Source organism: Artemia franciscana, chromosome 1, assembly GCF_032884065.1.
Source record: "Artemia franciscana chromosome 1, ASM3288406v1, whole genome shotgun sequence".
NCBI lineage: Eukaryota > Metazoa > Arthropoda > Branchiopoda > Anostraca > Artemiidae > Artemia > Artemia franciscana.
Genome location: NC_088863.1, coordinates 22,006,440 through 22,078,528, shown reverse-complemented (window position 1 = coordinate 22,078,528; position 72,089 = coordinate 22,006,440). Strand labels below are relative to the sequence as shown.

General features: G+C 34.3%; 1 protein-coding gene and 1 long non-coding RNA gene across 4 annotated transcripts in view; one reads left to right on the top strand and one right to left on the bottom strand.

Annotated features, from left to right (window-relative positions):
• The window catches only part of LOC136026938 (inhibitor of growth protein 3-like), a 55,809-nt gene extending 27,241 nt beyond the window's left edge, over positions 1-28,568 (top strand). For both annotated transcript variants that reach the window (XM_065703786.1, XM_065703796.1), the window contains exons 4-9: positions 2,521-2,655; positions 6,222-6,293; positions 14,651-14,820; positions 19,132-19,301; positions 20,567-20,756; positions 27,048-28,568. In XM_065703786.1, the coding sequence (XP_065559858.1) occupies positions 2,521-2,655; positions 6,222-6,293; positions 14,651-14,820; positions 19,132-19,301; positions 20,567-20,756; positions 27,048-27,158 (848 nt within the window). In that variant the 3' untranslated portion in view covers positions 27,159-28,568. The remainder of the gene's footprint in view (positions 1-2,520; positions 2,656-6,221; positions 6,294-14,650; positions 14,821-19,131; positions 19,302-20,566; positions 20,757-27,047) is intronic.
• A 3,034-nt stretch (positions 28,569-31,602) lies between these two features.
• On the bottom strand, positions 31,603-67,123 carry LOC136026930 (uncharacterized). 2 transcript variants are annotated; one of them, XR_010617446.1, is made up of 3 exons: positions 66,949-67,123; positions 40,756-40,998; positions 31,603-33,219 (listed from the first exon to the last, which is right to left on the bottom strand). It is a non-coding gene; the product is annotated as an uncharacterized LOC136026930 (long non-coding RNA). The 2 variants fall into 2 exon arrangements; XR_010617447.1 differs by having other exon boundaries at positions 66,986-67,116.
• Positions 67,124-72,089: the final 4,966 nt, after the last annotated feature.

The window sequence follows — 72,089 nt, the reverse complement described above, 5'->3', positions numbered from 1 at the left end:
ACTTTTAGTCCCAATTCCTTAAGGACAACTCCCGAAACACAAGTGCCGTCTTATAATAATGAGAAGTTTTTTCGTAAAAGTACTAAAAACATTGACGGGAAGAGCGAGATATTCAGGAAAGGGCAACGCCCCTTAGATACGGAATAATTTCTGTTCGTTTCATGTTTTAATTTTGCTCCTTAATTTCAATTTAAAAAACCTGTTTTTAATGTAATTTAATTTTAGGTAGGCTCATAATTTGATTGTAATGTCCTATAATTCTTTTTTTAACTGCTTAGGAATTCCTTCATTTGTTCTTTTCTTATTTTCCTTTAAGTCTAATTTTTGCTGATTGGTTGTTTTTGCTGATTGGTTGAAATAATTTTCCTTAAAATATTTTCTTTAAATAAAATAATTTTCCTTAAGAGGAAAATAAGAAAGCGGTTTACGTCTTCTTATTTTCCTTCTCCCTTTATATTTTATTTACAAAGAAATATTTTACTAATAAAACTAGAAGCCCAGGCTAGTTTTCCAGTTAAAGTTATTACACCGTCCAAATACCCTGCTATGAATTAAATACAATTTACTTATAACCCATTTTAAATATAGACAAAAAACGGAGTATGAAATACACTAAAGAAGGACTGAAGGAAAATGACAAACTTTCTGTGAAATGGACCTGTGAAATCAACTTACACCATTTTTATACAATCATAATAAGGGGGAGGGGGATTAATGCCAGAATTGCCCCTCACTCAATTGGACTATCTGTCTTGGCTTTTTCTAGGATTAGCCATGACTTGATGCCCACAACTATTCCTTTTTAATTCAAAAATCAATAAAGAAGAACTGAAGGAAAATGACAAACTTTCTGTGAAATGGACCTGTGAAATCAACTTACACCATTCTTATACAATCATAATAAGGGGGAGGGGAATTAATGCCAGAATTGCCCCTCACTCAATTGGACTATCTGTCTTGGCTTTTTCTAGGATTAGCCATGACTTGATGCCCACAACTATTCCTTTTTAATTGAAAAATCAATAAAGAAGAACTGAAGGAAAATGACGAACTTTCTGTGAAAAGGACCCAAGGAAGGAAAGCAACTAGAACAACCTTTAGATATCTGGAGACTAAATTTTTAGGGTGCTGCTGTTGGTCCCTTAGTAATGGTAAATTCTAGGTATTGAAGTATTTGAAATTCGTAATGGTAATTAAAATCAGAAATGATGGTAAATCTTTTGGTGGTCAAGTCAAGGGATAGAACACCCTAATGGACAGATCAGGAACCCCTAAAAGGCTAAGTCCACTGATGAATTCAAGGAAGGAGTCTGCATCCTCTTCCCTCAAATTTTAGAATTTATGCTTAAATTTATACGGTTCAATTGATTAAGCAGAGCATTAAACACACTAACCTACGAATCGTTGGAAAAAAGGTTAATGCACAATCTATCTAAAAAAAAAAAAAAAAAAAACTTGTGTAGAACTTCAAATTCTGTCCTTTGAGGTGGTTTGTGAACCCCCATCGACTAGGCTACATCCAGCTATTATTTTAAGAATAAAGTATTGTTATGCAAATATCTATCATCTTCTAAGATGATAGCCGAAAGTTTGTTTGGGGCCGAACTCTGATTGTTAGAATTAATTAGAACTATCGGCTTCTGGTTTTAGCATGAATACTTTATTAATTGGAAAATGTTCTGGATATTTGAGAAGCATGCTGGATATATCTACTGTATCGCTATAGCCAGTGACAGAGATAGGGATAATGAGGTTTGCCCCAGTAAACGAAATATATTGACCTGTTTGACTGTTCGTAACTTTGTATCCAAATTTAAGAATTGTAAGTCCAAATTTTTTTTTTTTTTTTTTTTTTTTTTTTTTTTTACTATGGCAAAATGTCCATTAAATCTTTAGTAACATACTTGAAGCGATAAAAGGGGACATTACTGCTTAGTATGAAATTCATTTCAAAAACTTAACGGTTGATTTAAAATAAACGATCTAAATATGTCCCCTTTCAGGTGTTCAGGGAGAAAATTAGTATCAGGTGGAAACTTGCAACGTTGTGGCTGAACAAGTGTTTGCAAAATTGACTGTTGAGTGTTTACGACCCAATGTTATGCTTAATAACTTAAAGCATGCGTCAACACGTTGAATCATAACGGATAGTTTTAAACGGATGATATCGTTTAGCTCTAATGTTTTATTATTTTGGCTAAAGTCTTAACACCTGTCTGAACGTAGATTGTAGACATTTGTTTTGTTTATTTTATGTTGGGAACGTACTGTTTATACCTAACGTCATCAAAAAGGGATGTCGTGTAAAATGTGCTTTGTATAGACTGAATATTTGAGTTGTAAATTTTCTTTTTAGCCTCACAATAATCGATTTTGAAATTTCTTTATATCTTTCTTTATATTTTTTTTCTGGTAAAAAAAAGGTCCGTTTGAGAATTCTTATGAAAGCATTTGTATTTTGTATTAATGAGTTAATTTTTGGCTTGATTATGTTTATTTTTTTCTCTTCTTTTCTTTCAGATGAAAAAATACAACAGGCTAACCAAATGTACGACCTTGTTGATCGCTATGTTCGGAGACTCGATGAAGAATTATTAAAATTCAAATTGGAGCTCGAAGCCGATAACAGAGGAATCACGGAACTGCTTGAAAAAAGTATTGTCTATTTTATTATTGGATACATTGCTTTTTGTTTTAAGTAAAACTAAGTCGTTTCGCAACAGAAAAGTAAACAAACGTTAACACAAAAGTACAAGTATTCTCTGGCTAAGGGGTAAAATAATTCATAATAATGAAAAAGGAATAAATTATAGCGAACACGTCGTCGCCTGTCTGGCATACTCTTGTATCTTCCAAAAATCAGCTTTCAAGTTTCAATACGTTGAATAAGCAGAAGATTTAGTTTAAAGTCATTTAGACATTTACAGAATCCCTAGTTTTATGGATTAAGACTCCGGGAAAAATTCAATTCTAAATCTACAACTCAATTTAAGGTTCAATAGTTTTGTTGAAAAAAGAAAAATAATTACAGAACTATTTTAATTGACGTATATCAATTATTGTGAAAGTAATTTTTAAAATTGTAACATTTTGTTAAGTAGTATAATTTTCAGAATTATGAAATAGAATTCTGTTATAATAAAAGCTATTATAAAAGTTATTGTAGAAAGTATATGAAAGCAAAGAAAGCGTATGAAAGTTAATTGTAAAATTGTAACATTATCTTAGGAAAAGGAACATAACAACTTACAAAAGGGGAATATTATTCTCGGAATTGAATTATGAAGAAAAGTTTTTCCAAGTCTTTATATTTTTATTCTTCTATTTTCTTATTCCCAAGTCTTTGAGATTCAGTTTATACTTAAATACCCGGAAAGAAGAGTAATTTGCTCATACAGTACACTTAAAAATATTAATACACATTATTAAGGTCAGAAACTAAAAAGATACACTATTTCCTCCGAAAGAAAATCTTTAGAAAAATTCTTATTTGAAAACGTATCCTCTGTTAATTTTTCTCAGGTTGCTAGATTGGAAAGAAATTTGTTTAGTCCTGATTTTCGCTTGTCAAAGGAACGACTTGATAAAAAAAATTGGAAAACCTACGCTATGAGTCTTCGATGAATAACAGTATTTACATTCTAAGATTCTCCCCTGGACCTGCTATTGTTAATCCCTCTTCTAGAACGCTTGAACCTAAGATATCCAAACTCTCGAAAAAGGTCAAAAATTCTCTTCTTCCGAAACAAGTTCCTCTTGCAGATATAGTTTCCTCTCTGCACAGTCTTTTTTTGCACAAATATTATTCATCTGTTTCTAACCCAGACGAAGTTAGGGCTTGTTTTATAGATACCTAAAAATAATTATGAAGAATCTCAAGATTATTACTTTTATTATTCCTGGGGTTTCAGGATTATTACCTAAGAATTAATAGAAGTAGAGGTATTAAATTAACACCAATTTGGGAGAAGTTAATGAAAACTTGAGAGCCAAAGTCTCAGGCGAACGACCGAGTTTTAGGATTGACACATGACTGACAAGTCCCCTGTACTCGCTGGTGACTGGGGCAACCTAATATTTTCATACTGTTGAATTTACGGTGCATGTAAACGGTGGGAGTAACTCAAATAATTGTGTATATGCTTTTGGAGTAGCACGCCCGCCTAGAGTGTCGGGCAGGCGACCCAATTTACTGAGCTCAGACGGTTACACTAACACAAAATTAATAACAAACTGGTTGACTGACAAGTCTCCTGGACTCGCAAGCAAAGAAGCGACCTAAGCCTAACAGGGCCTTTCCTCGTAATTATTCTGAAGATTCTGGAAAATGTCAAAACGACTTTAAGCTGGATATTTGGTTAATACAGAGTAAGGAGATCTGGAAGCCGATTTTTGGCATACACAGTAGTATACAAGATTGGCGACGAAATAGAGGACAAGGAACAGAAAATGTACTGATATATCCTAGTCGCCTATAAAGAAAAAGCAAATGAAAGAAGAAGGAACTCCTGTTTGTCTCCATAAAAAAAAAAAAAAAAAAAAAAAAAAAAAAAAAAAAAAAAAAAAAAAAAAAAAAAAATTCCTATCTAGGCAAGCTATACAGTTAATTGTAAAAACCCAGATAAAATTTTTTAGTTTTATTTTTTATTTAGTTCTTCCAGGACCAATAAGTATAAAAGTTAATAAGTAGCAAAAATACTCAAACAAAGCAACAGTTTATGGAAAAGAAAAAACACACATAACAAACATATAAAAATAACTGAATAAGATGCATCAAATAAGAAAAGTAAAAAGTAATTAAAATCTTCAGCGTTTCTTAAATTCAGGGTAAAAAGGAAACGGTTTATAATAATGAGAATATTTTCAGATTTATGGTAAAAGTTATCAGCTTAAATCTTGGATATATCCAAATGCGATCATTAATTTTAAATCTTGAGACTAGTTCACTGTTACTAAAACAAATTGGAAAACCAAGTAAAAAATTTACCTTACCTTGGATCCGTCAGGGCCATTGATGGTGTATAGGGCAGCGGGGTTAATTCACGCGAATGTAGGGAGGGGGTAAATGTATTTTGCAATCTAGGAGGGCAAATTTATCGTTTTCTTTTTCTGTGAAGATACCATAAAAAGGTTTATTTTTCAATGAAATGGATCCAAAAAAGTAATTTTTCAAAATCTAGGGGAAGAGGAAGTCTAGGAGGCACCCCCCCCCCAACTGATGCCATTAGCATAGGAGGAGGGTCAACGAAGTTTCTCCATTTGTCCTGAAGGTGTGTCTTAGTGTTTGCAATAATACAACTCTTTGAAGTGCGTGAAATGTGCAGTATTTCAAATGCGCTACAGTAATTTTAATTACAACCACGAATTGATGAAAAATCAAAATTTTTAAACTCTGAACGGAAATGAAGGATAGATCCCGCGTAGCTATATTATGGATTCAAATACCTTTCTTTCTTTCTTAAATATAAGGAATTTAAGAACAAAATTTAATAAAAATTCAATTCTTGAATAATAAAATTTGTATTAGCTCAAGCTGAAGTGGAATAAGGCAACCTTAAATGGACAAAAGCATCAGAAACCAGAACCAACATATTCCTAAGTACTTTGTGTTTGGTTTTGATTTAATATGTTTGTAGTTAAATGTATGCAATCACGACTTTCGTATATGACCCTCGGGTTTTCTAATACATAATTATGTTATATTATTCCTATTGTTAATTAATTCAGGTTGGTCATGAAAATTAACGGAAAAATGTTGAAATTTTTAGCACTGAGGGAAATGTCTATTTAATAGCATATTTAATGCTACCTTCATGCTGCCTTCAGCCTTTTTAATGAAGCCTTAATGCATCTTGACAATTTTTTGAATGTCATAGAAGGACGTGATAGCAGTGGAGCGGACGCTGCAACCATGGTCTAAAACGAACACTTAAGCCTCTCTCGTCAATTATTGTATATCTATGAAAAGAAAAACATTGGCAATTATTGTTTTTAATAGATCAATTTTCACTTCCCTGCATTTTTGACATTCAAAGACTTTAGGAATCAGTTATGTTTGCTGAATGTAGGTTGAAAGTAGGCTGAAAGTAGGTTGCTGAATGTACTCATCACTCTGTGTTTATTTCTATCCAAGATTATTTATCTTCTGCCTTTTAGATTTCTTTTTCTTAAAGAAAAGAATTGTTTGAAAGTTAACTTAATGGGAATTTTGTCTTTTTCAGAATCGTTGGAGTTGGATAGCGGAAGTATTTCACAAAAGGAAAATCGTTACACAACAAAAACTGAGGAAAAAGGTATATATATATATATATATATATATATATATATATATATATATATATATATATATATATATACGTTTTTTAGTTTTGTTTTTCTCCTTTATTTTTTTCCTTTTTTTTTCTTTTTTAGCTTATTTAGATTTTTAGATTTTTTAGTTTTTTTATTAGTTTTTAGTTTTTTTTTCTTTTTAGTTTTTTTGTCCCGGTCGTCATTTATATCCCCCTGTTTCTCCCGGTGTCCCCGTTGTAGTTGTGTCCCTGTGTCCCGGTCGTCATTTATATTCCCTGTGTCCCGGTCGTCATTTGTATCCCGGTGTACCGGTCTGTATATACATTCGTTTTTTAGTTTTGTTTTTCTCCTTTATTTTTTTCCTTTTTTTTTCTTTTTTAGTTTATTTAGATTGTTTTTTAGCTTTTTTATTAGTTTTTAGTTTTTTTTGTAGTTTTTGCCTTTTTTTAGTTTTTTTAGTTTTTTAGCTTTTTTATTTTTTTTATTAGTTTTTAGTTTTTTTTGTAGTTTTTGCCTTTTTTTAGTTTTTTCAGTTTTGACGTCACCTGATCCAGTTTTTTCAGGTGACGTCACCTGATCCACGATCCACAGATCCACAGACAACTTATTTTTATATATATAGATAGTTTTTTTTTTTTTACTTATGTCCTGGTCGTCATTTATACTCCCTGTGTCCCGGTGCTTTGTTGATTGCTAATCGAACATTCCTTTTGTCCTGGTCGCTTTCTCTTTGAGTTTCGTCATTTATTTTTTTCTTTTTTAGTTCTTTTAGTTTTTACCTTTTTTATTTTTTTTTAGTTTTTTAGATGAAAATTTTTTTTAGTTTTTTCCTTTTTTTCTTTTTAGTTTTTTATTGGTTTTTACCTTTATTTTAGCTTATTTTTCAGTTTTTTCCTTTTTTTTAGTTTTTTTTTAATTTTTAATTTTTTTTAGTTTTTTACCTTTTTTTAGTTTTTTTAGTTTTTTTAGTTTTTTAGCTTTTTTACTTTTTTTATTAGTTTTTAGTTTTTTTTTTGTAGTTTTTGCCTTTTTTTAGTTTTTTCAGTTTTTTTTTTAGTTTTTTATTGGTTTTTACCTTTATTTTAGCTTATTTTTCAGTTTTTTCCTTTTTTTTTAGTTTTTTTTAGTTTTTAGTTTTTTTTAGTTTTTTACCTTTTTTTAGTTTTTTTAGTTTTTTTAGTTTTTTAGCTTTTTTATTTTTTTTATTAGTTTTTAGTTTTTTTGTAGTTTTTGCCTTTTTTTAGTTTTTTAGTTTTTTAGCTTTTTTATTAGTTTTTAGTTTTTTTTGTAGTTTTTGCCTTTTTTTAGTTTTTTTAGTTTTTTAGCTTTTTTATTTTTTTTATTAGTTTTTAGTTTTTTTTTGTAGTTTTTGCCTTTTTTTAGTTTTTTCAGTTTTGACGTCACCTGATCCAGTTTTTTCAGGTGACGTCACCTGATCCATCCATCCACAGACAGACAGACAACTTATTTTTATATATATAGAAGATATATATATATATATATATATATATATATATATATATATATATATATATATATATATATATATATATATATATATATATATATATATATATATATATATATATATATATATATATATATCTATAATTGTCCATGGGAAAAACAATCCGTATTCAGATCTATACCTCATTATTCTAATGATGTGTCCCTGTGTCCCGGTCGTCATTTATATTCCCTGTGTCCCGGTCGTCATTTGTGTCCCGGTGTCCCAGTTTGTAATTTCTCTTTGAGTGTCCCGGTCGTCATTTATATTCCCTGTGTCCCGGTGTCCCGGTCGTCATTTGTGTCCCGGTGTCCCGGTCTGTAATTTATATTCGAACAATCCCTGTGTCCCGGTCGTCATTTATATATCCCGCCTGTGCCCCCGGCGTCCCCGTTGTAGTTGTGTCCCTGTGTCTCGGTCGTCATTTATATTCCCTGTGTCCCGGTCGTGATTTGTGTCCGGGAGTCCCAGTCTGTAATTTCTCTTTGAGGTTCCCGGTCGTCACTTATATTCCCTCTGTCTCGGTCGTCATTTGTGTCCCGGTCTGTAATTTCTCTTTGAGTGTTTTTTCTTTTTAGTTTTTTTTTTTAGTTTTTTACCTTTTTTCTTTTTTCAGTTTTCTTTTTCTTCTTTATTTTTCAGCGTCACTATGAAGTACATATCGACGAACCTTTGTTTTTTTAACTTAAATCTGGTAGGCATTGATGACCTTATCCAAGTCAAAATCCCAAACCCAATCATCATCGCTATCATTTTCAGTTTTGATATGTTTTGACTCTCGCTGTCCAGGTGGATTTTCATCTAACTGCGCGGTTTTGCGTTCTTTAGCCGCAAGCCTGTTTTCTTGCTGTTCTTGTGATTCCCCGGCACGCTTTCTTTTCTTACTTTCTCTATCAGCTGCAAGCCTGTTTTCTTGCTGTTCTTGTGATTCCTCGGAACGCTTTCTTTTCTTACTTTCTCCATCAGCAGCAAGTTTTTTGGCATAAACTCTTTGAGCAGCTTCCTCGGCTGTTGCCATTGTAGGTTCTTCAGTCATTTTACAATTAAACATTTTTCCGTGAACAAATGTCTTAAATACCGTTAATGACGTCACCGTCATAGCAAAAATGACGACAACTAACTTCATGACGTCAGTCGACACAGAAACATGACGTCACCTGACAGACAGACACACAGACAGACAACTTATTTTTATATATATAGATATATATGTTTTTAACTGCGTAAAACTTGCGAATATACAACATTCTTCGCTGTCCCATTGTCTGTACATATAAATAGATTATGTGTAGACATATAAATAGACAAACATGACGTCAGTCGACACACAAACATGACGTCAGTCGACACACACGTCCCAGTCGTCATTTGTGTCCCGGTGTCCCAGTCTGTAATTTCTCTGTGAGTATCCCGGTCGTCATTTATATTCCCTGTGTCCTGGTCTGTATATACATTCGTTTTTGAATTGGTATATGATGAAATAATTTTTTTTGTTTTTTTCCTTTTTTTTCTTTTTAGTTTTTTTTGGTTTTTACCTATTTTTTAGCTTTTTCTTTTTTTTTCTTTTTTCTTTTTAGTTTTTTTGTAGTTTTTACCTTTTTTAGTTTTTTTTTTGGTTTTCTTTTTCTCCTTTATTTTTCAGTTTTTTTCCTTTTTTTAGTTTTTTTTTCTTTTTCAGTTTTTAGTTTTTTTATTAGTTTTTAGTTGTTTTTTTTTCTTTTTAGTTTTTTGCTGTTTTTATCCTTTTTTTATTTTTTAGTTTTTAGTTTTTTACCTTTTTTTAGTTTTTTTTAGTTTTTTAGCTTTTTTAGTTTTTTTAGTAGTTTTTACCTGTTCTTTAGTTTTTTTAGTTTTTTTTTCTTTTTTAGTTTTTTTTCTTCTTTTGTATTAATGCTAAAGCCAAGGTTCGAACCTGGACCTAGAACCTGGAACATAACGCTTTACCAACTCAGCTACTTCGGCTTGAATACATTTACCTTTTTTAGTTTTTTTTTATTTTTATTTTTTTAGTTTTCTTTTTCTCCTTTATTTGTCAGTTTTTTTCCTTTTTTAGTTTTTTTTTCTTTTTTAGTTTTTAGTTTTTTAGTTTTTTTAGTTTTTTTATTTGTTTTTAGTTTTTTTTTCTTTTTAGTTTTTTTGTAGTTTTTTACCCTTTTTTTTAGTTTTTTTTTAGTTTTTTAGTTTTTTCAGTATTTTCTTTTTAGGTTTTTTTTGTAGTTTTTATCTTTTTTAGTTTTTTTTCTTCTTTTGTATTAATGCTAAAGCCAAGATTCGAACCTGGAACCTCTCGGACCTAGAACCTGGAACATAACGCTTTACCAACTGAGCTACTGTATTTGTATCGGATTAACGACGCTTCTTGACTACTAAGGTCCCTGCGTCGGCCCTGTAGTGCATTCCTGCAGCATGGTTCGATCTCTGGGTCCCGTATTACCACGCTAAGGTCAAACCCACTGCGCCAACACAGGTAGTTATATAACTGAGCTACTTCGGCTTGAATACATTCGTTTTTGAATTGGTATGTGATGAAATAATTCAGACGTCATATGCGGACAGTGACGTCACTCGACACACAGACAACTTATTTATATATATCTATCTATATATATAAAAATAAGTTGTCTGTCTGTCTGTGGATGTGTGGATGGATGTGTCAGGTGACGTCACCTGAAAAAACTGGATTAGGTGACGTCAAAACTGAAAAAACTAAAAAAAGGCAAAAACTACAAAAAAATCTAAAAACTAATAAAAAAAATAAAAAAGCTAAAAAACTAAAAAAACTATAAAGGTAAAAACCAATAAAAAACTAAAAAAAAAACTGAAAAAACTAAAAAAAGGCAAAAACTACAAAAAAAAACTAAAAACTAATAAGAAAAGTAAAAAAGCTAAAAAACTAAAAAAACTAAAAAAAACTAAAAAAATGTAAAAAACTAAAAAAAATAAAAAATAAAAAAAAACTAAAAAAAAGGAAAAAACTGAAAAATAAGCTAGAATAAAGGTAAAAACCAATAAAAAACTAAAAAAAAAAGGAAAAAACTAATAAATGACGACACTCAAAGAGAAAGCGACCAGGACAAAAACTAAAAAAAAGGCAAAAACTACAAAAAAACTAAAAACTAATAAAAAAAATAAAAAAGCTAAAAAACTAAAAAAACTAAAAAAAGGTAAAAAACTAAAAAAACTAAAAACTAAAAAAAAACTAAAAAAGGTAAAAACTAAAAGAACTAAAAAAGAAAAAAATAAATGACGACACTCAAAGAGAAAGCGACCAGGACAAAAGGAATGTTCGATTAGCAATCAACAAAGCACCGGGACACAGGGAGTATAAATGACGACCAGGACACAAGTAAAAAAAAAAAAATTAACAAAACTAAAAAGAAGGTAAAAACTACAAAAAAACTAAAAAGAAAAAAAAACTAAAAACTAATAAAAAAACTAAAAAATCTAAAAATCTAAATAAACTAAAAAAGAAAAAAAAGGAAAAAAATAAAGGAGAAAAACAAAACTAAAAAACGAATGTATATACAGACCGGTACACCGGGATACAAATGACGACCGGGACACAGGGAATATAAATAACGACCGGGACACAGGGACACAACTACAACGGGGACACCGGGGGAAACAGGGGGATATAAATGACGACCGGGACAAAAAAACTAAAAAGAAATAAAAACTAAAAACTAATAAAAAAAACTAAAAAATCTAAAAATCTAAATAAGCTAAAAAAGAAAAAAAAGGAAAAAAATAAAGGAGAAAAACAAAACTAAAAAACGAATGTATATACAGACCGGGACACCGGGATACAAATGATGACCGGGACCCGGGACACAGGGAATATAAATGACGACCGGGACACAGGGACACAACTACAACGGGGACACCGGGGGAAACAGGGGGATAACCTGACAATCTATTTATATGCAAAGACAATGGGACAGCAAAGAATGTTGTATATTCGCAAGTTTTACGTAGTTAAAACCATATATATATATATATATCTATATTCACAGGTGGGACATAGGGACACAACTACAATGGCGCGTAACTATTATGGCGCGTAACGACTTACGCGCGCGGGGGGGCTTGGGGGGGGCGCGAAGCGCCCCCACCAACTAGGTGTTGGGGTGGCGCGAAGCGCCACCCCAACAGCTAGTCTATCTATCTATATATATAAAAATAAGTTGTCTGTCTGTGGATGGATGGATGGATGTGTCAGGTGACGTCACCTGAAAAAACTGGATTAGGTGACGTCAAAACTGAAAAAACTAAAAAAAGGCAAAAACTACAAAAAAAACTAAAAACTAATAAAAAAAATAAAAAAGCTAAAAAACTAAAAAAACTATAAAGGTAAAAACCAATAAAAAACTAAAAAAAAAACTGAAAAAACTAAAAAAAGGCAAAAACTACAAAAAAAAACTAAAAACTAATAAAAAAAGTAAAAAAGCTAAAAAACTAAAAAAACTAAAAAAACTAAAAAAAGGTAAAAAACTAAAAAAAATAAAAAATAAAAAAAAACTAAAAAAAAGGAAAAAACTGAAAAATAAGCTAAAATAAAGGTAAAAACCAATAAAAAACTAAAAAAAAAAGGAAAAAACTAATAAATGACGACACTCAAAGAGAAAGCGACCAGGACAAAAGGAATGTTCGATTAGCAATCAACAAAGCACCGGGACACAGGGAGTATAAATGACGACCAGGACATAAGTAAAAAAAAAAAACTATCTATATATATAAAAATAAGTTGTCTGTGGATCTGTGGATCGTGGATCAGGTGACGTCACCTGAAAAAACTGGATCAGGTGACGTCAAAACTGAAAAAACTAAAAAAAGGCAAAAACTACAAAAAAAAACTAAAAACTAATAAAAAAAATAAAAAAGCTAAAAAACTAAAAAAACTAAAAAAAGGCAAAAACTACAAAAAAAACTAAAAACTAATAAAAAAGCTAAAAAACTAAAAAAACTAAAAAAAAGGCAAAAACTACAAAAAAACTAAAAACTAATAAAAAAAATAAAAAAGCTAAAAAACTAAAAAAACTAAAAAAACTAAAAAAAGGTAAAAAACTAAAAAAACTAAAAACTAAAAAAAAACTAAAAAAGGTAAAAACTAAAAGAACTAAAAAAGAAAAAAATAAATGACGACACTCAAAGAGAAAGCGACCAGGACAAAAGGAATGTTCGATTAGCAATCAACAAAGCACCGGGACACAGGGAGTATAAATGACGACCAGGACACAAGTAAAAAAAAAAATTAACAAAACTAAAAAGAAGGTAAAAACTACAAAAAAACTAAAAAGAAAAAAAAACTAAAAACTAATAAAAAAACTAAAAAATCTAAAAATCTAAATAAACTAAAAAAGAAAAAAAAGGAAAAAAATAAAGGAGAAAAACAAAACTAAAAAACGAATGTATATACAGACCGGTACACCGGGATACAAATGACGACCGGGACACAGGGAATATAAATAACGACCGGGACACAGGGACACAACTACAACGGGGACACCGGGGGAAACAGGGGGATATAAATGACGACCGGGACAAAAAAACTAAAAAGAAATAAAAACTAAAAACTAATAAAAAAAACTAAAAAATCTAAAAATCTAAATAAGCTAAAAAAGAAAAAAAAAGGAAAAAAATAAAGGAGAAAAACAAAACTAAAAAACGAATGTATATACAGACCGGGACACCGGGATACAAATGATGACCGGGACCCGGGACACAGGGAATATAAATGACGACCGGGACACAGGGACACAACTACAACGGGGACACCGGGGGAAACAGGGGGATGTAAATGACGACCGGGACACCGGGACAGGGAATGGTCGATTAGCAATCACCATCAACAAAGCTCAAGGGCAATCATTAGAATCATGAGGTATAGATCTGAATACAGATTGTTTTCCCATGGACCATTATATGTTGCATGTTCAAGAGTCGGTAAACCTGACAATCTATTTATATGCAAAGACAATGGGACAGCAAAGAATGTTGTATATTCGCAAGTTTTACGTAGTTAAAACCATATATATATATATATATCTATATTCACAGGTGGGACATAGGGACACAACTACAATGGCGCGTAACTATTATGGCGCGTAACGACTTACGCGCGCGGGGGGGCTTGGGGGGGCGCGAAGCGCCCCCACCAACTAGGTGTTGGGGTGGCGCACGAAAATCTAGGGAGTCGGGACAGTTTTGTCGTTTTTCAATTTTTTCAATGAACTACCAGAAAAGGGCATTTTCCAACGGAAATGGTTCAGATCTTTTCATTTTAATTAAAAATTTCGCTGATACATCTTTCTTGGTGAATTTATCGACAATGCTATTAAGCTTAAGTTTGGATTTTTCAATGGAATACCCAAAAGACATTTTTCAACGAAAACAACCAGATCTTTTCATTTCAGTTAAAAGATTTGCTATCTTTCTTGTTGAATTGGATGACAATGTCATCAGTCTTAAATTTGACCTAGTAATATTATTTGTAAACGGCTTTATTCTGATTTATAATTTGGGATAATAGTAATATTACTTGGTTTAGTAGCATATAATTATATTGATTTTCCTTATTTATTCCATTAATTTACACCAAAGATTCCACACCGTCTTTCATGTGAACAAACGAAACTAAGAAGTGATACGGCTACTGGCCGTATATTGATTGAATATCGAATATCGATTATTGAATACCGTATGTTGATTGAATATCGTATATATTGAATTCAACTTAATTTGGATGTAATAGGTGATAGCTTTGGAAGAAAAAAGAGATCATGTTTATAATTTTGTTTGTTCGCTTATATATACTTAGGACTATTTTGCCACATTGTCTTTATTCTTTTCTAGATATTTCCAAAAGAACTGGTAGCATTTCGAGCAATTTGGAGCGTGTTTTATCCCATCCTTGGCTATCTGGTCTTGGCGGTTTTACAATTCCTGCAAGTCCTACGGAAAGTTTGGATTTGAATTTGACGCTTCCCAATTTACCTGAAGTTCCACCGACACCTCTATCAACTGTAAGTTGTTGTTTTTTTGTCTCGTCTATTACGTATATTACATCTGTTACGTAAAATACGAACTGAAAACTCTGAAGGGAAGATTTTCACATTTGGGTTTTTCAGTTTTTAGTCGAAGTTTCATCATTTCAAGAGAGGAAGGATTTTATCTCAACTTTTCATTATTTTACTGATCCAGATGTGATTTAGGGGGGACAGAGGGGGTGCTTGCCCTGAAATTTTTGGGGCGTAAAATTTCAAATAAATAATCTTTATCGGTTGTAATCATTTTGTAATTTTTACATGTTAATTTTAACAAAGGAGAGGGCGCAGTTAGCAGTAAGTATACGCAAATTGGATCCAAAATTTTTATCCTTCATCACTGTTCCTTGAAAATAAAGGTTAGCTGACCGAATTCATTTATTTATTTTTTTTTTGATATTTTGTATTCAAATTTTGTTAATAAATGAAAAATTTGTTAGTAAATGAGAATTGTGTTAAAATTTGGCCTGAAATTTTTTTAAGACAGGGGAGGGGGCTAATCAAAGTTTTACCCCTGGTGCAAGAGATACCAGAACTGCCACTGTACAGATGAGTAAATGTGTAGATTTTACATTTTTGAGGGGAACAGTTTGGTTTGAAGGTCTAAACGAAAAAATTTACCATTTTCTAGCTTCGGTGCAATTTTTTCCCTTGTTTCTGTAAATAACAAAGCTTAAGTCAAGCAATAAAAAACAATCATCAGCTAGTCAGCTGTTACCGATGTTGTTATTATCAATTAGTCAATAAGTCAAGTAAGACAAAAAGTTTTGAAAAACATTCACCGACCAAATCTGTTTTTCTATATTGGCATTCGTCTCCACTTTCATTGAAGATAAGCAAATAGACGTTTTCTTTTAAGCTATACTTAAAATGTTTCTGCAGTAAGAAGAGAGTTGTTATCCTACACTACCCATATTTCACGCTTATTCCAATAATATTCTCCAGAATAAAGAGAGGTTAGGCTTTAAGCCAGAAGCTCCCACCTACTTCCTTAGAGTCATTTAGGAAGTCAATTTGACTAAGAGTATTTTCCAACGCTGTAACTTAAGAATGAAGACTCCAGAGGTAACTTCTACTAAGCCTCCATCATTTTCATTCTTGTTATATTTATCTATCTGCAATGAGGATTCTATACAAATATGCTCGATAGTTCCTAGGAGCTTCTTGCTTTTCTTTGTTTTAGGGGGGTTTCTTATCAAATATGTTTTTGTTATCAGAATAGGTGAATAAAAAGAGACATGTCTTTTCAAGAAAACGAAGGACGTTCAAAATTATTTAGTAAAAGGTTCAGAGCATGAGTCTTAAAGATTTGATAGGTGGGCGTTTATGGAAAAAAAAGAATGAAAGATAACGACTGCTATTACTTTGTTGCCTTACTCCCTTATTTCTAAAAATCTATCAAAATTTAAGTGAAGCACCATTGCAGGAATAAATACTATAAACGGACGATAGAAACTAAGTTGTCTCTCTTCAAATATGTAAAATATGAATTGTCACTGTGAAAAGATTAAAAACGAGATCAACTTGAGGTCGTGGTTAGATATGTTGCTTAGAAAAAAGAAAATCCCGAAACTGATGCTTCTAAAATCATGATATATGGACAGTGAAAATTTCTCTAAACTTTTTGCAGTCTATGTTGACGAAAAATTCGCAATTTCTCTCAGACTTGTAAATGGGTTTTCTTCTTAGTAAGTGAGTGGACCCCCCCCCCTCATATGTGAATTCTGATGACAGTTATAACGAAACATTTTTTCAAACACAGTACTGCCTCTGACCGCTATGAGTTATTCTCTAAGACGTATGTTAAAGTTTTTGTGTATGTATTTATCCCGTGGCTTCATTCTAGATTATAGCACATAAATCCGTATCAGGTAGTCTTTGAGCTAAAAATCCTTAAATATTTTTGCTCTGATCATAACTTATCCCTATTTTTTTTACTATACTTTTATTAAATATAAAATAATAAATGTAAAAATAAAATAAATCTGCAAATGCGGACTGTGTATGAAGGCTGTTCAAATAGCAACATCTCATTTTTAGAAATAGTGTAGTTTAAGCTCTATTGTTTTGGTTGAGTGTTAAGGCCGTGATTAAGTGAACTTGAAAACATCGAGCTTCAAAATTGAAGTTAGGTTAGCCTTCTGTCTTTTAATTCTCTAGAGACCGTCGATTGTCAAAACTTCAAATAGTACCAATTATCAAGTCTTGTGAGAGGTTTTGATAGACAGCTTCCTTTGGAGAGATAGTAATATATTTGGCTGCGTCTTGCAAAGCTTGGTTACCGACCAAGGGAGAAGAGAAAATGAGCAAAAGAGCACTATCATTCTCAAGTACAAAATGCCCATGTATACGAAGCTGTGACGGCATGCATAGAGCGCATTTTAAAATTTATTGTTTTTTCCACTTTTTTTTCCTAGGGATAGGCTATTTAAAATACCTCAGTTGATTAATTCGAAACTAAACACCAAACTTAGTTGAAAGCTTTCTTCGAGGATTCTTAGAAAACCAAAGTTTTCTTGCGAATTAAATAAAAAAAAAAATTAACTGAAGGTAAGGAGTGACATTAAAACTTAAAACGAACAGAAATTACTTCGTATATGAAAGGGACTGCTTCCTCGTGAACTTTGGCTCTTTACGCCAAAGTTTTTTACTGTTTTAAAAATAGAGTTAAGAGAAAGAGTCGGACTTTAGCGTGAAGAGCGGGGCGTTGATGAGGAAGCAGCCCCTTTCATATATGAAGTAATTTCTGTTCGTTTTATGTTTTAATGTCACTCCTTACTTTAAGTTAAAAAAACACTTGTTTTTATTTAATTTAATTTCTGAACGTTTTTGAAGCAATGCATGTTTTGATTTATGCTCTCCGTAGATGAATAATTAAAACGAAATTTGCATTTTTTTTTTTTTTTTGGCTAAATGGCTTTCTCATAGTTTTGATCGAATGATTTTGAGAAAAAAAAGGAGCGGGGAAGGAGGTCTAGTTGCCCTCCAATTTTTTGGTTACTTAAAAAGGCAACTAGAACTTTTAATTTTTTTACGAATGTTTTTATTAGTAAAATTATTAGTAAAAATAAATTTTATTAGATAAAGATATACGTAACTTACAAATTAGCTTACGTAACGAACTTCTGTATTCTCATATTTTTATTACATATATGAGGGGATTCACCCCTCGTCAGTGCCTCGCTCTTCACGCTAAAGCTTAAATTTTGTCCCAATTTCTTAAGAATGACCCCTGAATCACAAAAGCCGTAGAATAAATAGTTGAAATTTCTAAAAACATTTTAGCGTAAAGAGCGAGGTATAGGGTTCTGCTCCGCCTCAAATTTGTCGCTTGACCTAAATCTCTTGACTTGTCTAGTTCTTCAACGTACCGCATTATTAGGTATTTTGGATAATTGCATCTACCAAGCTCCAAATACTTTTTACAAAGGCGCTGTCTATGTGTGGTAACACTTGTAAGATGTATACCTCGCTTTGATTTAATTTTCCCCATGATTTCGGCTTTGTGTGCACAACTTTACTGAAGGCTCCTGACTATTTCTCATTTCTAGGTTTCTTCATTGCATTGAAATAATTTATGAAAATTTCACACTCTATTAACCAGCAGCTGATTATACCAGCTTGTCATTTTGGTCTCTAGGGGGTATTATCGGCGATCTGAAACGATTCTTTCTGGCAACCGACTTGTAAAAATTTCAGGTAGCTGAAAATATTCCATGGGACTGTTAGAAAACAGAAAAATACATCGAAAAATGGTTCCAATCGTCTTACAGGTTATTGTCTTTTGCTCATGATAGTACCGATTTTGTTCTAAAAGCAATATCCTTCATAGAGTACACTTGTGAAAAAGACCTATACATTTTCTAAGATTTCTAAGCAATTAGAGGAAATAGAGCAAAATCCTTGCAAACATTTTGTAGCATCTTCAAGAAGCTATGGCCTGATATTAAAAGCGGTATCTTCCGCCAATAAAGACTTGAGTACTTTTTAAATATAAATTTTCTATTTTAACATGGGATTTTCGAGTTCCATCAGTTCACTTAATCACGGCCTTAACTTGTTTCTGGTGCAGGATGGTGTAAATTACTCAAATAGCCAAAAAATAAAGGTGAAAATTGTATCATTTTTCATACAGATATATATTATTTATTAATAAAAATTTATTTATCGATTTATCTAGATGTTTCATCATTTGTTAAATTCGATTAGAAATTTATTTAATGGAACTTATTTTGCATGTGCTGCACAAATCCCAAATATTTGAGAAACAATTAAGTTTTTGATTTATAGCCATCTAGACGAGTCAGTAGTAACCGTAATCTGGTCGATGTTACTGAAGCTGTGAGTAATATACGAGAAGACAAGTTCCTTGGATCTTCATCTGCATCAGTGAAATCGACCACCCCCGTCCCAGAATTGGAACCGACGTTAAACGTCACTAGAGAAAGAAGAAGGAAAAAGTAAGCTCGCCTGTATTTCTTTTTCATCCCCTTCATCAATAATCAAAAAGATGAGCTTAAGTGCAAAATTTCATTCTGAAAACAACACTTTATTTCATATTAGTTTATAATTCGAATATCAAATTGTTCATACATATAATGTAATTCTATATGTATTTATTTGAAATATATTATTCATCTTCGTCCTGGATAGTTTTTTATTATCTTATAATATTTCTTGTTTCCTTTTAGTTGTAAGAATTTGTTTTCAAAACCACAAACAAAATTGGTAGCACAGCAAAAGCGTCGCTTGCGAAGGCGGTGCCACGGTATTGAACCCGCCTAAAAAATCCCGAGTTATTTGCGCTTTACTGAAAACGAATTACATTACTAATATTTTCTTTTACTTACAAAGTTGAAAATAAAAATTACAGTGAAAAAAAAATCTTGAACTGCAGAGCTTCAAGCAATTAATACCATTATACATCAAAGAATCAGTTTTATTTTATTAGTTCTCTCCAAGGACTGTTCAAGACACACATAATTTTCAGTAAAGCGCAATTAACGCAGTAGGCTTTAGACTTTTACAATTAGGGAAAGAGGCAGTAGCCAAATTCTTGTTTGTAGTGATTTTTGCTTGTTTTAAGTTTTATTTACATTTTAATTTAAGTTTTGCTTTGTTTTGTAAGATATTTATTCATTTAAATGAGTGCATATTGTATGTTTATTTGCTATGATTGTTATTTTAAATTATATTCGTTTTGGGTTTCATTTATTCTTTAATAGTAATTTCTGGTTGTTTTCTGTACGTAATTTCTGGTAATTTCTACTCGTTTTTAATTTTAATTATTATAGGAATTTATTTCTGTTGTTCTTTAAGTTTAATATGGCTATTTAATTTTCTTTGGAAAAACTTCTTTTGGGAAGTTTTTAAAATTAATTTCTTTTAAGCAGCGGCAACAGCCCTGAGAGAGAGAATTGTTGAAAATAGAATTAGGGATTACGCATAAATCATGCGTGAACCTAATTATAATTACTATGATAACTCATTGATTTAACTATAATTACTCATAATTATTATATTTCATTCACATAATTTTATTTTATTTATATAAATTACTTGTGTGATAACTATTATAATTAGATATCAGCTATGATTGCTCATTGGTTTAATTGACGAATATTTCCTATTGTTATACGGACCTAGGGAATTTGTGATTTAGCGTTTACTTTGGCGAATGTCTGAGAAATTGCTCAGTTCCCTTTTTTTTTTAATTTTCTTATAGAAGGAGACGTGGAGGAAGGACTTCGACACGATTAGAGACAATTGCTGATGATGATGCGGACTCTTACATAGAAGAAGAGGAGATCGATGCAGGGAACTCCTCTGATTGGAATCAGGACCCAAACGAACCTCGTTATTGTCTTTGCAATCAAGTTTCATACGGGGACATGGTCGCTTGTGACAATCCTGCTGTAAGTTTACTGGAATTTTCTAGTTAACTAAGGGACTGAAAAAAACTTTTTTAGTCCCTAAAAGTTTATGTAACGACATTTTGTAACGACAAATATTTTGTAACGACATTTTTGTAGATAGGATGTTGAAACCATTTTTGTAGATAGGATGTAGATAGGATGTTGAAGATAGGAATTGTCTAGTTAACTAAGGGACTGAAAAAAAACTTTTTTAGTCCCTAAAAGTTTAAAAAAAAGTTTAAAAACTTTTTTAGGGACTAAAAAAATATTTTGTAACGACATTTTTGTAGATAGGACGTTGAAACCTCTACAGTAGGGTTCTCTGAGATACTGAAACTGATAGTGTCATTTTTCTTAAAATCACTTGATTTTTGGGGGTGTTCTCCCCCCTCCACCTTCTTTGAAGAGCAGGAAAATATTCTCCGGCTAGTAGCTTTGATACTTGACATTAGATCTAATTACTGTTACATATTTGAAATTAGTTACGTTCAGTTAAAGTTTGGATTTGAATTTGACTCTTCCTGATATACCCAAAGTTCCACCGACACCTCTATCAACTTTAAGTTGTTCTTTTTTGTCTCATTTATTACATGTTTTACATCTGTTTTTTTTTTCTTGTTAGCTTGGGAACCATTTGATCTAGGTGGGTCCAAAAGAACTAATAGCAGATAAGTGAGGAACGTTTGGCGCTATTGCGTGAATTTAATGTAAACTATTGTGATTTTATGGGTCTGAACACTCCAAGCAGCAGCGACAGTCATCGTTACCTAGTAGAACTACTATTTTAGTTGAACAAATTACTAGTTCTACCCAAACACCTATTGGCAAAAGTAGCTCTTCTGTCTTTGGCCCAATGCGAGACAAAAATGGAAAAAAAAAACAGACAAAATAAGTAAACGTTAACTAATCTTTTCATTTAGGTTTTTCGATTAGCCTTTTTTTTTTCACTGGTATTACGAGAAAGCATTGGGAGTTTTATTTTTCTCGTACATGCTTAGTTTCCTCGTGCTGGTTACCTGTATTTTAAGGTGGGCATTTGATCCACAAAAGCAGTAGCCCAAGGCCCATAGTAGCCCAAATTCTAAAAGCATGTTTCAAAGAAATTGTCTAGTAAAGTTTTTTTAAATTAACAATTATCCGAAAATAGTAATTTTCATTCTAGAGGAGAATATTTATTTAATGAACAGGAGAATTACGAGACATAGATTTATGGATATTAAAAAAAAAGTCTGAAACTACTCGACACGATGCCAAATCAAAACAAGTGACGCGTTTTCTTTTTTCCCTCAAGAGAGACGTTTCAAAACAGTAGTTATAGTGACCATATAGGCTAATATTTTGTTTTCTACAGGCTACTTAAGAGCTTTACTGCTCCTAAGAGATTATTCTATTTTTCTTTTCTTTGTCGTCCGGTGATGACCCCGTCGACAAATGGGGAATTATTTAGGTGTCCACTTTAGCTTTCACTTAGTTTGGTATGTTCTCTTTAAAATCTACATTTTAAGCATGTACCCTCATTCTCTTCTTCTTCTCTTATAAAGACTTGATGATGTAACCTTGGCAAAAAAAAATAATATAGAAACAATATAGAAAATAAAATATATACAAAAAAATAGTAAGTATATGACCTATTTAGTTGAGCTAGTTGTTAAGCATGTATTAACTTATATTCTACACACGATCCTAAGTTGAACACAACCTTAAAAAGTGATTCAGTTTTTCAGGGATCTAAAACTCGTCAAAACAGCCTGCTTTATAGACATACCTTCACAAACGTGGAGAGGCCCCGTCCCCCCGTGAAATTATTTTTAAAAATGCCTCTCTGGAAACTCGCAGATTAAAAATACACTTTAGTGTTTTCGAACGGAGTTCCAAACGCCATTAATTTTCAATAACAGCATAAACAACATGTTCGCGCTTAATTTCATACTAAATGAAAAAACCAAGTTTTTTTTAACTGAAAGTAAAGAGCAACATTAAAACTGAAAAACGAGCAGATATTATTCTGTATATTAAGGGGATGTTTCCCCTCCTCAATACCTCGCTCTTCACGCTAGAGTTTTTTAGTACTTCTAAAAAAGCTTCTTATTGTAATTGAACGGTTCTTTTGTTTCATTAGTCTTTCTTAAAGAACTGGGACAAAAAGCCAAATTTTAGCGTAAAGAGCTAGGTATTAGAGCGAGGGGCAACCCCCTCTTATACGGAATAATTTTTGTTTTTGTTTTAAGTTTTAATGTTGCTCATTACTTTCAGCTGAAAAAACTTTTTTTTTATTTAATTCGTGATAGTTTTCAAAATATTCCCGGGAAATTCGGCTCTTTCTCCATAAAAAATTCCTCCCTCGTAGAATACCCCCACCCCTGGAATTCCCCCCCCCCCGAAAATTCTACCCTCGGTTGAAATTTCTCCCTGGAAAATTTCTTGCGGACGATCCTGCCTAAAAAATTATCCCTAATATACTTTCATTTGAAAAACTATGATTTCTGGTCGTTTTTATGGCACTTGATATTTACCAAGTGACATATAGCGATCGCAAATTCTGTCGGTCTGTCTGTCTGTCAGTCCTGGTTTTGCTAGTTTAGGCACTTTCAGATTAGCTAGGACGTTGATATTTGGTAGGTGTATCAGATACCAGACCAGGTTAAATTAGAAATAGTCGTTTCCCCGATTCGACCACCTGGGGGGGGGGACGGTTAATTCGGAAAATTAGAAAAAATGAGATCTTTTTAATTTACGAACGGCTGATCGTATCTTAATGAAATTTGATATTTAGAAGGGTATCGTGTTTTAGAACTCTTATTCCAAATCCAACCGGATCCGGTGACATTGGGGGAGTTTGAGGGGGAAACCTAAAATCTTAGAAAACACTTAGAGCGGAGGGATCGGGATGAAACATGGTGGGGAAAATAATCACAAGTCCTAGATATGTGATTGACATAACAGAAACGGATCTGCTCTCTTTGGAGGAGTTGGGGGGGGGAGGTTTAATTCTGAAAAATTAGAAAAAATGAGTTATTTTTAACTTACGAAGGAGTGATCGGATCTCACTGAAATTTCATATTTAGAAGGACCTCGTAACTCAGATCTCTTATTTTATAATTCTGATCGGATTCAATGTCATTGGGGGGAGTTGGGGGGGGGGGATCAGAAATATTGGAAAACTCTTGAAACAGAAAACATCCTGAGAGATCAGGATGAAACCTGGTGGGAAGAATAAGCACAAATTCAAGATACGTGACTGACATATTCGGAACGGATCCGCTCTCTTAGGGGGAGTTGGGGGGGGGGGGTAATTCGGAAAAATCATAAAAAAATGAGGTATTTGTAACTTACGAACGGGTAATCAGATCTTAATGAAGTTGGATATTTAGAAAAATCTTGTGCTTCAGAGCTCTTATTTTAAATCCCGAACAGATCCGGTGACATTGGGGGTAGTTGGAGGAGGATACAGCAAATCTTGAAAAACGTGAAAATTGAGGTATCTTTATCTTACGAATGTGTGGTCGGATGTTAATGAGACTTGGTATATAGAAAGATCTTATGTCTCAGATGCTCCATTTTCAATTTGAATCGAATCCGGGTACATTGGTGATTGGAGGGGGGAAACAGAAATCTTGGAAAACGCTCAGAGTGGAGGGATCGGGATGAAACTTGGCGGGAAGAATAAGCACAAGTCCTAGATACTTGATTGACATAACCGGACTGAATCCGCTCTCTTTGGTGGAGTTGGGGGGGGGTGTTAATTCGGAAAATTAGAAAAATTGAGGTATGTTTAACTTAATAACGGGTTAATGGATCTTAATGCAATTTGATATTTAGAAGGAACTCATGTCTCAGAGCTCTTATTTCAAATCCCGACCAGATCTGGTAACATCGGGGCGAGTTGGAGGGGAAACCGGATATCTTGGAAAACTCTTAGAGTGGAGAGATCAGGATGAAACCTTGTGGGTAGAATAAGCAAATGTCGTGGGTACGTGATTGACGTAACCAGACTGGATCCGCTCTCTTTGAAGGAGTTAGGGGGGGTCTAGTGCTTTGGCGAATTCGGTGCTTCTGGACGTGTTAAGACGATGAAATCGTCTTATGTGTCGACCATGTTTTCACTCTTAGGTTAATAATTGAGAATTCCCTTCGTTGTCAAACACCTTTGATCCTCACTTTTATCGATTATGAGCAAGCTTTCGATTCTGTTGATAGAAGAGCGTTAGCAAAGGTCTTGTCCTTATATGGTATACCAACTGGTTAGCAACTGGTTTTCATGGACTTCGTCTTCAGGAGCGCAGGAAAGGCACTCGGAGACCACTGAACCAAATGGGGAGGAAAAACGCTCCTGGACTTGGATTATGCTGATGATTTAAGCATACTAGATGAAAGTGTGGGCAAAATGAAGGAATTTTTAGAGGTTTTGCGAGTTCAGGGTGCTAGAATAGGCTTGAAAATTAATGTGAAGAAGACGAAGTCACTAAGTAAAGATGAAAAGCGGACGTTGGGTAACGAAAAGATTGATCAGGTTGGCAGAATCCCTTACCTCGGTAGTATTATTAGTAAAGACGGTGGGAGCAGTGAAGATGTTAAAAGCAGAATAGCTAGGGCTCAGGGTGTTTTTTCACAGTTAAAAAAAGTTCGGAAAAATGGAAAGATAAGTCTGCAAACCAAGATTAGAATATTGGAAGCTACAGTGATGACAGTAGTCAAATATGGCTCTGAATCATGGGCGCTCCGAAAAGTAGATGAACATTTACTAGATGTTTTCCAGAGAAATTGCCTACGGATTGTTCTGGGTACCCGGCTGACTGACCGTATTTCAAACAGTAGGTTGTTCGGAAAATGCGGTTCAATCCCGCTTTCTAGGGCTATAATGAAAGAAAGGTTGAGATGGCTAGGCCACGTTCTGCGGATGAAGGATGACAGATTGCCGAAGATTGTCCTTTTTGGCCAACCGTCTGGGGCTACACGGAAAGCAGGTCGTCCTTGTCTTTGTTTGGAGGATGTCATGAATAAAGATTTAAAGGAAATGGGAACTTCCTGGGAGGGTTTAAAGAGGGAAGCCTTGAATAGATTAGGTTGTAGGAGGAGCCTGCGTAGTTGTTTTGGCCTCAGGCGGCTTGGTGCTGCACTGAGTTATTAGTAGTAGTAGTAGTAGTGTCGGATCTTAATGAATTTTGATATTTAGAAGGACCTCATGTCTCAGAGCTCTTATTTAAAATCCTGACCGGCATGAAGCCTCTGATGTTCCTTTTAAGTCAATCTATTGAGAAACATACATCCGTGACCTTTCTTCTGACAAAAAAAAAATATACAGGATTTAGCTTGAACCTCTACAGTACGGTTTTCTGATATACTTAATCTGATTGTACAATTTTCATTAAGATTCTTTGTTCGTTTTTGGGGTGGTGGTGTTTCCCCCTTTTTAGAAGCCCAGGTAAATATTTCAGGCCTTTAGCTTTTGATGGATAATACTAGACTGTATGACTAAATCATGTGACTAAATAATTAGACTAAATCTTCCATATTTGGAATCAGCATAAAAAGCCATTTTTTTAATGTATCTATTGATATCAAAATCCCGTTTTTCAGAGTTTCGGCTATTATTGAGCTGAGTCGCTCCTTACTTGCGGATCTTTACCGTGAACTTTCGATTTCTAGTCATTGAAAGGTTTACCCCAGTTGCTTTAAATTTGGTTGCTATGCAGTCTGTCTCATTATTAAATTCCCTCCCAGCCAACTTTAATGTTTTTATGCGTTCATCTTTCCCTCTTGCTTCTCAATCTTTTTTCTTTCTTTCTTCTCTTCCATTGTCTGGTAGCTTCTTATTTCCTTCCTAATCTCTTGATTTTTTTTTACTCCCAACTCCCATTGCGCATGTATTCGGAATATTCAATTTTGTTATGGAGTTTCGACTTTGTTTGGTTTTATCTCCTCGAAATCTCCATTCCAGGTATTTTTCCTCCTTTTCTACTAAAGGTTGGATATAAAAGGTACTAAAGGATAGTTGGTTGTTTTTTCTTCGAGGGGGGGGGGATGCTATTAAAGAATTACGTCATTTTAATAACAGAACATTACTAATTTGTATCGTCAAACGTGTTTCAATTTATCTTTCGGGCAACGCCGTTTCCATTAAATTGGGTGGGTGGGGGGTGTACTCATCCATAAAAAGTGATAAATTATAAAAATATGTTCTTTTCTATTTTTTTCATGACTGAAAAAAACTTCTTTTATATATTTTTTTAAGCCAACCTTTAGATAAAAATGACATTTTTTTATTAATTTTTATTCATTTTACCGTTTCAGTGTTCAATTGAGTGGTTCCATTATGCATGTGTTGGTATTGTTCAACCACCAAAAGGGAAGTGGTATTGTCCAAACTGTTCAGCCATCGTGTCAAAGAAAAGAAGAAAATAAGAACTTGGTTCAGATATACAGGGTGTCCGCAAAGTATGGGATCAACAAAAATAACTTCAATAAGTGGTGCTTCTGGCCTCTCTTGTGCCCGGGGCAAAATGTTGATTAGCCCTCCCCCATGAAATTTTCAGGCCAAATAAAAACATTTTTATTTATTACGTATTCCTCCTCTGTCCCTCCCCTAAAACCGCCCCTGACTTCAATACATTTGACTCAACTAATAACGAGTGATAGTACAAAATTAATGTCAATGAAGATTTATTCCATTGGGTCGATGCAATTTTTTTCAAAGCATTAATACATTCATTGCAAATGATAGAGATCCTATTAAAGATGTTATTTAAATAAGAATATGATGTTACTTAATTGATGATGTAATTTCATTTGCAATGTAATTTGTGTAATTGAAACTGATGTCATTTTAGAAAAATGATGTAATCTCAAATAGATGTTCTTTCAAAAATGAACAAATTTAATTTTCATAAAGCTTAATTTTAATTACGTACGATAAATTTCATACTACCCCATGTATCCAGACCTTACAGACACCCTGTATTAATGCTTATCTTAAGCATCTAGGCTTAGCTCTGTACGATTCATTGTTGTAAAATGTTGTGTCTGTTTTCTTTACAGTTTTCCGCAAATTAAAAAGAATAGATAAAATCAGAACTTTTTTTTATTTATTAGAAAGGGCTTTTTCCTTTCCTTTTCATGTAAAGAAATCAATAATATAAAAAAAATATAATAATAAATAAATAAATAATATAAACCAATAAAAGAAATCAATGAGCTGCAATTCGTCCTTTTACAGATTAAGCAAATAAATTCAGATTAAGCAAAATTCTTCGAATATTTTTCAATTAGTATTATATAACAATACTTTCAAAGATTCTAAGGGTTTGCAAGTTTTTTTTTCTTTTTTTTTGCAAGTTTTATTAAAACTGCGTTAATAGAGCGAAATAAATACGTTTATTCAATTAATTATCACAGTTAGTTCCAATCAGCTCTGTTCAAGGGTTTATACAGGATTTTTTTTGTGTGGTGGGGGGGGGGGGTACAAAAAAACTTTAAAAAACACTTCAAAAATTTGTTTATATGCATTTTCGTTACTTTTTTCACTATTCGGAAAAACATTTTAGGGGAGGAAGATTAAACCGTGTAGTATCCCTAGGATACGACCTTGGCTATGTCGAACGCCGGGAAAAACGATGTTTTTTTTGTCAAACAAGATTTTTTAACCAGTTTGAAGCATATCTTGGCAGTCAATAGTCATTTGCGTGATCACTTATTTAAAAGAAATACCATTCATATTACAAGCTGTTAGTGTGTGTATAGTTTTGATCAATATATCTTTTTTCTTCTTACTTTTGTATGAGAATGATTTTATAATAAACGATCAGCTAAATTGTCTTTTCTGAGGTAGAATATTACCAAAAGAAGGAGAACAGGGAACAGACTAAATTCAGTTTGGTACAAAGCATCTGAAACAGTTGCGTAAGCATGACTTTATTGTAGGTGATGGGCATATTTAGTCCAAACTTAAAAGTCGTATAAATATTTCTAACACATCTGATCTCTGAATAAATTTAGTTTCTCTATACCAAAAATACACTAAACATAAAATTTCTGAACATTCATAAACTTGCACCAAATTTGATATGTGATGTCTTAAAAAAAGACTGAGGACCTTAGAATGATTAAAAATTTATAAAACTATAAGTTATTTGAGATAATCAGAATTTATTAAGTTCCAAATGGTTCAAATTCTTTTTTGAAAATTCGGGTTACGAAAACAGATGTTTTGTATGAGTTTATATAAACTTTTGAACCATCCCTTATTTAGATTTTTATACTGATATCCGTACCTGCATTCATTGAGGGAGGGCAACTCTCGTTAATAACGAGCAAAAAGACCTCCCTCTTCACCCATCGAAGTAGTTGGCACCAATATTTTTGAAAGTTACATATAAATAACTGCTTTCTTACCGTGTGTCCTCCACAAACGTTACTTCCAAATTTGTCCAGTTGTCAGACGAGCATTCACAATTTTTCGCTAATTTTTTTTTACTAGGTCTTTGCTAACGCACAAACTTTGATTGTTAGGCTTTTCCTTTTAATTTTATTGAAATACGTCAACCGATTTATATTATTCAGTCGAAGCAATAAAATCAAGCGTCAGTTTTTGCTCTTATTTTCATAAAACCTAAATTCATTGTGGGTATTTTCACTTTTGTTTTATTATTTAGTTTAAAAGCCAATTTTCTATCTACGACATATTTTATCTTTTTTTACTTAATTTTAATTGAGTGTCTAAATTTTATGTCCTTTAAAATTCATCTTTTAATCAATGCAAGCGTAATGTAGTTTATATTAGTTATGCAGTCCTGCCTATACCTTTGGATCTTAATATTGGTTAAAAGGACTTCCATCTACACCCACCGGAGAGGCTAGCACCAACATTCATGAAACGTACATAAAAATGAATTAGATTTGCAAAATTCGATTTGATGAAGACGGTCAGAGATCGAGGAATAAATATTTTTATTAGCTGTTGAACATAAAAAGAATCTATACAGATTCGTAAAAATGACTGTTCGGAGATGATTAAAAGGTTGGCTGTTAGATTCTTCGTGCTATGAATAATTAGCCAAAACATTCTTTGTCATGTTGGGGCATTTCAAACATCAATCTGACTAAGTTTCTTTTTTACACCTATTTTGAAGCTTTAACATCATATTTCAATATTTTATATATATATATATATATATATATATATATATATATATATATATATATATATATATATATGTATAACCTTACAGTCACCCTTTCTCGTTCATTATAAACTTTTTAGGTTGTGTGACCAAACTATTAATGTTTGATTGGGTGGTCTTGCCGTACCTTGCAGAGCTTGAATAAAAGATCGGAACAGAAAACTAAAAGCTGACACCTAATTTCCTGGAAATTTTTAGGAAAAAAATTTATATATATAGTTATACAGATTAGATATACAGATAGTTATACAGATTGAATGAAACTTCATCAGAAAGTAAATTTTGCATTTTTTAATCAAATAGAGCGAGATTTTCCTTTTGAAGTTCATGAAAAGACAGTCCCTAAAAACGTTCTAGCATATTAGCTAGGAAGATGTTAAAAATTAGCCAAAGGGAATTGTCATCTGAAAAAGGAATGGGCATCCTGCATAAGGAGGACCCCTCTAAATATTCTTCAAATTTGCACTCAAGTGATTATAGACTACAACATTAATTTATTCATTATGTATTAGAACTTGAAAACTATAAACGACTATCCTTATACGTGTAAACGACCTGACAATGGTCCAAAGAGCCTCCATACCCTCTTGAAAAGATTGTGACATAAAAATATAGCTTTCTCATATTTAGTTGGATTTAGGTTTTAGCGTTAGCACCATATATCGACTGTTAATAAGTCTTATGTAAATTCGTAAGGCTATTCTTGAAAATGCTAATGAATTCCAAAAATGATAGAACGTTTTCATGACATGAAACACAAAATAATTTCTAAAATACCAATTTGACTAAGCTAATTTGAACATTGTGCTTGAAAATATCGTCCATATTCAAGAACATAGGAAAACACGATATAATTAGTGATATTTTTACACCAGTTGACTGGGGTGTGAACCTCACAGCTAAGAATAATTCCTTTTTTTAATATCTACTCTTCGGACTCGGACATACTGACCTCTAGACGTTCAATTAAACGATACATTTTAACATACCTGGACGAAGAAAGGACTTTGAGGAAATCTCTCTAAAGTTACTCTGAAGGTCGCGTCTGAGGCTGGATCAGCTTATTTTTCAATAAGCCATTATACATATGGCTTATAATGGCGATATAATTAGTGATATTTTTACACCAGTTGACTGGGGTGTAAACCTCACAGCTAAGAATAATTCCCTTTTTTTCAATATCTACTCTTCGGACTCGGTCATATTGACCTCTAGACGTTCAATTAAACGATACATTTTAACATACCTGGACGAAGAAAGGAAATCTCTCTAAAGTTACTCTGAAGGTCGCGTCTGAGGCTGGATCAGCTTATTTTTCAATAAGCCATTATACTTTTCCGATGACCATTAGAAATAAATCTTATGACCTTAATTCTACAGAAATTCTATTAGCTAAAGACAATATCTAATAAAACCAATTTGAGCATTTTTGTTTTTCCTTCTGTACAGGCTTCTTCAGAAGATTACTTGTTTCTTTGGCATTAAGGACTGTTTATGGGGGGGGGGGGTTCTTTGCCAAAATTATATTTATTTTTTCTTTTTACTCAGTGGGTCAAATTTACGTTCGCTTGGTTTAGTATTTTCCTAAATTTCTTGTTTTCAGTCTTCGTTTTTGTCTTTGTATGCCAATACAAAAATTAATGAGTCAGGCCTACCAATAAAAAATCACATAAAGAAATAATTTTATTATTATTTCAAGTGATTCTAAACTGACTCCATTATGCACACAAGAAAATTTAAAAACGATTCATAAAGAAAACACTAAAACACCAGTTTTTTTCACAGGTTTCTCGAATTGTAGCAATAGGAATAAAAATCTCGAAACTAATTCATTAAGCCGGTTTGCACGAGTGTCACAAGTAAGCATAGGCCAATAGTTCATTTCATTAGCATAAACGCGTCGAATAATCAATGATCAATAAAAATAAAATAAGCATAAACAAGTTCTACAAAAAAAAATTAAAAGAAAGATGGAATAAGTAAATTCACACCAATGTGTTAGGAAAATTTTCAACTTAAACTAGTAGGATCTCAGCACACTACTCAAAAATAAGTTCTTGTGCTTTTGAAAAAAAAAATTATCTCTAAAAAGAAATTCAGTTTTCGTTGAGTATTTTTCGAGCTGATTGTAAGGATTTTAAATTCGACAGGGCATTTTAACGTTCGAAAACATTTCTTTTTCTTTAAGAGTATAGTTAACTCTTATGCCTTAAAATTATGAATTTATACTCACTAATTATATTTTTTATTTCAAATCTTTATTAGCTTTATTTTTACTATTTTTTGCAAAATTGGCTTATGCTGGCTATGGATCTTAAATTTGACATATATTAATAACTTGAACATTTTTATAATATTACCATTTAAGAATCAGAAAATGAACAACAAATGGCAGTTAAGATACATCCAAAATGTACTTATTGTAGTTTTGTTTCATACCATCACACTTGATGGAAATTGTACTAATAACATCGGTTGCATCACAGTTCCATTCACATATAACCCAACTAATAAAGTGGAACAGAGTGCCGTTCAACAGAGAAACTAACTAAGCCATATCATCCAACACAGGCAGCTGCTAGAATTACACCTCTTAAGCTGGATCTACTCTGTTTTGTTAAAAATGAATTTTGAAAGACACATTTTTGAAGACTGAAATTATCCAAGGAGTAGTTTACTGAAATCATCACTTTGTCTAAGTTAGATTTTATGAATTGAGTTACAATAAGCTGAAGGTCTTGTTTGAACAGCCTCCCTTGAGTTAATTTTTTGTTAGTTACTCGTCTCTGTAAAAAAGACCCAGCAACTGAAAAGTCGATTCGACGCCCTATGCCACAGTAGTGTCTCTGGAGGGTCTTTATTATTATCCTTGGAAAACAGATCTCTTGAATAAAAAGCACCTTTTTTTAAGCTTCCATATACTAATGCTAAAAAGGTGGAGTGAAGGGGGCTTTGTTTTTTTTTCAGTTATGTGAATTTCAGTTGTTTGTCAGTTATACGTAAGGTTTTGTTTCATTAGACTGCCTAGTTTTGGTTATAGAGCTGTTGGTCTGGATTTTAACTAGCAAAGTTATCGTATGTTTTTGGGTCCTTTGAGTTAGGTTATTTGTGTGCTGAATGCTAGACATAAAAAAATATCATCAGTGATGTCGGGAGAGTCTTCTCCACGTTCATCACTTTAATTACACATCTTCTTGATTGCTAGTATCCATCCCGACGGGAGTTTTGAACACGACTAAGTTCTTCAATTAGTGTCTGACAATATTTCTGGTACATGACGCGTATGCCTAAAATAGAATTTGATTTGAGACTAAAATTCTTCAAAATCCAAATGTTATTTTTCAAATTAAAACAATAACATTTTGACACATACTACTAGGCCTACTCCTACTAACAATAAAAAAAGATAACAAGCTCGGTCTTGCCTAAGAGGTACACCATAGGGGTATAAGACGGAGGAGTAAATTCAAATGCAGTTAATTTGCTCAGACCGAAACTTTTTGACCAGAAGAACACCCAAAATAATGAAAATATTGATTAGAGCACATTTTCTAATTCAATTTAGCATTTATGAACCATTTTTTGTTTCTTGGGGTTTTGGGGGGAGAGTAGTTCTAATCTGATGCCAGGTTAAGAATCAAGCGTATCGAATTTTTTTTTAGTGTTTGTGAAAAAACTTGTAAAAAAAAGTACACATCTGATTTCATGTTTTTGTAGGGTAACTTCTATTTATTTCTTCAAGAGGGGGACCCCCCCACCAGTGCCTATGTAGATTGAAAAAAAATACCGGAAAAGATCAGATTCATCTCTTATACAGACAGCAATGGCAGTGATTATTATACATAGCAACTTAATCAAAGAAAATACGCCGAGATAAATGGTTGGACTTTTGGCCCCTTAATCAGAAAAACGTAAAGTGAAGACATTTACAAAATAAATTCTTTTCCAGGATGCTAAAATGCACAAGCAACTCACTTCAGCACCAAGCCGAGTGAGGCCAACATAGCTACGCACGGTACTCCTCCATCCCAATCATCGTAAATCTCCCTCTTTGCACCATCCCCAGAAGTTTTCATCTCCCTTAAATCATTCCTTATGACATCCTCCCATCCCATTCGGGGATGACCTGCTTTTCGTTTAGCCCTAGAAGGTTGGCCGACAAGGGCAATCTTTAGCAATCTGTCATTCTTCATCCACAGAACATCCCCTAGCCATCTCATGATTTCTCTCATTATAGCCCTAGAAACTGGGCTTGAACCAAATTCTTCATATAGCTTACTATTTGTCATACGGTCAGTTAGTAGAGTACCCAAAACAATCCGTTAGCAATTTCTTTGGAAAACGTCTAGCAACTCCTCCACCTATGCCTCAGAACCATACTTGACAAATGTCATCACTCTAGCTTCCAAAATTCTAATCTTGGTTCGCATAATTGTCTTCCTATTCTTCCAAACTTTTTTCAACTGTAAAAAAACATCCTGGGCCTTGGCTATTCTACTTTTAACACCTTTGCTGCACTCACCGTCTTTACTAATAATACTACCATGGTCCTTTTTTTCCAAATGTCCGGGGCTACACGGAAAGCAAGTCGTCCTTGTCTGGGCTTGGAGGATGCCATAAATAAAGATTTAATGGAAACGGGAACTTCCTGGGAGGATGTAAAGAGGGAGGCCTTGAATAGATTAGGCTGGAGGAGGAGCGTGCGTAGCTGTGTTGGCCTCAGACGGCTTGGTGCTGCAGTGAGTTATTAGTAGTAGCAGTAGTAAGTAAAGCTGTCCACTTGATTGATCTTCTCGTTACCCAACATCACCTCTTCACCTTTATTTATTCCCAGTCTAAGCGACTTAGTCTTGCACCCTGAACTCGCAAAATCTCTAAAAGTCCATTCATTTTGCAACATTTTCATCCAGCATGCTTAAATCGTCAATCATATGATCATCATCTAGGATGCTCAAAAATATAGGAAAATAATCATTTAAAACAAAATATAAAATCACCTTGTTTGCAAGTACTGTTTGGTTTCGAAGTATATCTTGAAATGCTTGCGTATCAGAAAAGAAACTTTGGAGAACCGGTAATTTCATGTCCCTTACCCCATTAAACTTATTTGGAAATTAATATTGTTATCAGGGGTTGAAAAATGTCAATAATATTTTTGGCAAGAAAATGAATACGGGATACTTCCCAGCGTGAAACAGTGTCTCAGGAATCGTTGCTTGGGCCTTAGAATCAGGTTCAAAGATTGCCTCTCACGTTAATAAAACCCATAGGTTTACATACAAGAAAATCTTAGTGTGAGAAAAAAGCGTTCATAGTAGACCATATATCCGTTTGCCGTGTAAAAAAGTGGGGTTACATTGAAAATCTCCCTAGAAGGACCTTAGAAACATTAACACCATGAATCCATAGCGAAAAAGTCGGGAACTAAAATTTCAGTCGGGAACTAAATCGACATAAATCAAAAGTCGGGAACTAAATCGACATTTACGCCACGAATCCCTAAAACAGAGCAAATTATACTATCTTAGGATCTATTAATCCCTTCTGTTGTGAAAGCGAAACGTGGATCATCGTCAGGATATTATCTAAAAGATGGAGAGCTATCTAAATCAGTTCATTTAATTGGTCCCATTAACCATGGTTTCTTTTACATTTCCCAATTTTTACCTTTGGTATAAAAGTTGATGTTAAGCTTTTTCCCGCTCTAAGTCCATTTCTTTTAAGAAAAGGTAGTAATACATCACTTGACGCGAATATTTTCATTACTGAATGTATTTTACATTAAAAAAAGATTAATGTTGTACCTAGTTAAGCATTAGCGGTAGGAAAGCTTATATCTGAAGGCAAGCATGTAAAGTTTGTCGAAATTCAAAAAAAATGTAAGAATATAGAAAAAAGTATGACTTTCGAGTGTACCCTGAAACGTTTGCGTGTCAGAAAACAAACTTCATAGAAAGAAGAAAATATTATCATCTAGTCTTCGGAAAAACGGTACGTAGCTATCCTGAAAATACGACGAGAAAGATTGTTTTAAGATAATAAAAATTATCTCTTTTGACTAATATTGCTTTGGCAAAGGAATATTGGCAAAACTGAATATCTAATATTAAGGGTCTTTAAGGAGTGTACTGTAACTTCTGAATAAAATTCTCGGAACAAGAGATATGTGTGTAATTAGGGTCAATGTTTCGGAAACGTTAAATGAAACACCTGGTCCGGTGGAATTCACGATGTTTGTCTTCTGGAATTTGGAAAGTGGTATACTGGTTTATAGTATTGTAGATGGGCGAGTTTTAGCAGAATATGGAATAGCGAATTTCTAAATACATAATCGAAGGGACCTTGCAAATCCCCTGTGCACAAATTTCTGAAGTGTTTAAGGCAGTTCCTCTCGCGCAGTACTTTCGTAAAATTAATCGTTTGTTTGTTTTCAAACAATGTACATAGACTTTGTAGAATAAATTAGTAAAGTAATTAGTAATTAGTAACTTTGTAGAATAAATTACTAAATTAGTAATTATATATAGTAAAGACACTCTTCGTGTACCTCCTACCTCGTGAAACCTTAGGTCGGACCAATTTGGCTACACTTACCAGTACACGCATGCCAATATTAGATGTTTATCCATGTAAACCCAGACATCAACAGAAAGGAGTAGTGAAGAATTACAGTACGAACATGTAAAAACATGATTAATGCTCCATAAAAGAAAAAATAATGTACGAAGTTAATAAAACAATGTATTTTGAATAGTAAATCTTGGTGTAGGAGTGCTGAAAAACTGAAAATCTAAAGTTAAGAGTCCGAAAGGAGTGTACAAAAATGCAAAAACATGGTTAATAACTAATAAAAGAAAAACAATGCTTTAAGTTAATAAAATAATGTCTTTTGACTAGAATAGCTTGGTGTAGGAGTGTTGAAGCAAAGTTGAAATCTAAAGTTAGGAGTTCAAAAGGAGTGTACAAAACTTCAAAAACATGGTTAATGAGTAATAAAAAGAAAAAAAATAATGTTTGAAGTTAATAAAGTAATGTTTTTTGACTAATAAAGGTTGGTATGGGAGTGTTGGCAAAGCTGAAAAATCTGACATTAGTCCGAAAGGATTGTACAAAAAATGTAAAGCAAGGTTTTTAAATCCGAGAAAGTGCGAAAATCCTAATACGAAATTCAAAAAATATGAGAATGCAGAAAAGTATGTCTTTCCTAGTATATCCTGAACCGTTTGCGCGTGAGAAAAGAAACCTCATAAAAGGAAGGAAAGATTATCCTCTAGTCTTAGAAAAAATGGCGCATAGCAACCCCGAATATACGTCAAGAAAGCTACACTATATTGCGAAAGGTAAAAACTTTCTATGAAATGGGTTTGAAAGAGCCACATGTTACCTCAATAACTCTTCAAATTCAAATGTTTTCACAAACTTGTCAGATGTTGAAAGATTAGTTCACAAGGTTTGAGCTCGTAAACATTGTCTCTGGGGCGTATTTGGAAATGAGACTGAAAATAATGTAGGGGAGTCCCTACGAGATGTTTAGAAATTGCATATTGCTGTGGATAAGCAAATTCAAACGCGTGAAATTTATATTATGAATGAAAGAAGCATTATTGACTACAAAGAGATATAATAAAGGTGAAGTTACTTTATATAATAAAAAATGTGAACCTGATTTTTCACAACAAGATGAATATAAAGTGAATCTAAATGGTCTAACGTCGCTATAAAAAAATTTCCTGGAAGGGCCTAGTATAACGACATTAGCACCACGAATCCCTAGCGACAGGGTTGGAAACTAAAATTCCTGTCAGTATATCGACACCAGCGCTGGGTCCTTAATCATGATTTTCGAGTTGAAATCATCCACAAAGAAATATAATAAATGTGAAGTTACATTATATTATAAAAATGTGAACCTGACTTTTCACTACAAGATGAATATAAAGTGAATTCAACATTTCTAACGCCTCTATAGAAAATTTTCTTGGAAGGGCCTAGCATAGCGACATAAGCGCCACGAATCCCTAGCCACAGGGTTGGGAACTAGAATTCCTGTCAGTATACCGACACTAGCACTGGGTCCTTAATCATGATTTTCGAGTTGAGACCATCCACAAAGAAATATAATAAAAGTGAAGTTACATTATACTGTAAAAAATGTGAACCCGACTTTTCACTACAAGATAAATATAAAGTAAATATTAATGATCTATCACCTCTAGCTGTTGTCGATGAGGATGTATTTGAAAAGAAGGAATCTGATGAAAGAGACTTTTGTTTATGCATTTTTTTTTTATTAATAAACAAACTTATTATAAAACGCCTTAACTTCTACCATACACACTTAGAAATTGCCTGTTAAGCGGGGAGAGATGGGAATTTATGTAGGTAGGGTTAGAATCAGGTTAAGGATTGCATCTCAGGTTAAGAGGTCAGAACACATCTGCTCGCAGGGGGGGGGGGTATGTATTCTAGCCAGAAAATAATGTCTTAGAAATTGATGCAGATGTGCTTAGACCTAGGTTAAAGGTCACATACCGCCTAGACTTTGCCTCTCACGAATACATCCGTTCGTATTCGAGAAAACGGGTGCACAGCGAGCCTGAAAATGGGACAGTAAAGCTACATTATACCTGGGAAAGCTAAATAACCCTCAGAAAAAAGGGAAGTGCACGTTCTACATATGAATTCCTGGTCGGGATACGCCCCTCTCCTCCTACTAGAATGTGACAAAAGGTGACCACACTCTTTAGAACCATACTACAATAAAATTTTGTGTGATCAGTTGAGAGCGACGCCTTTTCCTCTCATTATTGATGAAACAACTGATGTGGTTGTCAAAGAACAACTGTTGTAGTTTTGTTCTGCAATAAGGAGTTTGAAATACAAGTAGACCACCTGGATAAGGTTGAGTGTTCTGATGGGAAAGTAGAAACCATTTTCAGCCAAATTTGTAATGTTCTTCAAGATAAAAACATACCTACAGAGAACTGGATTAGATTCTTTGCGGACACGTGTAATACTATGTTTGGGTGTGATACCTCGGTTGTTAACAGAATCAAAGAAAAATTTTCATCCGTTATATGTGTCAAGTGCAGCAATTGTTCAATTCATTTGGTTGCTTCTTATACTTACAAACAACTGCCAAAGCAATTGGAAGATCTGTGTCGCAAAGTATATAATCACTTCAGCATAAGTGCCAAAAGACGCTCTGACTTTGGATTGCATCAGAAGTCTACGGACACCCTAGTCCTCAATGTGCCTACCTCAGGTCAGACACGTTGGCTGTCTCTTGGGATGTACGCTGAGCAACTATTGTATAATAGGGATGCGCTTAGTAGCTACTTTCAGGGATTAGCAGCAGAGGATCCTATTCAAGCAAATGACTGACAACGCAAGCCCTAAAGAATCCACTGTTTCAGATTCAACTTGAGTTCTAGCTCTACGTGCTGGAGCTGTTAACAATTATTTGGAGCTGTTACAAAGTAAAATTAGAGCTGGAGATACTTCTGAGAAAACTGACCATGAATTTCATGATGACTAAGTACATCAGATCAACCTCACTTTTGAATCTCTACCCTGACAAAGCAATTGAATACCTTCCAGCTGAAAATGTATACATGAGAATTACAGCTCACGAGTCTCTTCAAGCCTTGCAGTCAAATCCGACTACAAAAGCAGACAAACGTGAAGTGAAAGCTATCTATGAATGTTATTGTAAGTTATATGTGGATGCCATGAAGCAAATCAAGCAGAGATTTTCCGTCGAGGACGAACTGCTTACGTTGTGCGAAATCCTTGACCCTACGACAGCTTTGGACATAAGTGCAATTGATCTTGTGCAAAATATTCTACCAGAGATATAGTACACTATTATGGGATGAAAGAAAAATAATAGAAAAATGGCGAAGTTTAATGCTTTTTGATCCTCCAAATGTGACAGATATCTGTGATTTTTGGCGTCATGTGGCTTCTATAAAAACACCGAAAGGTACTCAGAGGTTCCCTGACTTAGTCGGCATTGTCCAGTACCTTCTGACCTTGCCATTCTCGAACTATTACCTCAATTTTGCAGGCAAACTCTGAATTTTTAAACAGACCGAACGGAAATCTGATAGGAACAAAGTGGAAGCACTGAGTTTGATACAATCTCGTTCTAGGATATATATTACTGTCTTATTGAGACCTCTTCTACGACTGAAGATATTCGGAAGTGCAGCTCCAAGGGTTGAGCTAGTTTTGAGAACAGATAATATTACCTGTTCGTTTACACCCTGATAGATTCCCTGGTCTAGTATTGAGCGTGGTAGTCTAAAGTGACGTGGGAGTAGAGACATCCAAGGGAGATTTCCGATGAGTTCTCCTTTTCGAGAGGATTCCGTATGTTATAAGGACATAACCGTAAAAGTCGTAATTTATTTTGGTTGTTTAACATAGGTTGTAGAGTGCAAGCCTCAGTTTTACTCTGGTCCCCCTCCCTTGCCCTCTATACAGACATGTATTCTATGAGAAATTAATGGGTTTGAAATAAGTCTATGAGCAAAGTTAAACCTAAGAACAAACAGAAGTTTATCCTATACATGAAAAGGGCTGTCATCCTCTCTGCCCCCTGCTCTGTACCGCAAAATTTTCAACATTTAAATGTTGGTCAATCTCTCAACAAAAGATTAGTCAAATTTAAGCATAAAGAGCAGAGGACTTAAAACGTGACCGCCCCTTTATATACACAGAGTAATTTCTCGCTCCTTTTAGTTCTAACGCAGCTTTTTTCTCTGAGAAAAAGTTTTCTTTTATATTTAATGAATAATAAAAAAGGGTTGAATACTTACCTGAAAGAACCGCAAGTCGTTGTTTCAAACTGTATTGGCATTTTTGGGATCTATGTTTTCTTGAAAACCTTTTTAACACTAAATGTAAATCCTGTATTTGTTCTTCAAGAAGGAGTAGATGTCTTTTAGCTTCCAACAATTTCTTTCTTTTGAGGACAATTTCGTCGTTTTCCTGATTTGCAACGCCAAATTCAATGTTACCACGTCCCTCGGTTTCCATTTCCCAAATCTGACTTTATTTATCTAGAAAAATATAATTCAACTCATTGATATATTTACAAAGAAACTATGGTACTTATCGGTTATATAGTAAACACTCTGGAAGTGAAGTTCGATTAATGCTGAAATCAAACAAAATATGATGAAAATATAATAGTCTAGAAACAAATTTGGGCTATATAATTGAGCATTAGGAGGGGAGAACCATAGCATATAGTATACTAACCTAACCAAACCGAAATACCAACTAAATACTTAAATAAGATATAGCTACAATTTATTTTCCAGCCAAGTCAAAGCTAATTATTTGATATAAAGAAGTTGCTTCACCAGTTTCTTGTGTCACGTTCGCATCATCCGCGATCGAAATTCTATAGTGTTTATTATATAGCCGATAAGTACCAAAACTACTCAACGCCTGTTTTTCTTTAGAAATCATTCCAATGCAGTTTCACGCAGTCTTCATGCAGTTTCACACAGCATGTTATGTTAAACTTTCTTTGTTGTTTACTAAGGAATAAACGCATGTTCCTTATCAAGAAATCGTTCCTCATTAATCAAACCTAGTCAACATCTTTTTTGAATGATCAGAACTTAGAACTAGAGCAAGCTACTGTTTAGTTTTTCATTCCTTAGAAAAAACATAAGAAATCAAAAAGGATGAGAAAACCTAATTTTAAAGATGGTTAAAAAATGAATTCTTTAAAAAAAAATTCTATAACTCGAAATATCCTACTGAACGTTCCTGTTTTTAAAATTTTCAGGGACAGGTATTTATATGTTATAGCTAATATGTCAAGCTCTTCATCTAAGTAGAACTTTTTTCTAAGAAGAACCTAAGTAGAACTGTTTCTCTGACAAATTCTAATGAAATATCACAAATTATGATGAAAATATAATATTTTGGAAACAAATATGGGCTATATATTTGCACCTTAGGGGGTGGGTGAGGGGTAAAGTATAGCGGGCCTACATGAAAAATATATTGGGTACAAATTATTCTGCATATTATGAAGTAAGTATTGTTTTCTAACTTCAGACACTGTCCAAATACTTTACCCCCACCCCACTCCCCTAATCCGCAAATATATAGCCCAAATTATATATTTCACATCTATTCTGTTACTTGTCTTTGTTTGTTTCACACTAAGATGAAAGAAACTAACGAAGAAACCGTTTCTACAGTGCGTCAATGGATGAAGAACAACATAGGCGCTATAACATAAAAGCACCCAGGGACATTCAATTTTACTTTTCGCTTCAGGGGGAAGTGCATGGAAATTGTCTTTACATTCGACACTTTTTTATGACTAAAACGACTGTGAAAGATGCGCCCTTCAGTTGATATTATGAGTATCAACAACATAATATTGTTATAGAAAAAAAGTGTCTCAATAATATGTTGCATTATAATTTTTGGTAAAGGTCTATAATAGCAGCTTTCCAGAAGAAGGCACACTTAAACAGATATTTTCATGTCTGCCATGAGGGACATTTCAGATTGCTAGTTTCATGTTCATTTTTTGGTTTTGTTCGAGTTTTGACAATTCATACCCCGCTCCCTCTCTCTAATGGTCTTATATAGCCCTAGGCTATAAAAAAACAACTAATAAAAAAAATATACAATTTTTACTTTATAATATGCAGCAAGTATCAATGAATCATATTTCCTTGTTTTTTTTCCTATTTTCGAATCAATTTTCATCAACTGTTCTTTTTTTTACGTAGCCCTGGGCTATACAATAGTGGGGGTTCGGGGACGAATTGTCAAAAACACAAACAAAACAATGAAAATGAACTTAAAAAAATAACATATGATAAATAAAAATTAGCAATCTAAAACAGTATCTCTTTTTTCTTCTAACATGCCTCCTTCTAAAGAGCTGCTATTCTAGACTTTTACCTAATTTTAACATACGTGTTCAAGAACATTTGTGCTAAATCTTAAACAAAAAAATAGTGTATAGCGTTTTCCATGTCTAGGGTTACTACAGTACAATAATGATTAGTTACACAACGTAATTCTTGAGTGAGGTGGATATAAGAGATAAGAAACTAATAAGGAAAACAGAATTAAAAAAAAATAATTAAATACACCAAAGGGACACTTAAGCAAAAGCATTGCTATACAAAATTAGGTATATAGGCAATGTAAAGCAGGGGTTCTCTAGAAAGAAACAATCTAAAACGAAAGAGAGAGGCATTTTCAGATTTTTTATTCTATGCTCCTTTTAACATAATAATCGTTAAACTGATTATGCACCTCCCCTCCCCTGATGAATACATTTATCGCTAAATAATATGCATGCTGACTTGTTGTTGTTTCCATTCTTTGATCCCTTCTAAAAATCGGTTACTCTGTGTAGACTCTAAGGTAGGCTATCCAATTTATCCTAAGTAATCGTGTTGAAAATTATTGAACAAATAATATCATTCTAAATGATTTCAACGTGAATAAAAATGGAATGAACAAAGATAATCCCATTGCTTACCAAACAGTAAAAATTTCACAGTTTGGTTTTCTTTAAGTTTGATAGCCTATATATATATATAACAATTAGATGGGGGGGGGTAAATGTCAACAAGAGCCAAGAGGTCATATGGCACTTGTGACGATGTCGGAAGAGCCAACATTCCGCAATGTTATCGCGGTCATGTTTTTTTGGAGGCTATCATGATAAGCACCACTGCAAAAATGGAAATCAATGCAAAAAATGGCAAAGTAAGAAAAATAATTATAAATATTGTCCCGGCCAAGAATTGAACCTATGACCTTCTAAATAGAATATAAAAACCGTGTCCACTGCGCTATGCAGGCATTCAATAAGACATTTTTTTAATAATGTTTCTAATTTTTCCGAATTAACCGCACCTTCAATTCCCCCCAGATTGTCGGATCGGGGAAGCGACTATTTCTAATTTAATCTGTCCCGGTCCCTGATACACCTGCCAAGTTTAATCGTCCTTTATCCGGAAGTGCCCAAATTAGCAAAACCGGGACTGACAGGCCGACGGACAGAAATTGCAACCACTATATGGCACTTGACCGATGGACAAGTGCCATAAAAAACACAGATTTAACCATAAAAACAGCAAAAAGTAAGCAATACAAAAATACTTCTCTTTTGTCTTTCTATGTCTTCGTCTGGAGAGCCGCTTCTCTACGTTTTTACCAAAATTTAACACTTTAATGTAAATTGTGGCGGATTGAGGAGTCGGCGGCCCTCCATATATCCAGGATTACCCGGACTACCGTATTAACAACGATCAGAAACCAATTAAAAAACAAGATTTTCCAAATGAAAATAAAGAGCTTGATAACAGATAACATGAACAGAAACTATCCTCTAGTGAGAGTATGAAACCAAGAAAGGAAAGGATATAATAAATGAAAAATAAAATTAAATAGGTGAGGAAATGAGGATTTTTTCAGGCAGTGGCAAAATATGAAGACGAAGAACAAACAAATATTTTGACAAGGACCTCCGCCAAGTTGTCCTCAGTGCTCATAAAAAATACACAAAAAAAATGACCTTTCGAAGTGAAGCTATCAAGAGGAGAATAGATACTGAACCAAAAAAAGAAAGAAAAAGAAAAACAGAAATAAATACAAGAAAATTCGCCAATTAGATTGAACAATTATTCTCTGGTTCGCAATAGACTTTGCTTTTCTGCAACTTTGATTTTCATTAGATAGTTGTCTTAAATTAGACTAGGCGAAAGAATTGATCGAGTCTTTTGATATTAAGTTGTTATAAATTGGGCTGAAGGAAATATCTCCTGTGTCTCTATTTACAGCCAAATTTCTGTTTACATATATTTTTATTATCTCAATTGCCTCTCTAAAAGACTGCGGTAGGCCATTTACAGTAGATATTAAAGTTGCCTCCTCAAAAAGAACCGAATGTTTAGGATTTTCGAAGATATGGAGGGCCAAGCAGAATCAAATCTGTCGTTTTTATTTTCAAATTTCAGGGACTTAGCTATTGAAATTTTATGTTCTTGCAAGCGTTCTCCCAGTTGTTGATAGGTCCTGCCAATGTAAAATTTCTCACATGAACACTGGACTCTGTAGATACCAATACCTATCATAGAGTCAGTTTTATCCTTTCCCGAGTTGAAAAAAATGTTCAACTTTTGTTCAGCTTTGAAAGAAGCAGAGAGATTGTTTTTCTTTTTAATTTTTCCAAGTTTGTCGCTAAGTTTCGAGAAGTACGGTAATATGGTGAAATTTTCGTTCTCAATTGTCGGAGTAACTCAATCAAGGGGGATGAGCTCCCTATTTTCCTGTTTTACCTTTTTAATCGTCTATCTATGATATTTTCAATAAAGTTAATTGGGTAGCCATTGAAGAATAGAATACCTTAAACAAAATTTAATTCGGATTTTAAGTGATTACGGGAAGATTTTTAGAACTCTGTCGACTAAAGGGGTTATTACCCCTCTTTTCACAGAAGGAGGGTGATTTGACGAGAAATGTAGATGCCGATCATTATGGGTCGGCTTTCTATATATATAGAAAATTTAAGGCTAGGAGTGTTTTTTGTAATTAAAATATCCAAGAAAGGGAGATTTCCTATATCTTCCATTTCTATTGTGAAATTGGAGTTTCGAATCGAAAGAGTTCAAACGGGCCAAAAAATCTTTTAGTCCTGACCATGTTCCCAAACAGAAAGAATATCATCAACGAAGCGAAACCAGATAGTATTTTAAGTGGAAACTATTCAAAACAGATTGTCTATGAAATCCATGTAAAAATTTGCCAAATAAGGAGACAAAACAGTGCCCATGGGAAGGCCAATGATCCGAAGGAAAAATTTTTCTCGGAACTCAAAATACAAAGAGAACTTGTTGCAAAGACGAACAAGCGTCGTTATTGTGTCAATTTTCAAGGTTTTATAATCTGACCAAGCAGAATTTTCCGCTAATTTTCTTAGTAAGGCCTGTTCACATTTGTGGACATCGCGTGAAGTGTACATAGAAACTGCATCAAAATTAGATTAAGATAGTTTTTTTTTGTTATATAAGGCCCTGAGATTTGAAAATAAAAACGACAACTTTGATTCTACTTTGGCCCTCCATATCTTCGAAAATCCTGAATATTTAGACCGGATGTGAGCGTTGCATTATTAACTTAAACTTCAAATTCAAACTTTTATTAACCTCCAAAATTGGAGTGAGTAAATAAAAATAAAATCAACGAACTAGCCATATAAAATATAAGACAACAAACAGATGTTGTTGTATAAATCCATCCAGAAACGTACTTGTCAAACTTTAGCATAGAAAGGGCGGTAGCCCTTCGCATTTTCTGCTCGTTTGAATTTATTGTAAGGCTTTACACATTCATACTTAAAATCTTTCGCACAGTGATTAGTCTTGAACGATTATTGAATGTAGGCCTACATGTTACCATGAATGGCCGAAATCTATATAATGTCGATATTCACCGGTGAACGTCCGAAATTCCTTTTTCTGCTTGGATTCAAGCTTTACGACGTCAGTTTTTTCAGTCTTACGCAAACTATGATGATAAAAGTTAAAGTTAGGTTTTGCACATATAGGTTAGATTATGTTAAATTTGGTTATAAATACCAGAAATGGGTTAAAAACCTAACTTAACCAAGCCCAACCTAACCTGCCATCATCAAGCCTTGCATTAAACTGAAAAAGTTGACTGGCAACGCTGACTAAATCGAAGGAGAAAAAAAAGGTATTTCGGACATGCACTGGTGAAAGTCGACATTGATCAATTTGCGGATATTCACGGTAACATATCGACATTCAAGAATGTCGGACATTCACGGTGACAAATACATACTTAAAAATATTCAGTAAAGCATCCGTTTAACACTAGCAGTAACGACAATAACGAAAAACAAAACAAAACAATTACGTTAGTGTACAGGTTCCTCTCGTCAGATCATTCCAATCAATCACAGAAAGATCTTTTAACACCCAGATACAACATTGATGTCAAAAATGTACACTGCCCTAGTTTCCAATCCAAAGATTGCATAACAGTAATGCCGCGAGAAAGGTCCATAAGATTAATCTATCGTGTGCAAAACAAAACTTTGAAATAGGTATTGCTCTTATCATTAGTAGGTTTTGAGCAATACCTACTTTTATTTATCCAGGTTGCTCACCCCTGGTACCAAATAAAACTGGATTTTCTCCAGATATTTTAGAGTCTAACCTACAATTCCTTGGGGGATCGGGTTGTGCCCCCCTGGCAAAGTTTAGGTAGAACCTAATCCCCTCCTATATGCAACCCCTAAGAAAGAAACGATAGTGCAGATGACAAATAAATATTTTAAAAATCAGTCACAAATCAGTCGCAGTCATTCGGGCCCTTTTCGCTTTAAAAATTGTTTCCTCATGCTACAGATTATATAGCCATAAAACAAATTTTATAAATTCTGCCTTTTTAAACTGAAAATTTATCAATAATCACTTACCAGGGCCATATAGAGGATTTTTTTCGGGGGAGACCCCTTGCCCACTTGCGAAATGATGAAAACAATGTAAGGCCACTTAGCGAAGGAAAAGTAAGATAGCTTTGCAGTAAAGACTGACTACGAAATCAAGATGGCTAACGTGGTCAACCATTCTCAAGGTAATAATAATTCTCGTTATTGTCAACAATTTTTCTCAACAAAATGGCACCGAAACCACTATTTTCTAAAAGTGGAGTATACTTTCAAAATTGAACCACTATTCTCCGGATTTTTTTTTAAATAAAAATATTTTTCCAATTTTTCTCTTATTTTTTTTTTAAATTTTCCATGCCGATTTGCTTTCAGGAAGAATGGAAGTGTAACTTTCCATACAGATTCTAAACCACTGTATACGTGTCTATGAAGTCTCAATTGAATGAACTTTTATAAATGAAGCTTAAAATCAGAATTTTCGGATACACTAATTCTTATTGAAACTATCAAATAAAATTTATTTCTTTTACTAACCTCTCCTCCCCCACCCAAAAAAATAAAATCATGTATATGCCTTGACTCCGTGTATCTTTAAGAACTAATGAGGCACTACAAGGCATTATGGGGGATAGAATTTTAAATTTAGATTAGAATGAGCAATCTCCCAATATTACACGCACATTAGCTCAATTTCTTCCCCATAGAAAAAATTCTCATGAAAATATGTAACTTTTTATTATACTATGTATAAACAGGAGTTATAGAACGTAATTTGCGCTTTATAGGAAACTTTTTATGGCACTACTTGGTATCTACCAAGTGACATATAGTGATCGCAAATTCTGTCGGTCTGTCTGCCCGGTTTTGCTACTTTAGGCACTTCCAGGTAAGCCAGGACGATGAAATTTAGCAGGTGTATCAGGAACCAGACCAGATTAAATTAGAAATTGTCGTTTCCCCGATTCGACCATCTGAGGGGGAGAGTGGGGGGCCGGTTAAATCGGAAAAATTAGAAAAAATGAGTTATTTTTAACTTACGAACGGATGATCGGATCTAAATAAAATTTGATGCTTGGAAGGATAACGTATCTCAGAGCTCTTATTTTCAACCCCGACAAGAACCGGTGACATTGTGGGGAGTTGGGGGGAATCTAAAATCTTGGAAAACACTTAGAGTGGAGGGATCGGGATGAAACTTGGTAGGAAAAATAACCAAAAGTCCTAGATATGTGATTGACATAACCGAAATGGATCCGCTCTTTTTGGGAGAGTTGGGGGGGGGGGTTAATTCTGAAAATTTGAAAAAATGGGGCATTTTTAACTTACGAAGGAGTGATCGCATCTTAATGAAATTTGATGTTTTGAAGGATATCGTGTCTCCGAGCTCTTATTTTAAATCCCGACTGCATCCGGAGACATTGTGGGGAGTTGGGAGGGGGAGCCCAAAAAATTTGGAAAACGCTTAGAGTTGAGAGATCGGGATGAAACTTGGTGGGAAAAATAAGCACAATTCCTAGATACGTTATGGACAAAACCGGAACGGATCTGCTGTCTTCTGAGGAGTTGGGGGGAGAAGGGTTAATTCTCAGAAATTAGAAAAAATGAGGTATTTTTAACTCACGAAGGAGTAATCGAATCTTAATGAAATTTCATATTTAGAAGGACCTTGTAACTCAAATCTCTAATTTTAAATCCCGATCGGATCCAGTGTCATTGGGGGGGGACCGGAAATCTTGGAAAACGCTTAAAGGGGAGAGATCAGGATGAAACTTGGTGGGAAGAATAAGCACAAGTCCAATATATGTGACGGAAATCACCGGACCGGATCCGCTCTCTTTGATGGAGTTGGGGGGGGGAGTAATTCGGAAAAATAGATAAAATGAGGTATTTGTAACTTACGAACGGTTGATAAGATCTTATTGAAATTTGATCTTTAGAAGGATCTTGTGCTTTAGAACTCTCCTTAAAAATCCCGACCAGATTCGGTGACATTAGGGGGAGCTGGAGGGGGAAACCGGAAATCTTGGAAACCGAGAAACCGAAAATCCCGACCAGATTCGATGACATTAGGGGGAGCTGGAGGGGAAAACCGGAAATCTTGGAAACCGAGAATCTTGGAAAACGCTTAGAGTGGAGAGATCGGGATGAAACTTAATGGGAAGAATAAGCGCAAGTTATAGATACATGATTGACATAATTGGAACGGATCCGTTCTCTTTAGGGGAGCTGGGGGTTGTTAATTTGAAAAAATTAGAAAAATTGAGGTATTTTTAACTAACGAGTGGGTGATCGGATCTTAATGAATTTTGATATTTAGAAGGAACTCGTGACTCAGAGCTCTTATTTTAAATCCCGGCCGGCATTAAGCCTCTAATTTTCCTTTTAAAGCAATCTATTGATTCTTAGAATTTTGCCAGAACTCGTACCATATGAGCTCTTAGCTCTTGGCTCTTCTGACCTCGTCACAAGTGCCATATCAGCTCTTAGCTCTTGCTTATTTCAAGATATGTGCTTATTTCTCGCAACATAAGAAAAATCATCATAATTAACCAAGATAACCGGAAAGGACAAACGAATGTTGATTGACAGTCTAATTTATGTACTGATAACCATTCCTGAAACTCTCTTTTATAATTACTAAAGTTTTCAAAGGGAAAACGTTAAAAATGCATTTTGTTTTCAGTAAAATGCAAATTAAGTTCTGGCCGTTAGAATCCACAGTATGCATTAACCCTATTTGTCTTTATGACAGTTTCTGCTCGCTTTAAGTTTGACTTGGTTATTTATGGTAATTTATGTTCGTTCTGGTATTCATTTATCTACTGATAGTGATTTATGGTTGTTTTACGCTTGAAATATTATTTGACTTTATTTCTGTTCATCTTTGGCTTAACGTAGCTCTTTACTTTTCTTTGAAAACCTTCTTTTGTGGAAAAAGTTTTTAAGCAATACATTTCTATTCGTTTTCATTGATATAGTTTTTTTTCATCTGTTAAGAATATTTTAAAGCTTTTCGGTTTTTCCCCGTAAATCGTGGTTGCAGCAGTAGCTCCAATCTAGTAAATAGCGAACCACAGCCCCTAGTAACAAAAAGTTGAAAAATGTCTTTTGAAAAAGACTGCCTAATGAGAAAAAATTAGCCATCTGACACTGATTGAAGAATGAAGTCTTAAAAGCAAAATTTTTGTTGCAAAAACGAACTTATGGTAGTTTAAAAAAAAAACAGAAACCCCTCAAAAATGGTGTCACATCAAAAGTAAAAATGCACCATTATAATCAGCATTGTCGAAAACCTTGCAAGGAAGAATTATAGCCCTCCATCTTGAATAACAAGGAAAATCATTTTCGCATGAGTACCGCTGATTTCTTTGTGAAATTTTGTAATTTTTGTCAGAAGAAAGATCACGAATGCGTGTTTATTTGTGTTTTTTTTTCCAAGGTTGATCGTATCGAACAATAGATATTCAAATGATTGATTTGAATGTTCAAATGAGCAAAGTAGGCTCAATTGCAAAAAAAAAAAAAATTCTAGTGCCCGTTTCAAGTGACCCAAAAGGATTGGAGAGCAACTAGCCCCCTCCCACGCCCCTTTGTTCCCCGAAGTCGTTTGACTAAAATTTTGAGATAGCTATTTTGTTTGGCAAAGTCTCAACGCCATGCTTTTGTTAATAATATGTCCTCCCCCCAAAAAAAATCCAGCGGACAGGTCTTAAAGTTATAAGATTTATTCGTTGTTATGCATATAGTATTTCTATTGGGAAGTATACAGATATTTTTCAGTGGAGGGAGGGGGAGATTTTGAATTTGGGGGGGGGGGGTTTATGTGGTTAAAGTTCCATGTGTAGGGAATTTCGTGGAGGGGGGTTGAGCTTTCCAGGGAAAATCTAGCATTGGGGGGAATTAACAAATTTCCTGTACGAAATCCTTTTTATTTGTTTTACTTTCTCTTCGCCTACTCACATATGAAGATGTTCCGGGGGAAATTTTCAGCGTGTTTGAATTTCTGGGAAATAATTTCCACGGAGGGGGGATTTCCGGAGTGATCCGGAAAACGATGAGAACGTAGTCTTTTTCAAATAAAATATGCTAAGGATATTTTTTCAGGCTGGATCTTCTGCAAGAAATTTTACGGAGGGGGGATATTTTTAGCTAGAATGGAATTACCCGGAAGGAACTTTACGAGGATGGGTGTAATTTATGTGGGATGAACTTTCCACGGAGGAGTTTCCCTTGAGGGGACAGGAATTTTTCATGGAGGGTAAGCCAGATTTACCGGCATTATTTGAAAAAAAAAAGATCAGAAATTAGATTTAAAAAAAAAAACAAGATTTTTGACTGAAAGTAAGCAGCAACATTAAAACTCAAAGCGAACAGAAATTATTCCGTATATGCAGGGGTTGCTCCCCTCCTCATTACCGTCCTCTTTATGCTAAAGCTTGACTATTTGTCCCAATTTTTTAAGAATGAATCTGAAACACAAGGACCGTTTAACTAGATTAGGAAGTTTTTTTTTAAAAAGTGCTAAAAACTGTAGCGTGAAGAGCAAGGTATTGAGGAGGGGGAAACTCCTTCGTATACGGAATAATTTCTGTTCGTTTTAAGGTTTAATGTTGCTCCTTGCTTTCAGTAGAAAATAGTTGTTTTTTATTAATTCAATTTTTGCGAGGGCTAACGAGTTACCGTAACATCAAAGAGAGATATATAATGGCTCATTTAAAAGCTATTCCTAATCTACGTGCTTTTCAGAAATCAAATAAAAAACAAGTTTTTTCAACTTAAAGTAAGGAGCAACATTAAAACTTAAAACGAAGAGAAATTATTACCTATATGAAGGGGTTGTCCCCTGCTCATTACCTCGCTCTTTATCCTAAGGTTTATTTAAGAACTTCTAAAAAGCTTATTAAACTAATAAAAGATCCCTTGTCTTTCAAGAGTCATTGTTAAATAATTGAAACAAAGTCACACTTCAGTGTAGAGAGCGAGTTATTGAGGAGAAGACAACCGCCTCGTATACGTAATAATTTCTGTTCGTTTCAAGTTCTAGTGTTGCTCCTTACTTTTGGTTGAAACAAGTTGCTTTTTTATTTAATTTCTGATCGTTTACTAAATATTGCTGGGCAATCAAATTCTCCCTTCACGAAAAATCCCTTCCCCCACGAAAAATTCCTCTGTGGAAAGATCCTCTCACGTAACCCTCTCCCGCTAGAGAATCCCCCATGAAAAGTATCTCCATACTTCCCAATAGCCAATATTATATGTAAACAATGGGAAAAGGTTCACAGCTTTTACCCCTTCCCCAGGGGCTGCGGGGGGATCAAGTCATCCTTAAAGATATTTGATCTTTTGACTATGTTGAACAGCATGGCTATCTCAAAATTTTGATCGAAATACTCCGGGAAAAAAGGATGTAGGAGGAGGAGTCTAACTGCTCTCCAACATTTTTAGACGCTTAAAAAGGGCAGTAGAAGTCCAAATGAGCCCCCTTACAATCTTCTAGTAGAAAAAAAGGCTAAACACGCATCCGTGATCTTGCTTTTGGCGAAAAACACAAATTTTCGCATTTTTGTATATAGGAGCTTGAAACCTCTGCAGTAAGGTTCTCTGACATGTTGAATCTGATGGTATGGTTTTCATTATGTTTTGATGTTTTGGGGGCGTTTTCCTCCTTTTTGAAAAATTTGACAATTTGTTCAGGCTCGTAGCTTTCACTTGGTAGCTTTCACTTCGCATCAATGGTGATGCGACCATTGAGTCGCATCACTCCTTAATTACAGTTCGATTCCACCATATGCAAGTGTCAAATGGTTTTGCAGGACTCTACCGATCAGTTATTGCAGCAAGAAATTGCGGGCTTATGGGGTCAGTAGCCCGCATCATATCTTGGTCATGATCAGAAATAAGGCTAAATAAAAAAAAAGATGTTTTTTTCAACTGAATGTAAGGAGCAATATTAAAACTTAACGAACAGAAATTATTCCTTATACGAGGGAGGCAGTCCCCACCTTAGCTCCTCGCTCGGAGCGCTTAAGTTTTTCTAGTGCTTTAAAAATACCTCTTATTCAAATTCAACGGCTCTTGTGTTTCAGCAATTGTTCTTAAAGAATGTTTACAAAAAGTAAAACTTTAGAATAAAGAATGAGGAGCTGAGGAGGGTACATCACCCTCACATTCGGATTAATTTACGTTCGTATTAAATTTTTATGTTACTCCTATCTTTCAGTTGAAAAAAAACTGGTCTTTTTTTGTTTAATGCTATGCAAGGACAGGCCTTTCATTGAAAGTTTTCTATTAGCTGAATTAAACGCCTGTTCATAATCTATAAAACTGAGGACAAAAGGGGTACAGAGGCTTGAACATAATCTGTAAACACTTTTTTCCATTTCCTTTGACCCCAAAGGACTCGTACGATTTTGTTTACTTGGACTCTTAGATTCCAAAGAGTAACATGTTACTAGAATGCTCTTCAAGGGTAGATTCAAAATAGAATACAGACCCAAGTTAGATATGTACAAACGATTTATTTGGGGCTTGGGCATGCACTTCATAGAAGAGAGATTTTGTTAAAACTGTAAAAAGCATTCGAATAAATACAATAAAATAGGAAAATGTGACAGTTGTGGTAAAATCTTGATTATTTTAAGCCCTCCCCTATACACATACCTAGCCTATTTGAGAAAATGTCATTGATCTAGCCAAAGTAAGTTACAAGAATTGCAAGGTCATAATCGGTTAGTCATCAAATGTACTTAATCGAAAAATTATGCCAATATGTCTTAATGAATTTGTATTTTTCCAAAATCCTGCTTTACAATACAATTTTTTTTCCCTGCAGCTTTTTCAGTTTTAGTTTAACAGCCATTATAAACTTTGGGATTTTTAAATATTAAAAGACAAATATTGACAGTGTCTCTTCTGAAAATAACGAATATGGGGGAAACGATTAAACTATTATATCAGGAATACGAAAGACAATAATTTGAGCCTTTAGGTACTTGCAGAAGGCTTAAAAAAAACTACAAAATTAGTAAATGTAAATTTTTTCAAAAAATTCAAGTTTTATAATAATAATATATATTATAAAATATAGGCTATCATTTTAAAAAATGATGTTGATTTATTGGCATAAAATGGCTCACTAGTCTATATTAGGTTAGTCTATGAAACAAGACTGGTTTGGATCATTAAGCATTCATGCAATTTTGTTTTGTTTTGATATTTGGATTCAGACAATGAAAAGAGTAACAAGTTACTACAGAGCAGGGGTTCCAAACCAATTTTGGGCCACATCTCAACTAGGTATTTGTAAAATCCTGATTCCCCCCATGTGATATTCAAATTTTGTTATTCAAGATTTTACACGTATTCATCAGAAGGAAGCTTAAAAGCCATTAGCTTGTTGTTGTTATTTTTTGGCGCGTTGTCCTCTGGGTATATTTTATGCTAATGAAAATTAGTAGTGGGGGCCCTTTGGATTAAAAGCAGCCATAGCCGCTATTCTTTTCTTTCTTAATGGTTAAGATCATGAAGAAGTTTAACGGCGATTCCCTCCAGACGCAATATTTTTTTTAAGATATAGGAGTTTGTTACATAAGAGGAATTACGCGACTTGTTAAATTTACTTAGGGTGACGTAATCTTGCGTGACTTGTTTAATCTTACTATTTGCTTCAGTATGAGTTGTGAATCGGAAGAATAAACATATGCAATCTTATTTTTTCAAAACTGAATGTGAAATATTCCAAGAAGGCGTGTGTACATGATAGTGTTGTAGCAGCATTGTTGTGACATTGTCATGACAATAAGGAATTAAATTTCTATGGAGTACCGAGAAAATTCAAGTGTTATAGTGGTGGATATGCGAGAATAACATCACCAGAGAAATTAGTGTTGAAAAAGAACGCAAACATAAAACGTTTAGCTGATGATGAAGGCCAACTTCTTGCTTATGCTGCTGGTAACACGTTACTACTTCACAAATCTTATCACCATCCTCCTGCTATTAGTATTAAAGAAGTTAAAAAAAGACAGGCGTACTGCTGCACTAATGTCATAAATCATACCATGTCTATGTGCAGGAGCTGCAATCTATGTGAAAAAAATGGTAATAGACAGAGAAATCACTGGTAAAATGAAAAGGTCAATAGCAGACATTGTCAGCAAAGAAATTGAAGATAAATCGATAAAAAAGCCCTATGCGTTTACTAGCGCATAGGATTAAATTTACTAGTGCGAACGATAGTTTACCCACATATACATTCATTGAACCATGAATCATATTGTGAAAAAAAATGTTTCAAAAATTTTTTTTGTAAGATATTATAGTTGATCTAAGGTGCTATTATAGTTGTTCTAAGGTGCCAATAGGTAACAACCCTGATCGGGTAATCGAACCAAAGGATGGTGATAAGACGAGAAGATAGAAAGAATCTTCATTCTTTGTTAGTCTATAATCAGCAGTGACAGTGTCAAGAATAAAAAATGAATAAAATGGACAGACAGAAAATTATAGGAAATCTTGTTACTTGGAAAAATGGTTGATTTTAAGTAATGATTTTCAAAGTGTGTCAGTGCGGAAGAGAGTTTTCACTCAGAGAATGATTGACAATATAATGAAAAATGAATCTTAACCTTTGGACTATTGTCTAAGACATATGTGTCGTGGTCCCAATGCATTTAGTCGGTCAACTGACATACAAATTGAAAATAAAAAAATTATATTACACATTAGTCTGAAGATTACCCAGAGTTTCAATTATTCTTCCCATTTTTCTAGTGAGCCAATAATCGATCAGCATAAGCGACTAGTGATAACAAAGAATATTCATTTTATTGATCGCGAGTCAGTTCCTGTTTGGAAGTGAGACAGTCAACACTGAAATATGTTATAGACCTGTCAATTATACTTGTATATGTTAGACAGCTGGTCATCCTGTGAGAATTGCACTATGGCTGACGACTATAATAAAAAGTGTAGATTATACAATCCATGCAAATTGCATAGAGGATATGCAGTGCAAATTGAAGACTGTAATTCCTGTCTCGAAGATGTTTTTGACTCTCACAATAGAGGTTTTCCATGCTCCAATTGTCACTATGATAAATGTGATCAATGGGAAAATACTTACCCTGGTATGATTGTAAAAAATACTAATGTGATTCTAGTTTATTTTTAAGAGACTGGTATCGCCGTGGTTTTAAATTGTTCTAGGATGAAGAAAATGGTCTAGGCTTCAATTACTGGAATAATATGAGTGTGTTTTTATGAAATTGCTGCGAAGATACTGGCTCCTATGATTATAAGCCTACTGACTTTTATCTGGCTGTTACAGAAAGTGATTCTTCATATGAGAATATTGTGTGTGAAATTCCTTCAAATAAGCAAATTGAAACACGTGAATTTTATAATATGAATCTAAATAGTATTATTGGGTTTACAAGGAGATGTAATAGAAATGAAGTTACATTCTATTGTAGAAAATGTAACCATGACTTTGCATACCAAGATAAGTACAAGATAATTCCTGACAAGCTGACGTCACTTATCCTTTCTGATGGTTACCAATATGTGGAAGAAGAAATCTAAAGAATGAAAACTCTTGCAAAAACAAGTTTTATCAATAAAGAAATTCACGAACATTTTTAAAGCATTTCACTCTTGGGGCACTGAAATTTATATTATACAGGTAGGAAAGGGTACTTTCAACTAGAAAGTCGCTCAATCAATGATTTTCTACATAAATGCTAAGAAATTCACCGTAAGTATATCCACAAGATCGAAGAAATTCACCGTAAGTATATCCACAAGATCGAAAAACAAGATATAACAGTGCTTGAAAACCACAATCTTTAGTGGATAAATCTGGTACTCGCGTCCGATTTTGCATAATAGATTTTCCACTTCGTTCAAGAAAGTTTTTGATGTGATGTGTGTAAAATGCGTACAGTCGACGAAGATCGCTCTTTGAGATATGCATAGGCAATGCCCTGTCTCTACAGTTGACAGACGGCTATTAACAATGATAACGGTATTGTTAACCCTTTGAATATGTTTAAGGAAATCCGAGGATAAGCAATAGGATTTGTATTGATAATGTAGAGATCGAAGTTGAATACATTGATTATTTTATTTGTGTTCATGGTGCCAAGTCTAATAGAACACTACAATCAGGGGTAACTTCCCAATAGGTTTCAAATTGATTGAGTGAGATTAACACTGTGCTCTCCGTCAATGGTTCAGCAAACGTATACTCTAAACGTGATGTGCCCATTCGGACAATACTCATATCTTGTACCAGAAAAATCGCTAACGTTTCATACGTTATACCATTTTCAAATAGTTGTGAATCTCGATCTAGGGATTCCATTGTCAATTCATATAGGGTCCTATAAAAATTTATTAAAAAATACATTGTAGAGTGGAACTCCATTTACTTTACATACAAGAGATGAAAGTCCAAACATTTTAAATTTGTATGAGGAACTTGTCCATGAGTCAAAAGAACTAGCACCTTTTACGAAAGCCAAAGCGAGTTTTAAAGGAATTTCACTGTTGATAGATGACGAATCAGTGCAGGTACGTGAACCCGTAGCAATATGTCGTTGATTCGTGATTGTATGCGGAACGAACGGTTTGATATTATTTCCACTAGTTCTTAATTTCTCAATTACTAAAGCAAAAGAAGTCATAACCAGTTGTTTTAGTACATGAAGTAGTGCCAAGATGGGAAAGACTGTTACATTTGGTGCAGTGGCAACTGCTTTTCGAGAAATAAAATTGGAAGGGGCAAGTTATTGCTTTATGTTAATATTAACATTGGGAGGGGTCCATTGAGGTATATTAAAATTTCATGATTTATTTTCCCAACATTTGGGAATTGTATATAACTTGCATAGTTTGACAGATTGTTGCTTGTGCTCATCAATGCTCCATTTATGTAGACACTTATTTCTCTAAACAAATTGTGTAGTACACAATTTTCATAGGATAACCTCTCGGCAGCAATTGGTTTTTTTGACAATTACAGGCAAACCTATGAATGTGGAAGTCAAATTTATGAAATAGTCTTCACTGAAATAAATGTGAAACTGTACGTTTTCAGAGAGCGGTTGTTTGCGGATAAAATTGTTCATATTAACCACATTTTACATTCGCATCAACATTTTCTGCATTGGAAAGATTTAGAGATGAGGAGACTGAAGGGTGAGATCCTTTATGTGGTAGATATGCCATTTTTAGGAAAAAAAAACCTTTTTCGATCTAACAACTTTTACTCTTGGTTTCTTTTTCTTCTTTGACAAGAGTGATGTTTTTCGCTTCTGACCTGAGCTGAGACTGACGAGTGATGAGGTGTTTCTCGCCCTTTTTAAACCTTTTCCGCATTTCTGGGATTTCAGTCGCTCGCCGAAGGATCACGCACCGGACCTGAGATTTTGTGAAACACTTTCTTTAAAATCCTTCGCAGAGCCCCAATCATGTAGTGTAGAGGACCCGAAATCCACAGCAGCCAGTACAACATTTTTTTTTAGCAAGGGGTGATGCAGAGTGAAACAATTTAGCAAACCAATTGCCGAGAACGTAGCCCGACATTGACGAGCAACCCCTGAGATACCCCATTCCATGACCCATTTGTCGTGGTCTAACTGTAGCAACATAGCAATTAATATCAGGTCAAACAAAAGTACTTTTTCTATTAGGCATCTCACTGATTGGGTCGAAAATGACTTGCAATCACAGCCAAACCTTTTGTTTTTTCTAGAGGATCATCCAATGCACTTCTTAATGTTAACTGACAGAGATCAAAATACGAAGTGCTTACTGGAATATATTGAAGGTGCTTTTGAGGTTGTGAATGTGCTCGTGAGTGATTTTTCATTCAAGAACAGACAGAAGGGGGATTAGTATTACCAACTCTCGATGTCTTAACAAAGGATGTATAAAGAAGTATACAATTGTCTGGTGAGAAGCCGGGTGGATAATCTGCAAAAAGCACGTTCCATCCCTCTGATTGTATCAGCATTATTAACCTTGATTATATTCAGTTTAAAACCAAGAACATACCTCAGATTTAAGTTGAGAGGAATAATTTCATTCTCAATGGGAGAGCTAATGTAAACCCTAACCTGTTCCATTGGATAGTTAAAGTGGAATGCTTCATTTTTACGAGCAGATTTTTCTACAGATTGTACAAAACAGATCAGTCATACTACCGTATTTTTTTGTATTTTAAAGTGAGATATGGGTGTAAATGAGAGTTAAGTGATCTTATCCATTCCTCTTCCTCACCATTCACTAGCCAATCATTTGGTGTAGCTTTTATATCAAATATACGATCTTTTCTAATGATATCATTTGCATATTTAAGAATACAATCAACAATAGCAACCTCATATTTTCCCTCAAATTTGATGGTGGGAGAGTTTTGTCCAAAAATCACTTGTTTTATTCAAATCATTGTAGAGGGGGTGAGAGACATTGGACATGAATGTCACATAAAAATCCTTAGGCATTGTGTGCTTTTTCAGCAGCAATCCAAGAATCAAAAACAGAGTTGTATCCAAGACAACAAACAACCAACTGTCTCTTACTGGTTTTAACTTTTCAAATTCGTACTCGTAAAAACCACCAAGAATCTCTTCATCTTTCATATCAAGTAGACAATACACTACAGGTTTTGTGTCTTAGACTTTTGAGACTTTAAAAAGTTCAGTGGACCACAAGCAATTCCCTTTTTATTACTCTTTTGATTGATTTGAACTGTATCACCAGCATTGAATTTCTTTTTTTTCAGTTGGCTTTCATTGAAATATTGTTTAAGAAAAATGTCAAGTGTATTTGCGCCATGATGAACATCCAGAGGACTAAGATTGGACAGGGATAGATGAGGACACTGATTATAACGCAATATGCTTTTATCTAAATTTTGAATAAAAGTAGCAGAATGTTTCAATTTACAATATCTGGATATTAAAAGCCGAATTGTTTTTATCAATCTTTTAGCCGATGCTACTTTTATTGGGCTAAGACTATGATAGAGTATTGCATTATATTTCAATAAATCTCTTTTACATGTGGATTAACAAATTCACTTCCGCAATCTGTTTGAATTTTTGAATAAAACCTTGTTTAAGGATAGATTCAAGGACTTCAGCAACTTCATTGCCTATTTTTGACTGCAATCAAACAGCATATGCAGAGTGACTAAAAACAATGATTGTAAGTAAAATATACTTGTATGGTCTGTTATGCTGCCTCTGAATCTTGTTTTGGGTCATATGATCTGCTTGTAATATATGCAATGGGAAAAAGGCTTTAGTTTCTTGATAACACCTACCACATGCTCTATAAATTCGATAAAGAGGATTCACTCAGCAAATGCTCCGTCGCTAGTTTCTTTTCAACTCCAGTGACTCGAGTCAGAGTGGTGGGGAGCTTAAACTTCCCCCTTCGCCAATATTTTCATAAACACATTTCAAAACTTGGGCCATTTTGGACGTAAACGCGGCGTGAAACGTCTGCTACCCTTTTACATACTAATAGGTATTGTGCTGATATTAAGAAACCTTCATTTGTTACCTTTTAAATCATCACCACCAATTGGCTTGCTATTATGTTCAGAAAACGATTTTAAAACATCCACATCTAGCACCATCTACAACTTCAGCTTTTTGCAAACATGTCAACACTGGTAATATAAATTTCAAATTATAGTTGGAACTGTGCACATAAACCGATAGAAAATATTGTTGCATAAAGTTTAAATTACAAAATTTATGTGCCAGTCTAAAAAGTTACTCCCCCGCCCATTAAAATAGGATTACTTAAATGACCATGGTTGCGGACTGAAGTTTCCCCACTACCCTTAACAACTTGCCCTTTACAAACTTAAACAGTTCTTTATTTTTAATTGCCAATTCGTCATCTTTATTTAAGAATTAACGATGCTTCTTGACTACTAAGGTCCCTGCGTTGGACCTGCAGCGTGATTCGATCTCTGGGTCCCGTATTACCTAGCTAAGGTCAAATCTACTGCGCCACCAAAGGACAATTCGTCATTTGGTGGTAGTCATTGGGTAATTTAAATTGCAGAGCCATGAAATTGACTTATTTGCTATTTTAGTGAGTGCAACCATGGCTGCGCCATAACAATCTTCCCCACTCAATGTCTCAAATATCTCTACCAATTCCATGGTTTTGGTAGTATCTCTTTGAGCATAGGCATAGGAGACTGCAAAGGCTTCATGCTCTTTAACGCAATTCAAGTTTGGATGAATAACACATCCAGGAGTTTGGCTTTGATGTCTAAAGCCACCTTTTTGCTCTGCAAGAGCAAATCCTGAAAATTCCTGAAAAGCAATTAGGCATTGTCACCTGAAACATTAAAATGTGAAAATTAAAACCAACATTTTTATACACATACCTTCTTAAAAGTTTTGTAATAAGCCTATTTATATATATAAAAATAAGTTGTCTGTCTGTCAGGTGACGTCATGTTTCTGTCGACTGACGTCATGAAGTTAGTTGTCGTCATTTTTGTTATGACGGTGACGTCATTAAAGATATTTAATCATGAAGTTAGTTGTCGTCATTTTTGCTATGACGGTGACGTCATTGAAGATATTTAAGACATATATGTTCACGTAGAAATCTATTAATGTTTAAGTTTAAAATGACTGAAGAACTTACAATGGGAAAAGCCGATGAAGATGCTCAAAGAGTCTATGCCAAAAAACTTGCTGCTGATAGAGAAAGTCAGAAAAGAAAGCGTGCCGAGGAATCAAAAGAACAGCAAGGAAACAGGCTTGAGGCTGATAGAGAAAGAAAGAACAGAAAGCGTGCCGAGGAATCAAAAGAACAGCAAGGAAACAGGCTGCCGAGGAATCACAAGAACAGCAAGAAATCAGGCTTGCTGCTGATAGAGAAAGTAAGAAAAGAAAGCGTACCGAGGAATCACAAGAACAGCAAGAAATCAGGCTTGCTGCTGATAGAGAAAGTAAGAAAAGAAAGCGTGCCGAGGAATCAGAGCAACCTGAAAGTTATCGCCTGGCATTCAGGTACAGCCCAGTCGATGATTATAGCTTGAGTAGATGTGTTCAAATCGGGACAATGTCTAAAATTTGTCCCTATTGCAAGGCCTTGAAATTCAATGGTGAAACAATGGGAATGTGTTGCGCCTCAGGAAAAGTTAAACTTCCTCTATTGGCTGCATCACCAGAGCCATTGAAGACTTTCCTTACTGGAACTACGTCAGAATCTAAGCGTTTTTTGTCAAAAATCAGAAAATACAACTCATGTTTCCAAATGACGTCGTTTGGAACCCAAATCGAAAATCCAGATCAATTTATGTCTACTTTCAAAGTAAAAGGGCAAATTTATAAACAGGGTAAGTCAGTCGACGGCCAACCTACCATCTTCAAAGATACCACGATAGGAAGACTCTACACCGTTCAACCCAATCAACATGAATGCTTCTTTCTACGCCTGCTTTGTGAATGTACCCAGTCCGACATCCTTTGAGTATTTGAGAACTGTAAACGGTACTATACATGACACTTACCGTAGTGCATGCCAAGCTCTGAATTTATTGGAGAATGACCAACACTGGGATAACTGCATCAATGACGCGTGCGAAACGTCAACCCCATGTCAAATTCATGCATTGTTTGGCATCATTTTAAAAACTTGCTCTCCATCAGCTCCTACAGAGTTATGGGAAAAATATAAGTCAAAAATGTCCAAAGATATACTCCATCGAAAACAGTTAGAGACGTCAGATATGACTTTTGATTTTACATCAGAAATTTATAACTACACTTTAGTTATTATAGAAGATTTGTGCATACGTATGGCAAACAAACCTTTTCAGGATTTGGGAATGCCTTCACCTAACCGTTTCGCTGCTGTTTCGACATGTGTAGAATTGGATCGTGAACAAAGTTACAGTACGAGTGATCTATTGTTGTATGTACAAAATAACATTTCCAAGTTAACGTCGGAACAAAAAGACATTTATGATACGATAATGCATTGTGTCGATAACAACATTGGAGAAATTTTCTTTTTGGATGTACCAGGAGGTACTGGTAAAACGTTTGTGATAAAACTGATTCTGGCATCAATTCGATCAAAAAATGATATAGCGTTGGCAATTGCGTCATCCGGAATAGCCGCAACATTGCTGCCTGGTGGAAGAATAAAAAAAACAATGGAAAACCTAATAGAGGCCACAATCTTGACAGGGCGTTTTGAGGGTGAGGCTGTTCTTATTCCTTGCATTCCCATGATTCCAACAGATCTGCCTTTTCAATTTAAAAGATTGTAATTCCCAATTCGATTAGCATTTGCAATCACCATTAACAAAGCTCAAGGTCAATCATTAGAAAAATGTGGTATAGATCTTAATACTGATTGTTTTTCCCATGGACAATTGTATGTTGCATGTTCGAGGGTCGGTAAACCTGACAATCTATTTATATGCAGCGACAATTGGACAGTGAAGAATGTTGTATATTCGCAAGTTTTACACAGTTAATTTGTATTGTATCTATCTATCTATATAAAAACGAGTTGTGTGTATGCATGTTTGTAAAAAGAGCGTTTGCATATGACGTCATTATTAGTACATACGGCTTTGTATATGCACAGACAATGGGAAAGCCGAGAATGTTGTATATTCGCAATTTTTATGTAGTTTGAAACACATATATAAATCTATCTATGTTCACAGGTGGGACACAACTACAATGGCACGTAACTAATATGGCGTGTAATGACTTACGCGCGCGGGCGGGGGCTTGGGGGGGCGCGAAGCGCCACCCCAACAGCTAGTATTGTCTAAAAGAAAAAAAAAATTAGTCAGATCTACAAATGATAACCCATGCCAACTTGCATACAAATTGCATAGGTCCTGTGCAGTGACTTGTAACTAAATATTTTATTTGTCATTTCATGTGTGATTTTTGAGATTATTAGTGCTCTATTGTTCAATGCATAAACATGTTGGTGGAATTATGGAGTGATAAACAAGATATTACCTAATTGGATCACCTAGCTATCAAATAAATGGTGGAAAATTACTCTCTAATCAACAAGTTCTCTCAGTTCTATTTTACAACATTTGCAAGGTTAAACTGACTGTTAGTAAGCAAACAAACCATTATATAACAGGAATCCTTTGTTCTTGAAAAAATCAATACCTGACTGAGTAAACCCTTGTCTTTTGTGCTTGGAAATTATGGAAAATTTCTTTTTCTATTTTACCAACAATGTAAACAAATGGTCCAGTGTGTAAACCCAAAAAAACATGTGCGAGTGGGCTATGGTCAATTGACTCTATCTCTACTTGGGAGGGCTCCTAGGATTTTTCCCTACATCCTTAGGTTTTTAAACAATCAAAGAAAAAACTTTTATGGAAAGTCTGCATTTGCATCTTGATTGGCAGGCTGTGGATGTTCTTCCCTGGCTCTTGTAGGTTTTTTAAATGATCAAAGAAAAAATACCCCCTATTATATTATAAACACCTGCAACTTGAAGAAAACATTCCCTATTATGTAACAAACACCTGAATCTTGAAAAAAATTAATAACACCTGTGACTTAAGGGAACTGCTGTTAAACTTCTTCATGATCTTAAACCATTAGGGAAGAAAAGAGTAGGGGATATGTGTGTCTTTGAGGCATCCTCAAAGACATCAAAGAGATCCTCAAGGACAACCAATTGAGGCATCACTACTGATTCCTCAAAAAAATATTGTTTGTATATAACACCTTTTATACAATGCATGATGTTATTGCAATACTCTCATGCATCTTCTTTTTGCTATTTAAGTGCATATCAACAAGATATCATTCACATAAACATGTTTTTTTTTCAAATTAAGGCTCTCAAGCATAGTCAGCCAAATTTTTAAAGCAATGCATTTTGAAAAGAATAGGATATAGTAGTAAAAAGTATTTTCCTACTGGATTTAGCTTTGTTTAGCCTGAGATTTGACCTGACTGGATGTACATTTTACTTTTTCACTGGTATTTTTTATTTCATTTCTAAGGATTCTAAAAGCAAGATTCTTGAATGATTAACTTAATTCATAATACAAATTGATTAAGAAATATTAACGTGATCATTTGATATGGCATAATTGATTACTAATGGATTATGAGCATGTAATTCTTGCAGCTTACTTTGACCTGACTAATGACATTTTCTCAAATGGATTAAGTGTGTATGTAGGGTGAGGGATTTTATACCCATGTGACCTTTCCCCTGGGAAAATCAAGATTTTTACTACAATTTTCATTTTGTTTTCCCATAATGTTTGCATTTATTCAATGGCTTTTAACAAAATATTTTCTCCTCTATGAAATACATACCCTCCTACAAATAAATTCATTGGTACACATCTCACTTGGATGTGTATTGTATTTTGAATTTTCACTTCAAGAGCTCTATAGCTCTGGTTCCCAACATGGGGTGCAGGCCCCACTATTGGGACATGGCAATATTTTGGTGGGTCATGGGTAGGATGTGCACACTTTGGCTGTTGATACTTGAGAGCCTTAATTTGAGAAAATCATGTTTTATGTGAGTGACATCTTATTCATATGTATTAGGCAGGATTTTAAGACATAGGCTATCAAGGGTTTCCTGATAATTTCAGGAATATATTTACAAATCTTTGAAGCCTTATGACTGAGGATTGAGTAAAGGTTCAACTCCATCACACTCAAAAGGCTTTCATTGTGTCTCATTTCACCAGCAGACATAGGCCTACTAGTCATGGTTTTATTTTTATAATGAAGAGATTACAAAAGACTATAAAGGTTCAATGTCTTTTAAAGAGCACTAAAATTTCTAGCCTACCTAGGCTATGTAAGTGAGTCTATTCTGTGAAATTTGGGGCAGCTTATGTTACCAACCTGTAAAATAAGGTGAATATTTCATGCAATGCCCCTTTTATGCTCTTTCTAAATATAATAATTGCTTTACTAGGTAATTCAATTTTAAGAGCATTACAAACCCTCAAAGACGATAGCCTAGGCCTACATTTTTCTCTCATTTTAGGCTATATAAAAGGGTTAGGCTAAAAAAAAAATCTTACTTCATTATATACAGAACAGTTGTAGTTCAAACATTTCAATTTCAGCTCTACTATACTTTACCCTCCTCCATCTTACATGTAAGCATATAGCCAGAATCATAGGCCCTATATTCCCTATGTTTTTCTGGTTTTCAATTTTGTCAAACTTGATTCAATTTAGCCTACACATAAACCAATATGTAAAAATATTATACTATCAGCAGTATACAAGCAGCATCTAAAATAAGAAAAAAAGGTATCAGTTTTGGGGGTGATAAAGTGGATAAAATTGAATTTCCAAGTAAAGCAATTACTATATTTGAAAAGAGCATAAAAAGACATCAAGCGGTATGATTATCTTATTTGTAAGTCTTTGACCCAAATTTCTCTCTATCCATTTAAGTGATTTACTAGTGAAGCCTAGGCAAACCTATAAACTTCTTAGATTCTAGTAGCCTATTAACTTACATCACAAGCTCATTCAGTGGCATCAGGCGCAAATTACCTTTATTTAATAGTTTCACCCTGAGAAATTATTGAATGAGCTATGAAAATTGTCTTGGAGTTCGAAAACACTGATGTTGTAGAAGGCCGTCTTCCCTCGTCCTTATATTTTAAACTTGCTTTATTTTCGTTTCTTGTGGCAGTGTCATATAAAGCCGAAACTCTAAAAGATAAACTTGAGTGGCAATGCTTTTAAATTGCAATTCAGTAAAAAAAAGAAAAAAACATCATTTTTTATCAGATAATTCGCAGTATCAGACTGAAATAAGGATCAGCTTGTTTTGCTAGTACCTGAAGTTCTAAAACTTAAAAGAATTTTGCATTATCATATTCACCAAAAAGATATTGGCTTTTTTGGTGACTAAAAATGTAAAATTCATTATATTTAAAGCAACCATCCGATAGTTACAAGACAGGGAACATTTCCCCAGCTTAGGAAAAGGAGCAAACAATCCCCAATAGAAGTTTATCAAGAGTGCTCTTGATGAAAATTGCACCATCTTTCTGAGAATAATAGAAAACCGTATTGCAAAGTTTACAACCCCTTTTCAAACAAAAATTTTAAGTTCGGCATTTTTTATGAGATAGTTTTTGGTTTTTGCTAATAAAGAGCCACCCTTATTATTTTTTGATACCAGCTATGGTCTTATCAAACCATTGGCTCTTGAATATCGAGAAACGGTTGAAATCAATAGAAACTACAAGTTTTAGTGCCCTAGCAAAATAGGGTTTGGCACCACTTTATGGCACCAAATAAAATTGTCGGCAGGTCACTGCAACTTCCACTTTTTACTAAAGGTTTCTGATGTTTTGGCTCCTTCAATTATTAATCCAACAGTGAAAATTTGGTCAAAACGTCCTTTCCTCTTTCTAAACCTCACTGTTCTTCTTTTACATGGTGTAAAACCTGTTTTTCTTAAGTCTTAGGGAATTAAAAAGCTTATTGAAGGAGATGAAGAGAATTATATTTTAAAATACCATCAATTGTTTCACCAATCCATCGTTGATATGTATGCAAAGATTAAATCAGAACGTTTGCTATTTATCCGTCTGAATCAGACCAAGCTCCGCTCTGAACAATACATTCATTTTTGAGATGCAGTTGTAAATGACGGTAATCTTCCACTAACGTAATAATAAATACGTTAATAAATGACGTTAATCTTCCACTAACGTTGGAAGATTAACGATTTTACCTTCGTCACATGCTGGCAGTCACCGTCATATGCATGAATATGCTGAAGATGCTATTGCGTATGTTCGTCTCTATGGTCGTCCATATTTATTTATTAATTTACATGTAATCAATCTTGGGACGAGATACAGCAGCTTTTACTTCAAGGACAATCGGCAGTTCATAGACATAACATTACGGCCCGTGTCTTCCGGCAAAAGTCGAAATCACTGATAAACTACATAGTAAAACTTAAAGTGTTTGGGTCAGTGCGATGCTGGTTGTGCTCAGTGGAATGGCAAAAGCGAGGATTGCCACACGCACATACACTAATATGGTTGTTTGATAAAATTTTTTCTAATGAAATTGACGATGTGATTTCCGCTGAAATTCCTGATGAAAATGTCAATAAGGGCTTATATGATATTGTTGTAAAAAATATTATACATGGACCTTGCGTGCACTGACTGAAAAATCACCATGCATAGCCAAAGGAAGGTGCACAAAGCAATATCCTCGACTTTTAGTACCCAACACAATTACTGGCAATGATGGTTACCCACAATATAGAAGAAGATCTACTGAAGATGGCGGTAAAAGAGCAATAATAAAGAAGCATAACGGTACCACCATCGAAGTAGATAATCAGTGGGTTGTTCCATATTCACCTTTATTGTCAAAATAATGCACACATAAACGTTGAATACTGTAACTCCGTAAAGGCAATCAAATACATATGTAAATACGTCACCAAAGGCAGCGACATGGCAGTTTTTGGCTTGCAGTCCGAAATCAGTGATATCGATGAAATCGTACAATATCAGGCTGGAAGATATATAAGCATTAATGAAGCTGTTTGGCGAATTCTTTCATTTCTGATACATGAGCGAAGTCCAGCTGTTGTTCACTTAGCGGTACATTTACAGAATGGACAACGTGTTTATTTTTCGGAATCCAAGGTGCAACAAAGAGCCCTGAATCCACCGGATACAACGTTAACTGCTTTCTTTTCGTTATGTCAAAATGATTCTTTTGCAAAAAAACTGCTGTATACTGAAGTGCCTTCGTATTACACATGGAATGCTAAAAATAAAGTATTTGAACGTCGAAAACAGGTTAAGTCAGTCGACGGCCAACCTACCATCTTCAAAGATACCACGATAGGAAGACTCAACACCATTCACCCCAATCAACATGAATGCTTCTTTCTCCGCCTGCTTTTGGTGAATGTACCCGGTCCGACGTCCTTTGAGTATTTGAGAACTGTAAACGGTACTATACATGACACTTACCGTAGTGCATGCCAAGCTATGAATTTATCGGAGAATGACCAACACTGGGATAACTGCATCAATGACGTGAAAAACGTCAACTCCAAGTCAAATTCGTGCATTGTTTGGAATCATACTAACAACTTGCTCTCCTTCAGCTCCTACAGAGTTATGTGAAAAGTATAAATCGAAAATGGCCGAGTATATACTTCATCGAAAACAGCTAGAGACGTCAGATATAACTTTTGATGTTACATCAGAAATTTATAACGACACTTTAGTTATTACTGAAGATTTGTGCGTATGTATGGCAAACAAACCTCTTCAGGATTTGAGAATGCCTTCACCTAATCGTAACGCTGCTGTTTCAACATGTGTAAAATTGGATCGTGAACGAAGTTACAGCACGAGTGATCTATTGTCGTATGTACAAAATAACATTTCTAAGTTAACGTCTGAGCAAAAGAACATTTATGATAAGATAATGCATTGTGTCGATAACAACGTTGGAGAAATCTTCTTGTTGGATGCGCCAGGAGGTACTGGTAAAACATTTGTAATAAAACTGATTCTGGCATCAATTCGATCAAAAAATGACATAGCGTTGGCAATTGCGTCGTCCAGAATAGCCGCAACGTTGCTGCCTGGTGGAAGAACTGCTCATACCGCTTTGAAATTGCCTCTGAATTTTCATTCTACAGAAACTCCCACGTGCAATATTTCCAAATCATCTGGGATGGGTAAAGTATTGCAGCAATGCAAACTTATTATTTGGGACGAGTGCACAATGGCACACAAAAAATCGCTCGAGGCTCTGGATCAATCATCGCAAGATTTGCGAGGAAATTCGAAACCCTTTGGCAGCACATTAATATTGCTTGCGGGAGATTTCAGGCAAACATTACCTATAATACCTAGATCAGCCCCTGCAGACGAAATGAATGCTTGCCTGAAAAATTCTAATTCATGGACACACGTAAAAACATTAAAATTAACTACAAATATACGTGTCCGATTGCAAAACGATGACTCTGGTCAAACATTTTCAGATCAATTGCTGGCAATTGGAAACGGAAAGCTCCCAGTGGACTCAATTTCAGGACGTATACAACTGCCTGCTGAATTCTGTAATTTAGTGAAGTCCAAAAAATGAATTGTTTGAAAAAGTATTTCCGAATATTCTAACCAATTATAAAAATCATAAATGGCTAAGTGAACGAGCGATTCTGGCAGCCAAGAATTAAAGACGTCCACGAAATCAACAATATTATTTTGACCGAGATTCGAGATCAGGCAGTCCTTTACAAGTCAGTCGACACAGTTCTGGAACCAAATGATGTGGTTAATTATCCATCTGAATTTTTAAATTCCCTGGATCTCCCAGGGTTTCCACCACACGTGCTACAACTAAAAATAGGCGTACTAATAATACTGTTAAGAAATATCAACCCACAAAAGCTTTGCAATGGCACGCGACTTGCCGTAAAAAAAAAATGGAAAACGTAATAGAGGCAACAATCTTGACAGGTCCTTTTGAGGGTGAGGCTGTTCTTATTCCTCGCATTCCCATGATTCCAACGGATCTGCCTTTTCAATTTAAAAGATTGCAATTCCCAATTCGATTAGCATTTGCAATCACCATCAACAAAGCTCAAGGGCAATCATTAGAAAAATGCGGTATAGATCTTAATACACATTGTTTTTCCCATGGACAATTGTACGTTGCATGTTCGAGGGTGGGTACACCTGACGATTTATTTATATGCACCGACAATGGGACAGCGAAGAATGTTGTATATTCGCAAGTTTTACGTAGTTAATTTGTATTGTATATGTATGCCTATCTATCTATCTATCTATATAAAAATAAGTTGTTTGTAAAAAGAGCGTTTTCATATGACGTCATTATAAGTATATAAGGCTTTGTATATGCACAGACAGCGAAGTCTGTGCACATGGGACACATGTGCAAAATGGGACAGCCAAGAATGTTGTATATTCGCAAGTTTACGTAGTTAAAAACGTATATATATATATATATATATATATATATATATATATATATATATATATATATATATATATATATATATATATATATATATATATATGGGGGCGCTTCGCGCATCCCCCCAAGCCCCCCCCCCCCCCCCGCGCGCGTAAGTCGTTACGCGCCATATTAGTTACGCGCCATTGTAGTTGTGTCCCTATGTCCCACCTGTGAATATAGATAGATATATATATATATATATATATATATATATATATATATATATATATATATATATATATATATATATATATATATATATATATATATATATATATATATATATATATATATATATATATATATGGGGGCGCTTCGCGCATCCCCCCAAGCCCCCCCCGCGCGCGTAAGTCATTACGCGCCATATTAGTTACGCGCCATTGTAGTTGTGTCCCTATGTCCCACCTGTGATATATATATATATATATATATATATATATATATATATATATATATATATATATATATATATATATATATATATATATATATATATATATATATATATATATATATATATATATATATATATATATATATATATGTTTTTAACTACGTAAAACTTGCGAATATACAACACTCTTTGCTGTCCCATTGTCTGTGCATATAA